General features: G+C 51.2%; 1 protein-coding gene across 15 annotated transcripts; it reads left to right on the forward strand.

Annotated features, from left to right (window-relative positions):
• Window positions 1–2,692: 2,692 nt before the first annotated feature.
• On the forward strand, window positions 2,693–57,736 carry LZTS1 (leucine zipper tumor suppressor 1). Of its 15 annotated transcripts, XM_057723271.1 has the most exons (6): window positions 2,693–2,917; window positions 23,009–23,113; window positions 46,581–46,718; window positions 48,442–48,919; window positions 50,151–50,942; window positions 53,696–57,736. In XM_057723271.1, the coding sequence occupies exons 4-6, from the start codon at window positions 48,575–48,577 to the stop codon at window positions 54,347–54,349; spliced, it is 1,791 nt and encodes a 596-aa protein (XP_057579254.1). In that variant the 5' UTR covers window positions 2,693–2,917; window positions 23,009–23,113; window positions 46,581–46,718; window positions 48,442–48,574; the 3' UTR covers window positions 54,350–57,736. The 15 variants fall into 15 exon arrangements, with proteins under 15 accessions (XP_057579254.1, XP_057579255.1, XP_057579257.1 ...); XM_057723272.1 differs by lacking the exon at window positions 23,009–23,113 and having other exon boundaries at window positions 2,693–2,922; XM_057723274.1 differs by lacking the exon at window positions 46,581–46,718.
• The last annotated feature ends 3,212 nt before the right edge of the window (window positions 57,737–60,948 follow it).

Genomic DNA, 60,948 nt, shown 5'->3' on the forward strand with positions numbered 1-60,948 from the left:
CTACTTGGACCTCAGGTAATGAGTAGATGAAGGTGGCAGGGAATTTTTTATAAGACCCAGTTTTCTGGACTCAGCTCCCATAAGGTTGAGCCTGAGTAATGCAGAGGACCAAGTGGGATACCCAGGGCCTAGAAGGTCAGCACTCCTTCAGTAGACAAAGGAAGAGGAGCCACAATGAGAATCCCACTAGGGGTCTTAGGGTCAGACACACCCAGGCATTGTATTACCATACCCAACAGCTGAATCAGAAAGCCAGTTGTGGCCTTGTACTTCTGGATACCACATTCTTGAGGCTTTTATGACACTCCCCTACCCTCGCCGACACACACACACACACACACACACACACACACACACACACACACACACGCCTGCACGCTGTACCATCACAGCTCCCCTCTCCCATTCTGCTTCCTTACTTCTGCCCCCACTCTCCATACATCCCACTTTATCTCTGAAGCATCCCCTGCACAGGGTGTTTCTATTCTTTCATACTTTTTCTAGATTCCACTCCTTGTACACACACCAACACTCCACCCAGACCCTTGGTCTAACTCATTACTTCTAAGAGGGCTGTGTGTCAAGTCCTAGAATGTCTGCCTAGAATGTCTCTGACAGAGAACCACAGTATATCAGTGCTGGAGGAGGACCCTTAAAGAGTTTCATCCAAAGTGTCCACTTTGCAGATGAGGAAACTGAGGCCTAGCCAGGGACATGGCTTGTCCAAAAGCATTTAAATAGACAGTGGTAAGGCCAGAACGAGGAGCAGGCCTCCAGAATCCTTCCGCCCCTTTCATGGAATTCCATATTAAAAATTAGTTTGATGGAAGTCTGAAGACCATTGGATCCCTTACTCTGCCTTCCAAGGATCTACCCTTTCTTGAAGGTGCTGAGATGTTTGATCTATACTAACTCATTCAGCACATATTACTGAGAAACTCTCATCTGTGGAGGCACCACATCTGTCCCTGGAGGTAGATCTAGAATCCAGTGCCTGACCCCAGGGAGCTTAAGCTCTAGGGAGTGCCAGCCCTGTGGCCATAACTGCCATGCAAGCAAGCACACATATGCCGTGTGGATGGATGCAGCACAAGAGGCGTGGAGGGAGCCTTAGGGAAAGGAGCCGTCATTCTACCATGATCTGAGAAGGTGTGAGTGAGGATTGCATTTTAGGTCTCAAATTTTGACAAACAGCTTTTCAAATGAGGGATGAGTATATCCAAAGGTGGGGAAGAAATGCTGTTCAGAGAAGGCTGAGCAGTCTTGGGGCTGACACATAGAAATTGTAGTATTACTTGTAATAGCTACCATGTGTATGTGTTGGGTTGGCCAAAAAGTTCGTTTGGGTTTTTCTGTAAGATTTTATGCAAAAACCTGAATGAACTTTATGGCCAACCCAATACTTACCAGGGATTCTTATTTAATTCTCACAACAAATCTATAAGTAAGAAATTCATTCATTCAACAAATATTTATTGAGTACCCACTATGTGCCAACCAAGTTCTGGGTGTTGGGGTTACATGTGTGAACAAAAGGAATCAAGTGTCTCAGCCATGAACAAAAGAGAAGGACCCTGCCCTCGGGGAGTTTACATTCTGGAAATTGTTACCCCCATTTTGTAAAGGAAAATACTGAGATATAAGGAAGTTAAGGCACTGGCTCAGGGTCATACAGTTGATAAGCAGCAGAGCCTATTTGACCACTTAAACTTCATGCCTTGCTGCCTCCCAGGAAGCCTGGAATTGAAAGATGAAGTCTTCAGGGTCAAGAACTGGAGGTACTGAGGACCCCCTAGAGGGTTTTGAGTGGAGGGGTGCTTCCCCTCAGTCTTCCCCCATCTGACATCCCCAGGGCAGAGCCATGCTTGGTTTTAAGGGATAAGCCTTAGTGCACCCGCAGGACCAGAACCTCAGGCAACACCTGGAACCCTACTTAACCTGCCCTTTATCCAAACAAAGCTTGTAAGTTTGGGTCCCCTCCTAGCTCAAATGCTAGAAGTTGAAAGCGAGAGTGGTAGAGAAAATGATAGAAAGGTACTGTGTAAGATTACTAGTTATAAACAGGTCTCAACTTTCACCTGAAACTCAGTCCCTGGGAGGGAGCTGGAAACGTTTGCCTTTGAATTGTCTTCGGAGTGGGAGTGCCAGTGGTCAAGGGTCCAATCTGCAATCCTGAACTGTGACCCAATGCCCCTCACTAGGCTGCTGGTGCCTTCTTTGAATCTACAAGTCCAACCTTTTTGCAGGGTTTGGGGGTTGGAGTGGGGAAATGGTGCTGGGAAAATGAAACTTGTAAGAAGAAGGGGTGATAAAGAAGGGGGTGAAAAAGAAGGGGAGGAAATAAGAAAAGGACAAAAAGAACCAATGGAGAAGGGGGGAGGGGGGGAGACTCAGCAGACGGGGCTGCCCGGAGGGATCTGCCGAAAGTGAGATGGGGGAGTAAGGGGAGCTGGGACCCCGCGCGGGAGGCAGATGCAGGGAAGCCGGAGGTCGAGAGCAGCCCCAGCTGTCAGCCGGGAACAAAGGCCGCCGAGCCCAAGGACAAGCCGCAGGCCGCGTCTGGCCAATGAGCGGCGCCGGCGCCGGCCCCGCCCAACCCCGCCCCGGCGCGCCCTGGCCAATGAGCGGAGCCGACCCCGCCCCGGCCCGCCCGCCCCGCCCTGCCCTCCCGCCCGCCCGAGGGTCCGGCACCAGCGCGGAGGCCGGCGCGCCGGGAGCGGGCGGGCGCCGGGCGGGCGGCGAGGCCGAAAGTTTCTCTGCCCGCCTAGTCCAGCGAGCCGGAGACGCGAGCAGCCGCGGGACACGCCCGGCCCGGCAGCTCCGGGAGAAGAAAGACGGGAACACATCGCAAAACACACTGAAAAAAAAAAACCAAAAAAACCCCCAAACCTGAAGTCAGCCCCAGGCGCAGGGGCAGGTAAGGTGCGGTGGACGAGGGTTTCACTCCCTCGAGAGAGGGGTCTACGGCCCCGACAGGGCGCCCAGGCTCCGGGGAAACCGCTCCCCGCGGCGTGCCAGCGCGTCCGTCGGTCTTTGTCTGTCTGTGCCGGCGTCTGTCCAGGTGTCTTTGTCTCCGCATGTAACTGTCAGGGTCTCCCCTCTGCCAGGGCGCCTGCGGCTGGTCTAGTCCCAGCCCGGAAGAAAGGAGGGTGCGTCCGTCCTTCCGTCTTTGTCTCTGTCTCCTGCAGACGGGGTTTATCTACTCCCAGCCCAGAAAATGATCTGGGGGGACATAGGTATTGGTTGACACCGATGTGCAGAGATGAGGAAGCTGGAGTTGTGCGTGAGGGTCTGACAGCTGAGGCCCCAGCCACTGTACTTTGCCGTCTGGAACTTTGGAGACGGGCTGTGTCCACACTGGTGGCAGGGACCGGGATGCAGTTAGAGGTTTGGATTGTTTCACTGAAGGAATAGGTCACAGGCTGAGGTGGATAGAGGGCGTGGGGGGGGGGGGGGATGAACCCGGGTGTTTAAGTGGCCCCCTGGAGCAATTCAGCCAAAGCAACACAAACAGTCTCACACCTACACACACACCACATTCATTTCTTTCTCTCCCCCACCACAGGCAGCCAGCCCCTCACTCTCTCCCCATCCCTACACACACACACACACACATACGTGTGCACACACACACACACACACTCCTTCCACATGCTTAGCTCCAGCCTTTAGAGCACACAACTCAGCAGCAACTGGCACCAAAACACCAAGGGCTTTCCCTTTCCTGCTCCAAGTGGAAAGGACTAAACTGTGGAGGTTGTGAGTGGTCTGCTCACCCACCAGTGTGTCATGCCTAGGAAAGTGCTCCAGACTCATTAGCTTCAGGGCCCTCAGTTTCCCAAGAATAAGGAGCACTTAGGGCACTGAGCATCTGAAGTTTCTGGGTCCTTCCTCTTCCATTCCATCCACATCCTCTCGCTGCCATCAGCCCCTCTGCTCTGGTCTCGGGTGCCGGCAAGTTTGAGGAGGCACCAAGCTCTGGAGAGCCCGTGGGAGGAGCTGTGCCAGGTAAGAATCTTCCGCTCTGCCGACAGGGTAGCCTAATCATGGGAGCTGAGATGCCTAGCCACAGAGAGGTGAGCGATCTGCTTGGCACTTATTCCTGCACCAGAGGCCCTGGAGAAGAGCCTGTGGGTAGGGGCAAGAGAGTGTTTGTAACCTGAGCTTCCTCTAAGTTCAAAAACAATTTTCCCAGGCATGCTGGGGAAGATACAGGTGTTGGAAGTATGTGTGTATATGTACGCACATGAAGATGAGTATCTGAGACAGCGTTTACCGGCAGGAAGGGTGTTTGCATTCAGGGGTGGAGGAGAGCACAGTCTGTGGGTGAAGTCAGTGGGCAGAAGCATACACACTAATCAGGTGTGGTGTTTACACCTTGTATTTATCCAGCACCTTTCTTCTTGAGGTGTTCTCTGCACATCACAGACGTTATCTCATTTGGCATTTCCTTTACCCTCGCGACCTAACTACCAGGTGAGCACAAAGCATGGCTGACTCTTCATGTTCTGCCAGTAAAAAAAGTGAGGCCCCAGAGCAGCATGGCTTTCCTGAGGTCCACAGCTAATGAGAGCAAAGTCAGGTGTGGCGAGTGGACTCCCCAAGCACGAGGGCTCAGCGGGGTAGATGTGGACGTGGGACACTTGCTCTGCTGGCAATGAGAAGAAACTCGGGTGGAGAAAGCGTGATGTCTCTTTGAAGGTATCAGTGTGTGAGCAAGAGGGAGGATGGATCATTTGAGATGGTGTTGTTTTTTTTTTAAGTCTCTGCGCTTCACGAGGTGGATAGAACCGGTTTTAGTATTGTTCAGCTTGTAAATCTGTGTGTCTGCAGGAGGAGCCCCTTGCCTGCCCCTGTGTCCCGGCAGATGTGTATCACGGTGGCTGCCATCGAAGAGGTGCTGCTGTGTAGTGTGGGTTGGGGAGAGCCAGTGCATTGGGAGTATGTAAGGAAAAGATTTGCCATGCCGTTTCGAGAAACCATGTGTCTGCCTGTATGGGTACAGAGGTAGATGGGCTCCAGCTTTGGCGAAATGACTTTCTAGTCCCGAAAATGTATGTATATGGCTTTGTGCTTTTTCAACATTCATGTAATAAATATTCGTTGGGTGCCTACAAAAGGCAAGGCTCTGGGTCAGAAAGTGAGTCTACGAAAGATGCATAAGGCGATGACGGCACTCCTGTGGCAGTGTACATGCTAGTGTGGTGGGGAATATTTAGCAACACCTGCTCCCCTTCACTGAGTACTCTGTGTGCTTTTTCCCATTACTGTCCTTTAATTCTCAGCACAGCCCCGCAGGGTATGTATGTGTGATTGTTAAAGGAGGAGACTTAACAAAACAACGTCGCCAGGTTAGGAAGTGGAGGAGCAAGTGTTTGAACGCAGCTCAGCTCTGCCCCTGGCTCTTTCTACTTTCTTCTGCGACTTTCGAACATGTTTCTTCTGTGCAAAATATTCTTGCCCTGTTCCTCTACCTCCACCCAACTAGCCCCTGCTTGCACTTCATGTTTTAACCATAAGTAAGGATCAGCTCCACCAAGAACCCATCCCCTCTTCCCTTCTTAAGTCTGGGTCACGTGCCTTCCTCTGAGTTCCTACTGTTCTCCTGGCATTTACCCACGGGCTCCTGAAGAACCTCCAAAGTTCCTAGAGGCAGAGATTGTGTCATGAATTCCCAGCTCTGTGTGATGTTTGGCTACTAGGAGGAATCCCTTAGGAAATGTGTGTTTAATAAAGTAATGGGAGAGGAAAGGGCAGTCAGAGACTCTTGATGAGAGCAGTTTTCCCAGCAGCAGATTTCTGCTTGGGGACACTTTGCTGGCGTAACCTCTGACTTCCTTGCCGCTATTATTGGGCCAGCTCTTTCAGGGCCTCTGCGTAGACTGGGCTTCTCCATCCTGGTTCCTGCCTCCAATACTTTGAGAGCCTGAAGAAAACCCAGCCTCCACCCACCCTGCCAACCTACGCATTCTATCTCCAGGTCCATCAACAGAGAAGTACAATTATACAAGTGGGAGGTGCTAGGTGTGATCTAGATTTGGGGTTTTAAAATCCTGCACTTGGAACCCCAGGGGCTGGTGGTTCCAGGGCAATGATGAGGTGTTTCTGGGGTTTGGCCAACAAAAAAGTATCCAACTGCCTGGGGAATCTTTAGGCGATGTACATGATAGCTCTTTGAGTTTGCTTCTCACGGTGCCGTTGCAAGTGTGAGTTGCTACCATGTTTGGGGAGGTCATCTGGCTGTGATTTGCCCAAGGTCATCCGGTTCAGAGTCTGGTGACGCCCTTCCCATGCCCTTTGCACCACCCCGTTATTTCTCATATCAGGATTTCACATGCCTTCTCAGGGGACTGTGACAATTTTCGTTTTCCTTTCAAAGATCATCGCTTAGGGTTGAAAAGCTCCGCGTGTCACTCTTTGTTAAAGGTCTTCTTTACGCAAGGTGCCAGGGAGATGGGGGAGAAACAAAATGACTAAATAGTGGGTTGAGACTAAAACTTATGATGAAGATCAACGAGGAACTGGCCCGCATGAACCAGTGGCAAGTACACGGAAAATTGGATCGTGCTAACTTTGAACACGGCAGCTGCTCCCCAGGAGGGAGGTAAGCTAGAAGACTCCAGGGTGGAGGTGGCCTTGAACAGAACCTTGAAGTTGAACCTAAGGAAGGGAGTCATAGCTCCCAGATGCAAGTGGAGAGCCAAGGAAATGGATCTGTCTCCCTCCAAGGGGATAGGGAGCCTGTTACCTCCTTCTGCCTGGCTTGGCCAGCCACAGAGACCAGACAGAGCTGGGGAATGCAGGGTGGGGGGTAACTCACCTCTTATAACTGCCTCTAGCTGAATGAGTGTGCAGCTTGGCCATGGATGGCCTCCTCCAAGGGTCCAGAAAAGTGGGCGGGAATGTGTCAGCCAAAGTCAGGCAGGGGTGAGTTGGGCTTCTAGCCGCCAGTTGGCAAAGCTGCCTCTGGATCTGCGATCTCCATCCTGCTTCTCTCACTTTCTTGCTTCCTGCGACTCCCACCAGGTGGCCTAACATCCCTAGGCTTCCTATTGTGGGGATTTTAATAGCCTTTTTTAACTTTAAAAGGAACATTATTATTGTTGTTGTTATTATTTACAGCTCTGAGATTTCTTCTACAATTTGACAGATGAGAGAACTGAGTGACCTGTCAGAGGTAACGAAGTTTCACCCAAGACTTTAAGTGGCATGCTGGGGATTTGAACCGGGCTATCCTGACTCCCAGTTGGGGCTACTATAACTGCCCAACCATTAGGCCTCATTAAGTCAGTGGATTTAGGTTCAGTGAATTGTTGACAAGTGTTTAAAGTGCAGGAAAAAAAGAGATTTTTAAAATGATAAGAACTCGGTTTCTTCCATAATTATTATAATTCAAGCTTGATGGGAGTCTTAGAGTTTTCTTCCCTTTTTCTGTGCCCCCCCCCCCCCCCATCCCTAAGCACTTGTTATGCATATAGGTTAAGCTCAGTCAATGATAAACTAGGAAGTATCTGGCATAATGGGATCTCTACTTGAGACTTACTTTAAGGAATGAAATGTATCCTATGTCGGTTCTTTCTCTCTACAGCTAGTCAACTCATAAGGTTTAGTCCACTCCACAGTGAAATGATGCAAATTTTGTCCTCCCAGAATCTGAATTAATGACATTTAATTAGAATACCAAACTTTATTCCATAATCTAATTCAGTGTTTCCACCTTATCCATATACAGATAAGTCCCAAACTAAAAAGGGATTCGCAGTCTCTGCGCTGGTCATGTAAGCAGTGTGTGGAAACCAGACTTCGGAGGTGGTCACCCATGAAGGCTGCCTCCCAGATGAGGAAAGAATTGCATGGAGGGTTGGTGTCAAGGGGGTGCAGTGGGATCAAAGGGAGGGTAGAAGAGACAGAGGAGAGAGAGAGAGTGTATGTGTGTGCGTGTGCCCTCGTGTGCACACGTGCGCACGCACACCAACAGCTAAAACCAATTGTCCTAATCAAGCCAGCAGAGAGGTGATTTTTCTTACTAAGTGACAGGCCAAATTGGTGTCTGAACAGATGTGATGTGGGTTTCGTCCAGTGTCTAGAACAAAGGCAGTAAAGAGCCACCCTCCCCAGATCGCCCACAGATTTGCTTCCACGTCAGCTAATCACTGGGAGAAGATAACTGCCTTCAAGAGGGCTGCAGGCGCGTGCACACACACACACACACACACACACACACACCCCCTGCATCCTCATCTTCTCTGCACCTCAGATAAGCTCTCCTCTGCTACCCACACTCGCAGTCACATCCCATAACACCAGTCCTCAGACTCCTGGCTGGCAGGCTTGCCAGCTCCACACCTGTGTCCACCTGGCTTGGCCTCTCTCCGGGGTGTGATCTGCAGTGTGCTTGGGCAGTCCCCTCCCCAGTACCTCAGAACCCCCATTTCTGCCATGCCCAGAGCAGTCTCTCAGGTTGCCATCAGCCCTTCAGGGCTGCAGATCCCCACAGGCCCCAGCATCCATTAAAAGAAGAGGGTCCTGTCTAGATGGAACTCCCAGCCCCAGGGGTGTACAAGGACACGGGCCCCTCAAAGGTGTCAAGAGTAGAGCTGAGAGTGGGGGTGGGCGTGGCTCTGAAGATCAGTCAGCGTCTTGGGCCGAACCCTGCCCCATGCATGACCTCATCACCCAGTGCACAGACGGCCAGGTGGCTGAGGCAATCCCTTGCCCCGGGCACCCGGGCACCCGGGCAGGGCTGCGCACTTGGCTCACTGGTCTGTTGGCTTTGGGGGCATCTTCACTCTCCTTGCTGTTTGCAAAGCTATTTGCTGCTAAATCACCCTCCTCCTGGCACCCTGGACTGCTAAATTGGTCTCAACTTGCTGTACTTCCACCCACCACCTTAGTCATTATTCGCTGGCAGCATTCGCAGAGTGGGCGGAAGGCAGCCGAACATTATATTCCTGCTGAAGAGAGAGAGAGAATTGAGCATAGGCAGGCGAGGGAAGGGGAGAGGGAAGGAGGTAAGAGAAAGCGAAGGAGGCAGGGAGACGAAGCTGGGGCTTGCCTGCACCTGTCCCCGTGACCCCAGTCACCCTCGGGGGCGGGGCGGTGGGCCACAGGGGAGTGGGTGCTGGCCCCGTAGGAGGAGACCCGGGCAGTTCAAGGTGAGAGGGGTACACTCGCTGCTGGGGCTGCCCCTGCCCTGTCTGGTCCTTTAATTCTCCCTTGAGCATCTCTTCCCATGTATTAAAATTTAGCTTCTAGTCTTCCTCCCTGCCTAGATGATAAACTTTTTTTTTTGGCTGTGCTGCACGGGTGGGATCTTAGTTCTCCAACCAGGGATTGAAGTTCAATCCCGGACCCTCGGCAGTGAGAGTGTGGGGTCCTAACCACTGGACCACCAGAGAATTCCCAACGATAAACTTCTTGAAAGAGAAAGTGTGTCATGCCTCCGGTGTGTAGCACCAGGCCCTGGACACCCTCAGGGCTGAGCCCCACATGGCTGAGACTGATGGTGGCGAGGCCTAGAGTGGCCCTGCCTACCCAGCCATTTCAGGGCTCCCCGTGCTGCCCAAGGGCCATGGGGTCTGGGATCCCAGGCACAGGAGAAGAGGAGGAATCACAAGGGAGCTTGCAGGGCCTGGTCTACTGTCTGCGTGAGCAAGCTTCAGGGAGGGAAAGGGTTAATACCACAGCAGAACAGACCAGTGAGGGAAGCAGAAACTTGGAGACCCTCTGTCCTGGAGCTGAAGGCTCCAGTGATCTCCGGCCAGGGGACGGGGCTGTCTTGGAGAGGTCGCCCAGCGCCCGGGCAGTGCACTGGGGCTGGCAGAGGCGGGACAACAGAGTCGGTTCCCATGTTAAAACAGCAGAGACAGCATCAGGCAGAGCAGAGTGACCTTGACAGGAGGCTCTCTGAGTCCCTGATAACATTTGTTTGGTCTCGGGGAGAGGTTGGAAGGGGAATTCAGTGCCAACCCAAGCTGGCTTGAAACCTGGTGGGCCCCCAACCCAGCTTTCTTCCCTCCTACACTTTTCTCAAGGAAGATAATGGGAAAACCCTGAGAATAAAAGCCTCCAAACAGCTAGGGAAGTAGGGACACCAGGGAACCATGCTGTGAATGCCAAGGGGCACAAGTCTGGGCTGAAGAGCCCTGAGGCTGCCCTTGACCTTCTGCCAATTGCTGAGAGGCAGCTCTGTCCCGGGCGTCTGGAGGATGCCTGGGCTGTGTCCGACTCACCACCTCAGCGGTGAGGTCAGGGGCAGCAGAGTTTCAGAAGGACACGCAAGCACTCAGGGCACCTCCCTGATTTATTGCAACCTTCAGATACTTCAGCCTCGGCTCCTTTCTGCTCCTCCGCCTGGCAGGGCATCTCAGCAGTACACCCAGAGGAGGAAGGGAGGGAGGGATTAGACTGTGCTCACATCTTGGGGAGACAGCCTCCCCCTCCTGGCTGATCAAATTCCCCCAGCCTCTATGCCTCTGCGGCAGGCGCCAGCAGACAAACCGCACTGCAGGCAGGTGGGGAAAACAAGAGCAGAGCCCCCAGCCTCCACCTGCACTGGGAAGGGAGGGCTCCACCCAAGGGGCCCAGGAAGGAGTCCCAGCTGCCTGAACTCCTCCCCTCGGAGAGCCTGCAGCTGCCCTGCTCAAAGGCTCTGCACCGGCTGCGGGTGGGTAGGGGCAGAATGCTTGGCTTTTCCTGAGATGACATCTCATCCACCAGGATAACCAGGAACACCAGGCTCTCAGCTTCCCTGGTACTCCTAGCAGTGCCTCAGCCAGCTGTTGATTTAGAAACTTCTCTGGTTGAGGGACTCTCTTATATGCTAGGGCTATAGCCAAGGCCAGATTCTAAGATTTGTCAGGAAAATAAAGAGCCTGCTTTAAAGCCATGCCCCCTACTCTGCATAGAACACAAAATCTTAGGATGGAAAAGACCCTTAAATACCTTTTTTTTTTTCAGCCATGCCACACATCTTGTGGGGATCTTAGTTCTGCGACCAGGGATTGAACCTGTGTCCTCAGCAATGAAAGTGTGGAGTCCTAACCACTGGACCACCAGGGAATCCCCCTAACTACCATTTTATCCTCCTCAAAATCTTCTTCCTCAAGTCTTTTTTCTACTTACCTCTAAGAGTTGCTGTTTTGGTTCCCAGGAACCCAGTTCATTCTCTTTTTTAGTTCCATTCTTTTAAAGTCATAGAATGTTAGGCTCACATCAAATACTCTGTTGAATCCTGGGGGCATCACTGACCTGGGACAGGAGACAGACACATTTTTAAAAATCACGGTACAAAGCCCAGTTGGTCTCAAACGTCTTCTTGGAAGATACAGCATTTGAGAAGGACCCTGTGGGTTGGGTGTGATTTGAAGAAATGGGGGGCAGTGGGTGGCACAGCTAAGGGACCGGAAGTGGCAGGGAACCAAAGGCAAGTTGAGTCAGATCAAGGAGCGCTTGCGTGCCTGGCTCGGAGTTTGCCTGTGACTTGGTAGGCAGTCTGGAGCCACTGAAGTCATAGGCAGAGGAGTGGCATGGAACAGACCTTGATTTTAGGAACTTCATCTATCAGTGGAGTATAGGATGGATTTGAGGTGGAGAGGCTTCTTTCTAGAAATAACATTATTTATTGGAATGCCTTTCTAGCCTCCTCCCATCCCCCGGTTGATAGCACGCATTCCCAGAGATCCCACGCAGCCTGGAAATGGGGCAGACGAGGCTTCACAGAGAGGGAAGTTCCTAGTCCAAGATCAAAAGTCAGGGATCCGTGTGCTGGGTCTAGGCCTTATTTATAACAGGGGACATAGGGAACACCTCCTAGCTTTGGGCCTGGAAGGAATCATGGTTTGGGGGGAGGCTTTTTTTTTTTTTTTTTAAATTTTAATGGATGGAGACAGAGACCCAGATCGGGGAGGAACTTACTTGCTCAGCGTTCCGCAGCTGGTTAGTACAGAACCAGCACTGGTGCTCCCACTTCAGACTCCTTGCACTAAGCCATGGCTAGTTGTGAACAAGGACTGGGGCCAGTAGGATTCATCAGATCCTCAAACCTGGGGTGTTAGGCAGGTTTGCCCCAGAGGAGCATATGAGTTTGTCTATAGTGTGGATGCTCTTGGTCTTTGTGGCTTTCTCCCTGCACTCTGGTGACAGCTGATACTCACAGCCTCTGTTTTTCTCTCTTGTCTTCCTTCTTGCTTCTCTGAGTACTTCGGATATTCTATTACCTTCTGTTCCTCTGCTGGTTCCCTTGTTCTAAGGGTTCTCAGGAGCTCCCACCTAACGTGACAGAAAGGGTTTACGAAGTGAAGGTTTCTGAGGCCAGTGGCCGTTGTTACCAGTTGGCACCTTTCGAAAATGAAAAACGAGGTCTCTGCCTCTGTCTCGTATGTACTCAGTTTAAAAATTCAAAACAGGAAGAGTCAAGGTGCTGCCAGCCACGCTAAACACGCAGCACGTTGATGCCACATCAGGAGAGATTCCCAGACAGGAGGCAGGTGTGCATCCCAGTGCTAGGAGACGCAGGTCTCATCAAGCAGAGAACTCCTTCGATCTCAGAAGAACAGGGTACCAGGGGTCTCGTGCCCACAGCTCTGAAGCTCTCAGAACACCATTCCCCATCTTCCTCTGGGAGGTTCCTCAACCAGGTACCTGCCCAAGAGCTTCCCTCTTGCCCGCTGGAAACACAGGTAGCCAACGGAGGGGCAAGGCCGTGGCAATGTCTTGTGAATTCTCCAGTGAGGTGACACCTGGAGACAGATTCTTCTTCTAGAAACACTCCGGCACATGCCATGCACCCTTAGGCTCCCAGGGCAGTTCATCCTCACCTGGCTGGCAATCTACAGCCCTAGCAGAGAGAGCAGGTGAGTCCTCACGGTGAGGCATGGGCTTTTTCATGCTTGCCAATCCTGTGGGCAAGTTTGTGAGGGGACAGCAGAAAGAAAGTGTATTTGGGAATCAGATAGACCATTGTTCAGATCCCAGCTCTGCTACCTAATAACTGTGTGATATTGGGCAAATCACTTAGACTCTCTGAGCCTCAGTTGTCTCATCTGTAAAATAGATTGTGTCCCATATAGAATTTTTATGAAAAGTACAAGAGCCAATATAAGTCCAAGCACGTGAAACATCGTAGGAGCTCAATTTATGTCAGTCTCATCCCCTTTCCATCAGCTCCAATGGCAGGAAACCCACAGGAGGCCAAGTTGTCTGTGCAGGAGGGTCATGAGCCCTTGGTCCCTGCACATGTCCAAGGGATCAGGCAGTGCCACCCGTGACAGCTTCCCTCTTAGCTGCTTCCTCTGGCGAAGGGGGATAGTTGTAACTGAGAACTGCCACCTCTGTCACTCTGGATATCCATCCCCCTTGTCAAGTTGACGAAATTAAAGTTGACTTACGAAATTATGTAGAACAGATGAGCAAGACATTGAATGCCCTGACGTCAGGACTCAGCACTGAAAGTGGATCTCTTGCTCACGTTGACTTATGCCAATCACGTATGTAGGAGAAAGGAGGGGAGAGGGGAGGGCTCAGGGGCCCTGTCCTTCAACGGGAATTTCTTCTGCCTCAGAAGGACCCCACAACACCATCCTGAGCACATGTGTGGGACAGAGTTTAGGGAAGGAGGATTCCGCCCCAGGGTGAATAGCTGAATAGAAGTGGTTTATCCTGCTCTCCTTCCTTCCTCCTGCCTCTTGCTTCAAAGCCTATGTCTTTCCCATCTGGGTCATTTTCCAGCTTACTATGTAGCACGTAAGGTCAGGAAAGGGGGGAGAAAGAAAAACAAATAAAATGAAACTTCTCTTTCCACATGCAGTTCATGGGAGATGTACAGCTGCGAGGTGGCCTAGGTCTGGCTGACACTCCCATAGAAGAATGCAAAAGACTGAGGAGTCGAATTCTGCATCGGAAAATCAGAGGGATGTTTTTTCTGCCTAAATGACATTTAAACAAGATGGGAGGACCCAGCAGAAGCTGCTCCTGTTTGGGACATACATTCCCTTCCGGGATCACATACCGGAATCCTCTCAAGTGAAACAGGCAACCTGGTATTTAATGCTCCTTCTAGGAGAGCTCAAGATTGCCTTTTCCTCCTCTCCCTCTGTAGTTGTGTGTGTGCGTGTATGCGTGTGTGTATGTGTGTGTGTGTTTAGCGGAGGAAACAGAATTGAGGTAATTTCCTCTACCTGATCTGACGTTAGAGTCTATCCTCAGAGTCCAGCAATTTCTCTATTCTAGCATGTTGGGATTTGTTGGGGAGAAGGCATGTGGCTTTTATGAGCAACAGAGAGAGGGGATGCCAGCTCAGCTGCGGGGCCTTCAGATGCTAGGACTCAGGGAGCTTGAGGAGACCTTAGTGAGCTGCCCAGAACCAAGGAAGCTGTGGGGCTCGCCTCCGGGGTGTCTCTGCCCTCCCCCTTTAAATTAAGGGGTGGTGGGAACCTCCCACCTTCGAGACAGACAGAGTTCAAAGGACTGCCCTCTGCACAGTCCCTGGGATGGCAGCTGTTAAACTCCCACTTGACCGTACTTGATGGTCTCAGAAGCTGATGAAAGATGTGGAACTTGTGAAAGCCACAGGAGGCAGCCCAGAATTAGGTCTCTCTCTCATTGGCATGATGTGGTTTTCAGAAAGTTGGCCAAGAGTCAAAAATAATGGTGTATATTGAGGTCCCTGCTTAAGATGTCTTTGCCCAGCAGGGCCCTAGGGAGATGTGTCCCAAGACACGAAGCTAGGATGAAAAGATGGCAACACAAACCCAGAACCCTTCTCCCCTCGCTCCCCTTCCCACCACCCTTTCCACCAGCAAGGAGGACCATGCTCTATTGCCTGACTCAGGAGCAGCTGAGCAACGGGGACAGGGAGGCCGTGAGGGTTTCTGGGAGCAGCCAATCATGCAGCCAGTCTAACTGCAGTGCTGTCTCCCTGCCTTGCCCAGGCCTGTCCTGGCTGCACAGCGCTTCTGAGGCCAGAGGGGCAGGTGGCAGAGGGACCCCAGTGATCAGCCACTTCTGGGGACCAGAAAGCCCTTTTAGGATCTCAGTCTTTGCAGACAAACATGTTCCCACCTTGAGGGATAGAAGGGAGAGTCTGGTTTCTAAGAGTGGTGACTGTGAAGGTTTCTTTTGCCAGAAAACCTTGGGGTGTTCAGCATGTACCAGATTCCGTGCGAGACTGAGCAACACTGGGTGCAAACCAGCCTCTGCTGCTTTGTGTTCACTCTCCCTGCCCCCAGCCACTGAGTGGAGGTGATACCCTGGATTCCTCCACTCTGTCCTCCCTTATTCCCTCCCTGGACTCAGGTGCAAAGGAAACCCACAGGTGCTCCTGTTCAGTCTTCCTCAAGGAGGCGGTGGCAGAAGGTGTGGGCTGAACAGTGGAGGCAAGAGATAAGAGGAGGCCAGCATGGACACAAGGGCCAGAGACCCACAGAAGTGCCTCCAGGGAAGACAGAGGCATCTGATCTCATCTGCACCTGGGGCTGGGCTGCTGTTAGTGGCTGTGACTCAGATCGCTTACAAGGGGCACGAGGAGGTGGGTGGCTCTAGCTACACCCCAGCCTCTAACCCTCTATCACCTGGACAAGAGACATACTGTGTTTCTGACTATCTCCTCCTCTCCTTCAGTATGCTGAGTTCTTCCTGCCTGGCAGGCTGTGCTGGTCCCCAGGCATATCAGAGCGTCCTCGGGGAGTTCACTATCTATTGGTCAGATCAGTGATTTCTAAGCACTTTAAGAGCAATTTTGACTAACAATTGATAGATGATTACTCATCTTTTTAAAAATCTAATCTAAAGACCCAAAATGGAAGTGTCCCCATTTCTTTAGATAATGAAAGAAAAGAAATAGAGCCCAGGGACCTGCAAAGTTGGAGGAAAATATATCAAAAGATTGAGCCTAGGGTTAGACCCTAGTAGTGTCTTGAGTTACCAAGTCCCATATGTTAAAAACACAAAAACAAACACTAGCTGCTGTTTACTAACCTCTTACTTATATCCTCATTCCTTTACTAGTAAAACTTCACTCAGTATATACAGAAACCCTATGAAATAGGTACTACTGTCAGCCCCAATTTACAGGTAAGGAATGGAAGCTTGGAGAGGCTTCAGCAGGAGCCCAGGACTAGGGTGAAAGAGGTTAAAGCGGATTACAGACCCAACCCAGAGCACTGGGGTCGGTGAAGGAGGGAACAGAGTTAGGGTGGGGTCTGGAGGAGCCTGCAAGCCTCGGTGGGAGCCCGTGTCCCTGGCTGGTGGGGAGGTCTGCCCTGAATGGAGCGCTGCGTGCCGGACCCTGTTGCCTCTGGAGGTGAAGAACTAGTGCTCTGTTGACTGCAGCCAGGTTCAAAGCCAGGAACTGCCACTTGCCAGGTGCAAAACCTGAGGCCTCATGTTCTGCATCTGTCAGATGGGGATAATAATAGTGCCCCCTCTCAGGGCACCTTGGGGTGCAGCTTGCACCCGATCGTGTGTGTACAGCACTTAGTCCAATACCTAAGGAAACAGCAGAGGGGAGTGTTAAGAGGAAGTTCTGTCCCCTTGCTTGACATCCCTGGACTCTGCTGTTCAGCACTCTGCTGTCCAGCCTGGGCATCCTCCTCTGGCTAGAGGAAATGGGAGGGGAGGGCAGCTGTTCCCCACCTCCACCCTCACCCCCTCTCCAGCCTTTCCTGGGCAGCAACCCCCTTCCTGAGCTGTGGGCGGCTGGCGATCAGCCTGTTCAGAGGAGGCTCCTGACAGCATCCAGGTCCTGATTCTCCAGCGAGGCAGAGACTCAAGAATCTCCCAGCTGTGTGTTGGGGGAGGGAGATGGTGGGAAGGAAGCCCTGCTCAGTGATCTGCCGTCACAGACAGCTTCACTCCCTCTTCTCTTTGGGAAGGAGATAAAGCTGCCAGTGGAGATGGAGGAGGCAGGACCAAGCCCTGGAGGCTGGGAGAGGGGAGCTGAGCAGGACTGTCCAGCCCCTCCTCACCCTGAGGACCTCACCAGGAGCAGCTGAGTGGAGGAGACCCCACCTGCCTGATGGTGGCTCAGGTGGAGGTAGCCCGAGGGAGAGGAAGGCCATCGGGACAGCATTCTTCCTCTACCTTCTCCCTCCCACTCCACCTCTGCAGCACTACTGAGGCCACCCTGCCAACCTTGTTCAAAAGTTGACATCACTCTGCCAAGTAGGGAGGCTGGGTGAAGAACCAGGCAAGCTCGGGAACACTCTTGAGAGCAAGGAAGGAAAGGAGAGTACAAGGGAGGCAGAGAACAAGAGTAGGTGGGCAAGTTTACAGATTTAGCTTCTGGCCTTCCTGTCTTTCTCACTAAGCTCTTAATCAGCTTGGCTGCTATAACAAAATACCGTCATCTTGGGGGCTTGAACAACAAACATTCATTTCTCACAGTTCTGGGGAATGAGAAGTCCAAGATCAAGGTGCCTATAGAGCTGGTATCTGGTGAGGGCTCACTTCCTGGTTTGCAGATGGCCACCTTCTTGCTGCGTCTTCAAATGGTACATAGAGAGAGAGGGCTCTAGTCTCTTCTCTTCTTTATAAGGGCACTCATCCCATCATGGGGGCCCCACCCTCATGAGCTCATCTAATTCTGATCACTCCCAAAGACTCACCTCCAAATACCATCGCATGTGAGGTTGGGGCTTCAATGCATGAATTTGGAGGACAGAAACATTTGGTCCATAGCACTGAGCATCTGTTAGGCTGCAGTGTCCAGCCCTGTGCTGTCAGCTGAGGGAGCACAAGGCCAGGAGGAGTGAGGGTTCCTGCCTCTGAGGGCACAAGGCCCCAGTGAGGAACACTTGGGAGAGAATAGCACTACATATAAAGTCAGGAGACGGTGTTTGGGAATGCATGCAGGATGGGTTTGAATCCTCCTTTGCCTCTCATCCCCATGTGACATCAGGCCAGTTCCTGTTCCCTCTGAGCCTCTTTTTTTAAAAAATTAATTAATTAACTTATTTATTGGCTATTGGCTGCGTTGGTTCTTCATTGCTGCTGCACACGGGCTTTCTCTAGTGTGCAGCAGTGATGGCGAGTGGGGGTTGCTCTTCATTGTGATGTGCGGGGCTCCTCATTGCAGTGGCTTCCCTTGATGCGGACCATGGGCTCTAGGCTCACGGGCTCCAGTAGTTGTGGCACATGGGCTCAATAGTTATGGCTCACAGGCTCTAGAGTGCAGGCTCAGTAGTTGTGGTGCACGGGCCTAGTTGCTCTGTGGCATGTGAGATCTTCCTGCAGCAGGGATCGAACCCATGCCCCTGCATTGGCAAGTGGATTCTTAACCACTGTGCCACCTAGGAAGTCCCTGAGCCTCTTTTCTTCATTGGTAAATTGGAAAAAAGTACCACCTCGGGGGGTTATTGTGAGAATAATTTTGGGTGAAATTTTATTGAAGAATAATTTATATACAGAAATGTGCACCAATGGATGAACAGCTAGATGAACTTCAAAATTTTCATATAAATAGAGCCCAAGTTAAAAGATAGAGCATTAAAAGTATCCTAGAAACTCCTCTGGTCCCCCTACCAATAACTTCCATCCCTCACCCTGGCACCATAACTGATACCTCTTTTTAAACTTCTCATTAATAGAATCATATAGCATGAATTCATTTCTGAGAGACCGGTCCATGTAGCAGTAATTCCATCATTCTCATTGCTCCATAATATTCTACTGTACAAATAGACCATGGCTCATTTATTCCACTGTGGATAGAATGTAGGTTTCCAGGCATTTCCAGTTTGGGACTCTTACACATAACACGCTAGGTCTTTTAAGAAACAATGTGAGCGTGTCTACTGTGTGTGCATCTAGAAGTGAGATTGCTGGGTCATAAAGTGTGCATATGTCCAACCTGAATAGACATTGCCAAGGATTTTCCCAGTGTAGGTGAATGTATCTGCGCTACAGCCAGTCGTACAGGAGGCTTGCTTTGCATCATCACCAACGCTTGATGTTGTTGGGCGGGCTTTTTCATTTGCCATTGTGGTGCTTCTTTAGTGGTATATAATTATGGTTTTAATTTGCATTTTCCTGAACCAATCACGGTGAGCACTTGTGTATATGTTTTTGGCCATTTGCATATCTTATTTTACGAAGTGCCTAATTCAAATCTTGTGTTCATTTTTAATTTGGCTTCTGTCTTTTTTTTTTTTATATTAAGTGCTTTTATTTATTTATTTATTTATTTATTTATTTATTGGCCGTGTTGAGTCTTCGTTGCCGCAGACGGGCTTTCTCTAGTTGCGGCGAGTGGAAGCTACTCTTTTTTTTTTTTATTTTTTTTAATTTTTTTTTGGCTTCTGTCTTTTTATTAGAGATTTATAAGAGTTCTTTTCCGTATTCTGATGGGAGTCCTTTGTCAGACAAGTGTATTGTAAATATCTTCCTCCACTCTCTGGCTGGCTGTTTCAGTCTCAAAGGAGACCTTTGATAAAGAGGAATTCTTAACTTATCAATATCTTTCCATTATGGTTAGTGTTTTCTGTGTCCTGGTTAAGAAATTTTTCCCTATCCAAAGCCAAGAAGTTGCTCTTCAGTTTCCTTCTAGAAGTTTTAGTGTTTTGCCTTTTGTGTTTATATCTGTCATTCATCTGGAATTGTTTGTATGCAGTGTGAGGTAGGAGTTAAGATTCACTTTTTTTTATAGATGGATACCAGGTGACCCAGCAGCAATTAATAAATAGCTCTTTATTTTCCCACTGCTCTGCACTGTCCCCTTTGTCATAAATCAATTTGCTCATACATGTGCAGGAATGTTTCCACTCTGTGTTCTGTTTGTCACTGTATCTACCTTTATGTCAATACCATATTGTCGTAGCTACTGGTAAGTCTTGAAATCTGGTAACATACATCCTCCAGTTTTGTTCTTTTTCAGGATAGTCTTGGTTATTCTTGCTACTTTGTGTTATGATTTATAACTGCTGGGATTTTGATTGGATTATGTCAGTCAATTTGGAGAGAATTCAGATCTTTGGAATATTCACTCTTCTGATCCATGAACCTGACATATGTCTGCATTCGTTTAGATTTTCTTTAGTTTATCACGATAATACTTTACAGTTCTCAGTGAGGCAGTCGTGTGTCTTCAGTTGTTCACAGGCATACACATTTTTAAGTGTTTTAATTTTTATCTATTTATTTATTGTTAGTATATAGAAGTGCAGTTATTTTTTGTATACTGACCTTGTATCCAGAGGACTTTGCTAAATTTATTTTGAAGGTTAAATGAAATAATCGGTACACCCCAAGCACCTTGTCAGGACTTGCTAACTCCTATCTGTGGACAGAAGAACTGAGGCAGGTCAGGGACTCGATACTAAGGGTGCAGTTAGTAAAGGAAGGAGAACATCAGGTTGGGAAAGTCAGTGAGCTCTTGAGGGCAGGGTTTGCCTGGCCAATTAAAGGAAGGAGAGTCCTTATGAAGAGAAACAACACAAGAACCATAAGAAAACCACTTTGAATTGACCTGGAGAGAGGTCTCAGAGACCTGAATAGGATGAAATGTTGGTACCTCACTTCACAGTTTGTAAAGCCCTTTCGCATCCACTGTGTCACTGATCCTCACTGCACAGCTGTGAGGTCATATGTAAGATTTTTATGCCCTTTTCAAAGATAAGAAAGGGGCTCAAAGAATTAAGCGTCTTGGCCAAGGTCTGTCCATGAGGAAGTCAGTGGTAAGATAGGTTTCAAACACAAGTCTTTTGATTTCCCCTCTTAGCAGAAAGGTTTGCTGACACTGTCAGATGCTGAGATAGGCCCTGGGAGACTAGGAAAAGGTTATCAGGAAGGTAAGTGATGCAAGTGTTGACATCTGTTTAGAAGACCTTTGTGCAGAAGGGTTAGTGGGGAGAGGCGCAGGCCCTCTTAAAGGTCATTGTCATATGCCAGGCAGAGATGATGCAGGCGCTCAGGGAGGACAGAGCAGGCGCAGAAGAAGGAAAGGGCCAGGTACCCACCTGGTCAGGTCCACAGCTCTGTGTGCACGGGACACATCCATGTGAAGAATGCACCTTTGGGGCTTCTGAATCTCAGTTTCCCATTAAAAAAAATGGGAAAGGTACATATCTTTTACCCCTTCTCATGATTAAAACCAAACCAAAACACAATAAACTCTTTCTCCCTCATCTGCTCTGCTGGACCCCTTTCCCTAGCCGAGGGCTGCAGGGCTTCAGGCTCCTAACACACTGATCTTGTTAATCTTCAGAGGACAGTGTGCTGCAGCCTCTCCAGGACGGCCTGCGTTGGCCTGTGCTCACCCTTTTAGCTCAGTCCTTTCATCCAGTGACTCCCTGTAAACGGCTCTGCTGCAGCCTGTTCTCCCTCAGCATGAGGCTGAGCTTGGCAGTAGGCATACAGCAACAATCCTTTCTTTCCACTCAAAGCATGTTTGGTCACTGATCTCACTAGAGCCTCTCGAACTGTCTGTGTCAGGGAGAATAGTTACCACGCTGCCCAAGAGCAGATGATGAAGGGGAGCCCTGGAGAGAATGACTCACTGAAGACCACACAAGACCTCACTAGTCGATGGCCCAGAGGAGCAAGTTAAGCCTCTAGTCCATTGTCATTACTACTCCACCGTTAAAAAGTTAAAAAGCAAAAACAAAGCCAAAAAACCCACGCAGGAGTTGGGTGGTAGCTATAGCTTGAGCAACTCTGAAGTTCCCTATATTGGGTCCGTTTTACCACTCATGAAAGCCCAACTGTGCACTTGGAAGATTTCCATGGATTCTAGTCCAGAAGGAAATGCAACCTCTGGAGAGCTCTCTCCTTCCTCTGTCTTCCCGCCCCAGAAGCTGGGCAGGCAGGGCTTGGCAGCTGCACAGGCCAGATGTGCTGAGGGCAAGGCGGGCCAGCAGTCTGTCCTCTGGGGCCTGCGGTATAGCCAGGATGCTCTGAGTCTTTCTCTCCTGTGCCCCAGCCAAGCTAACATCTCAGCAGTATTTTTACACGCCTTCCTGGTACGAACTGCTTCTCTATGTGAGCTGTGGTCACTTGTCTGGAATGGGCCATATGTCTCCCCTGAACAACGGTGGGGGGGACGGTGAGGGGGGAGAAATTGAAGCAGAAACAGGCTGCCTGCTTGGAAAAGTCTTGAGGAAATTGCTGAACCTGCATCCCTCTCTGGGCCTCTAGGTCCACCACCCCTTTCCTTTTGTTTTTTTTTTTTTTTGGCTGCACTGTACTGCTCGTGGGATCTTAGTTCCCCCACCAAAGACTGCACTCATGATCCCTGCAGTGGAAGCGGGGAGTCCTAACCACTGGGCCACCAGGGAATTCTCCCACCACCGCTTTCTCATCAGATACTTCCAAGATACACTTGAGCATCCGTGAAGGGTCTCCTCTGAGGCCAGTGAAGCCACTGAAGTGGTCCCTGGGCTCAGACATCCTCTGCCGAGCTCTTCTCTAGAGCCATCCCCACTCCACCTACTTCTGAAGCCCCAGAGGATGGAAGGGAAATGCCAAAGTCTATGTAAAATTTCAAGTGGGACAAGCACTTACTGAGCACATATTATATGCAGATACTTCATTTTACATTTGCTATTGTATCATCTAATCTTCAGAATAACCCCAGGGTGTGTAGATCAGTGGTTTTCAGCTGGGATCCTTTTGGCCTCTCAGGGAACATTCAGCAACATCTAAGACATTTTTAATTGTCTCAACTGGGCAGGGGAGGGAGGCAGAGAGTGGGTATAAATGCCATCCATTATGTGGAGGCCAGGGCTGCAGCTAAAATTCCTACAACACATAAGAGCACTGCTTATAATAAAGAATTACCTGGCCCAAGAAATCCCACTTCAGTTTACAAACACACAGAGAAAAACTGGGGGTTCAAAGCAGTTAGGTAGCTTCCCCCAGACCTTACAGCTAGTAGTCAACGGCCAGTGATGGTACAGTACATGTCAGACTGACCTGAAAGCCTGCGCGCTTTACCTACAAAATGCCCCCCTTCAAGATCAACGGCCCACCAGGTCCTATCTGTCCAGGCAGAACAAACATCGTCGTTTCTCACTAGGCAAGCAAATACCGATCTGCACCGCCAGCCTGAAGCCCAGGGAATCCAGGGAGCAGCTGCTGGGGTGAAGACATTTCCCACAGGATACTCTGGGGAATTATAGAGGTATGAGCCCCTGCCTCTTCCCTCCAGACATCGGTGCTGTCATCTGAGTAGTTATGATATGTGCACAGGGCCTTTTAAGTGCCACGTGAAGGTATTGTCAAGAAGCCCATGGGCATCAGAAGGACTGTGGGCCCTGCTGGGGACCAGAGTATCTCTTCCATGAAAGGGCAGGCCTAGAGTAGGTCCTGAAAGGTCTAGTGGTGGGATTTCAGTACTCAGGGGAGAACTGCAGTCCTAACATCAGGGAGAAGTGAGTCTGATTCTGGGGCCAGGTGGGGAAGGGGCTGGGTCTGTTGTTTGCTGGGCAGGTGATAGGATTAGACCAGAACGAAAGTACCACCTTTCCACTGGTTGTTTTCTCTTATATCACCTATTTCATGGACTTCCTTTTGCTCTGCTCCCTCTAATGACTTTCTCCATAGTCCTAACAACCATCTTGTTAACTATTACCTTAAAAAATGTTGAAAGACACTGTTTTTGCTGAGTTGCTGAGATAGAACAGCTGTTCTGCCATTACAACCGCCTGGTCCCTACGCAGTGATTGGAGAGAATATATAAACCAAGTGTGAGCAGTTGAACCACAGGAGCAGATCTGGCTGGTTGGAGTAGAATTCAGAGTAAGGAGGAGGGAGCAGAAAAGCCCGGAGGCACTTGAGAGCCATCTTCTGCAGAGCCTTGAATGACAGACTGATAGCCAAGAGGAAGGTGGAGCCTGGGTCTCCAGAACGAGCTGGTTCTGGGAGGAACGGGATGGGAAAGCTATCCATCTAGGGTGATGTAGCTGACAGTGTTTTAGACTAGGAACACCCCCTCCCCTTCCTCCCTGCCTGCTTTGCAGAGGCCCCCAATTCTCCTGGTACTTCTTGAAATCACATTAGCGCGGTGGACTCCCCAGCTATTAGAGGGGGAGGGCGGTTCCACTTTCAGGCGGTACTGCCCTTTACTTCAAGTGCCCTCACTGCTAATGGGACACGGGGTCTGAACACATGCGCACGCGCCTCCATGCATGTGGTGGCCGGCGGGAGAAATTATCCCAGTGAGTGTCAGTGAATAGACGGGAACAATGAGGTACAGTGAATGAGTGAGCTGTGAGGGGCCTTTCATGAGGCCTGAATGGTAATGGAACTCCAAGGAAGGGTGCCAGCGGGAACAGTATCCGTGGCCAGAAAATTAGAGAGGACTTTTACGCCTGATGAAACAAGGCTGCTGAAGGAGCCCAAGTCCCTCCAATTAGCACTATTACTGGGCAGATTAAAGCGGGAGGAAGGGTGTAGCCTGATTGCGGGATGCTCTAAGAAGATCAGGGCCAATTCTTCGAAAGAAAGAACCAAGCAAAGGAGCGAAATCCACCTTCATCTTTCCTCTGATGAAACTCAGGGTGGGGGGTTGGGGGGAGGTGGCGGGCTAAGGGAATGAGAGCCTCTTCACTACCACCCTGATAGGAGGGTGGTCCAAGGCTCCTCCAGCTCCACTCTTTCAGTAGCAATTCTACTCCTTGGGATGGAAGCTCAATCAGGAGAAGGAAGTTCAGTGCTGATGACAGCAATTTCTGAGGCAAAAAGCTATGGATCTGCCATTTTAAACACCAACCCGCTAGCATTTCTTCTTCCAACCTCTTTGGCTTCCCTCCCTCCTTTCTTTAAGAGTCATTTAGCTGAGTTTGTAGAGACACAGAAAACAGCATTCGTCTTCAAGAAACCCAAAGACTAGTGCAGGATATAGGTAAAAAACAAGGAACTTAGCGAGAGAAGATGAAATCAGTGCAGGGCCCCCTGTTGTGAAATGACTCACACAGAAGAAGGGAGACACAGGAAGGCTTCCCGGAGGAAGTGATATTTGAGTGAGACCCTGAAGAGTGGGGTTATCACAGGCTGAAGGCTGAGATCACAGGGACAAGTGGTAAAAAAGATTCTAGGTTGAGCCAACAGCCTGAGCAAGGCTCTGAGGGTAAGATGTGCTAAGTGGTATTCGGAGGAAATGGTGAGCAACCAGCGGAGGGTAAAGAGCGGGACAGAGCTGGAAAGCGGGGCTGGGACCAGGTCACGTGGAATCATGAATGCCCTGGGGGTGCAGGTCTCCGAAAAAGGAAATTAGGACAATTGTTGCCAAGGGGAGAGGCTATAAAGGATCTCAGCCTCAAGCACTCAGGTCTGTGTTTTAGAAAGGAAACTTGCAGCTGCTGCAATGGGGAAGATCCCTTTGTGGCAGGAGAGATCTAAGGCAGGAAATTCACTCATTCATTCATTCGTTCATTTGCTCATTGAACTTTTTAAAAATATGTGATTTTAAACTTTATTGAGGTATAGTTGATTTACAATGTTGTGTTAGTTTCAAGTGTACAGCAAAGTGATGCAATTATGTCATATATATGCGTATATATTGTCATATATATATATGTGTATATATATTCTTTTTCAGATTCTTTTCCCTTATAGGTTATTACAAAATACTGAGTGTAATTCCCTGTGCTATACAGTAGGTCCTTGTTAGGTATCTACTTTCTATATTTATTGCACATTTATTGAGCTCCAGCTGTGTGCCAGGCACTGTGCTAAATGACACAGTGAGAGACATTCCAAGGGACTCACAGTCAGTGGGGCTGTTTCTACCCTTTGCTGAGGTACCGGCTCCTCCTGGTTGCATGGAGGGGCTGTCACACACTATCTCCTACTGCCCCCTTCCTTCCAGCCCCAGAATCCTCAGATTCTGTGCTAAGCCAGGATTGGCAATAGACACACATGGCCTTGACACATCCTGTCTCTGGGGACCTTACCTGAGATTCCTAGATCTGCAGTGGGTAGAAACAGAGAAAAAGCTACTTTTAGGACAGTCTGCCCAGCCAGGGTTACTGGGGTTTTCTAGTGCCCTTCCCTCTTCCCTTTGACTCACACAGTGACCTTCTAGAGTGAAAATCCCCAGTTAAAAGCCTGATCCTTAAACCATTCTTTTCTTGGTTTTGTTCTGTTAGAACACCAGCCTCGTATACTTACCTTCACTCCTGATGTCCAATATTGGAAATATCTTTAATAGTTATCCACTCTTCAAGCCATTGTATTTTAAAACGGATAAAACAAAACAAATATATCCTAGGATTTCAATATTTAATTTATTCTATTTTTTAATTAAAAATTTTTGGGTTTGGGGTTTTTTTATTCATTTAATTTTGATTTTATTATCTATTACTGTTAAATTTTGTTGCTGTTGTTGGTAATGGGGGAGAGAATAGTAGCTACTAGCTTTACAGATGTCTCTTCCTATCAAAATGTGCCCCTGTCCCTGAAAGCCGCCTTCATTTCTGCAGGCTACATGATTTCTCGCGCCTTGCTAAAATGCAGTCAACCACACATCTCCTTTCTGCTAGGCCCTGACCTCTTTCAGTTAATAACAGCTCATCCAGCATGTGACATCCACACAAAAGAAATCAGATCTCCATAACCAGCGGCTCTGATATAATCTCTGCATTCATCTCCACTGCTGTTTTTCCAGTGAACCCTCACCTTTCCTCACTCAGCTCCCTCTTCCTTCCCATCACTGCATTTACATCACAATGAAGCCCCACCCCCACCCCAGCATCACTGTCTAGTTCCTCCCTAGCAGACTGGACCAACTGGCACTTTCCTTCTTCCTCTCTGTCTTCTTTCCATGCTCTTCCCCTCCCCTGAGATTTCTCTTCAGCCTTTTAGACCCTTCCCCTTCCAGATCCTCTTAGACCTCCTCTTCCTCTTCCTTCAGGCCTTTCCCCCACTTGCTGCTCACCTGTCTCTCTGGGGTCCATAGGAAGGATGGAGACAGGGACTTACCCATTCACTCAATTCTTCTATTCCTTTCTCTCTCCAGCTTAATGATTCACCCATCCCCTCCACAAACATTCTTTGCCTCCCCTCCTCACCGTGATACAGCCCTACAGACACTTCCCTCTATGAGCCCAAGATCACAGCCCTGAGAGGTAATGGAGGCAGCCATGCTACCTTGGTTTCCTATCACGTCGCCCCAGGCAGCCACTCAGAGGTCAAGGGGCAGGTCAGGGTGTCACCAGGACTAATTCAGTCTTCTTTTGTACTAATCACAACTTCCAGACCACCAACTCATCCCAGTTTTACTGGGACTTTCCCAGTTTTAGTGCTGAAGTCCCAGGAAAGTTCCAAGCACAACAGGACAGGTGGTCACTCTGTGAGTCCCAGATTCTTTTCACAAAATGGAGCCCAGAGTACAGATGACTTAGAAAAATTCAGCGCCAGATGACTTAGAAAAATTCAGCGCCAACAGGGGTATTGAATGCAACGCACACACTTAATGCCTAGCAGGTCAAGTCATTAAGCTGTTCACTTAGTACCCGAGAAAGGTCTAATACACAGGCCTACAAACTCCAACACACCCCCAGCCCTGGGCCAGACATTCAGACAACGGTGCCGCTGAGACACTAGTGCCACACAAAGAAGCCTTCTCCAGAACGTGGCAGGGTGGGGATGGTCACAGCTGTGCTCCAGGCTGCCAAGTGCCTTCTAGGGAGCCCTCCGGGGTGGGGCTTAGGATGAAAAGTTTTATAAACACCAATGTGAAGTGTGTTGTGGTGTCGCAGTTCACAGAACCCATGCACCCTGAAATAGAATATGATTTTTAAACACATGCTTCTCATGCATTCAGCAGATGTTTATGGAGCTCTGGACTGGGTACGATGCTAGGGGTTAGGAATAGAGCACTGAATAAAACGCAGTCTTATAATCTGTTGAGAAAGAAACATGAATGAAGAGGTCCTGCACTGTGGGGTGACTGATGCCGTGATAAGAATAAGCAGAGAGTATATTGAGGGCATGTAGGAAGGCCTCAGACTGGAAGCCCTGTCTCAGCGAAGTCCCTGGGGACTTGGGTGTAGGGAGCAGTGTGGGAAAACCTGGGAGAAGGTCAGTGGAAGATACTATACATTTACAGAACTCGAGTCAGTCAAGATGGATGGAGGTGAGGGAAGGGAGAGCCATGGTGACCTATAATATGAAAATACAAGATAAACAGTCCTGATCACAAGGCCTTCTCTGCCACATGGGGGAATTTGGACTTTATTCTCTCAGCAATTGAGAATCCCCGGGAAAGCTTGGAAGAGAGCAAAAAACAGGCCTATCGATATCCCAAGGGAAATATAATAGAAACTTAGACTAAGACAGTGCGGTAGATTTGGAGGGAAATGCTGGTTTTGAGGAAAATCAATAATAAGGTAGGCCTTAGTGACTGGTCAGATATAAGAGCGAAGGAGAGGAAGGAATCAAGGGTTCCTGGATTGGTCAGACTTCTCAGAGTGAGATTTCTGGCTGGGTTGTGCCATTCTCCAAGCCTAGGAACCGAGCAGGAGGGATGTGTTGAGGGGAGGTGGGTAGGGCAGGGAGAAGAGGATGGTGAATCCCATCTTGGACACATTAGTTTCAGATATGTTGGCCCATCCCAGTGAGGATGACCAGCAGGCAGTTGGACGTCGAAATCAGGAGCTCGGGACAGAGGTTTGGGCTGCAGACCCGGATCTGAAAATCATCACCATGAGGATGCAGCTGAAGCCGTGGGAAAAGATGGGCCAACCAGGAGCAGAGAACAGGGTCCACGATGAACCTCTGAAGAACACCAACATTTCAGGGTGAAAGAGGTGAAAGTGAAGTGGGAGAGGCCAGAGGTGATAGGAGGAAAGCCAAGAGATCATAGTATCATGTAAGGCAAGGAAAGAGTGTCTCCAAAAGGATGGAGTGGGAAAAAAAAATATGAAGTGACTGGGAGGTCAAGTTTGATAACTATTGAAAAGTATCAGTTGGATTAGTAAGATCTGTGGAGAGCAGTTCTAGTGTATTGGGAGAGATAGAAGCCAGGCTTTGGTGGACTGAGGCCAAGTGGGAAGGAGCAAGGGGCAAAGGTGAGGATAGCCTTCTTTCTCAAGATGTTTGGCTGTGCACAGGAGAAAAGATGATGGTTCCTGGAGGGAAAATGGAGTTCAAGAGCAGGTATGTTGCTTTGGAGTTGTCAGACTTGTGGGGGAGAATAACAGAAAGCAAGAACTTGAAGAAATAGAAGGAAAAGAACATAATTCTTAGAGCCAGACCTCTGAGAAGGAGTTGATGGAATCATACCATGGCTGAAAGGATTAGCCTGGTGTGAGGACAGGTCACGCTGACAGCCACAAAGAGGCAGGAATCCTGTCCATTGCAGGTAGGTTTAGGAGTTGAAGAAATTGAGGGAGTTTCCTCTCAGTGCTTCTACTTACCTCTGTATTGTAGAAATGAATTCGCCTGCAGGGAGTGAGATGCAGAGGTGGGCACAGGGCTTAGAATGAAGAAAGTTTAATAGATATGACTTGAGAAGCTCAAAAGGTAGTAGTCAAAGCCCAGGCTTGCTAGGAGATCTAGATTCTTTGCTGTGTCCCTCAGAATCTGGGCTCAAAAGGAGTTCACTAGCTAGTTGACAAAAGCACTGCCCAAGAATACAAAGTCCTGCTGAGCAGGAGAGACCAGGGAGGGCTGGATTCGAGAGAGACACAGAGAGAAAGAGAGGAAAGGGGGACTGTGCTTCAGATGGGAAGAAGCGCCATGAGCAAAGGCATGAAGACAGGAAAATCCCAAGGGCTCAGGGATGCTGGCAAGGAGGTCACTGTCAATGTCAGATGCACCCCTGAGTGTCAATGACACTGTGTCCTGGAACCAGTTGGGAAGTGCCATCGTGGGAGGTAAAGTGAGAAGGGAGATTGGGGTTAGATTGTACAGGGCTCTGCATGCAAGCTAGATTTGTCACTTCCTGACCTGATTTTACATGTCGAGAAGGGCAGATTCTGTTCTGCTCACTGCTCTGTCTACAGGGTCCTGATGATAATAAACGCTCACCAAATACTTGGGACTATTGAACAAAGACAGGGGTGATCCCAGCAGCTCACCCCTGTGGCAGCATGTGCTGACACATGTACTGGGAGGTGACATGCAGGTGGGCTTGCCCCACCAGGCATATCAATCCTGCCTTCACCTTGCTTGGCCCGTGACTAGGCTGTGTGAGGCAGCAGGTGAGTTCTGGCCTATGACCAGCAGTCCTGGGTTCTAGAATCAGCCCTTCTGGCTGTGACCCCTGGAACTCTGCTTTCAATACCTGCCCAGGGTTGTTGTGAGGACAGATGAGGTCAGGACCTGATGCAAAGGTGCTTGAAGTAGATGGTGCCACAGCTTCTTACGGACCACTGTACGTGAAGCACCTGGTAAGTGGTCCATGTAGCTGGGACTCACTACTTCCTAGCTTCTTCCCATTCCTTGTCCCTTGTGTAGTCCTTAAAATGCTAAGTGGCTGAGGGGAGGGCACAGGGGGTTAAGAGATGCCGCCCTGACATCCTTACCCCTGGTCTGGCTCTCATGGGAAGAAATATGACTGATACACAAGGTGACCACACAGCCCAGTTTATGTCTGCTGTCCTCATGTATTTTTATTATTATTTATTTTGGCTGCGTTGGGTCTTTGTTGCTGTGCACGGGCTTTCTCTAGTTGTGGTGAGTAGGGGGGCGTTGTTCTTCATTGAGGTGCTCAGACTTCTTATTGTGGTGGCTTCTCTTGTTGTGGAGCACGGGCTCTAGGCGCACAGGCTTCAGTAACTGCAGCACATGGGCTCAATAGTTGTGGCTCGCGGGTTCTAGAGCACGGGCTCAGTAGTTGTGGCACCTGGGCTTAGTTGCTCCGCAGCATGTTGGATCTTCCCTGACCAGGGATTGAACCTGTGTCTCCTGAATTGGCAGGTGGATTCTTAACCACTGTGCCCCCAGGGAAATCCCCCCATTCACTCTTAAAGTGTCCAAATTATATGGTCAACCTACCTACAGCCTGTGCTGTGTTCAAAGCTTCTGCGCCCCTGGGAAAACATGCTTGCAAATCAGTGACACAGAGAGAACCAAGTTTAGCTGGCATGTTGATGCTGCATACATGTCTCCTTTGGCTGTAGTCACCCCCGTCTTCCAGTGACACAGCCCACAGACCCTGGGAAAGAGCCCCTTAGCCAGTACAATGGGGATCAGGAAGTCCTGGTACCCTCTGCTCTCTTCCACCTGGTTAAGTGCAACCAGTTGCAATATGCAGGCCATTCAGGGGTATCCTGGAAGGAATCTGTGTGCTAGAGAATGAGGACCAGAATCCGGTGCCCTGGTTTTGCATTTGGAAAGGGTAGCTCAGCCCTAGAAGTCTCCACAACAGTCCTCGGGCAGGGACAGTATCTTATACTCCTGGTCCAAACTTTAAAATATCTGGAGTTTCCTGACACTCCAGAAGTGCCCTCTACCCCTACTCTCTACTCAATGTCAAGTTCATGAGCCCCACGTGGCCACCTGGGAAGATGGAAGAGAGGGAGGGAGGGAGGGAGGGAGGGAGATAGTCTTTTACTGTGTGGGGTAAGATTTTCCCTAGGGCTTTGGGTGGATAGGAAGGTTGAGCAGATGGGGAAGATGAGGAGGAGATGCAAGGTTAGGAATTATTCAGATGAAATCTAATTAAAATGCTCATGGAACTCAAATTACCAGGACTAACCCAGCTTCCTTAGACTATAAAACATGATCCCTACCCTCAAGGAGCTTATTGTAATTCAAGCCAGGCTATAATCAGTATGATGACAGAATACAAAGAAAACACCAGAACAGTGGTTCTGAAACTTTAGCCTGACTTAGAATCCTCTGGAGGGCCATTAAAACACAGTTTATTGAGTCCCAGCAAGTCTGGGTTTGGGTAAGCCTGAAACTGTGCATTTCTAACATCCCTGGTGAAGCTGCTGCTACTGGTCCGGGGGCCACACTTTGAGAACCATCATCTAAGAGAATCTGGAGATTGACATGCCTTGAATTTATCTGGGAAGGAGGTGGCATTTGAGGTGGGCCTGGCACGATGAATAGTGTTTGGGATACTGAACGACGATAGCTAACAATTATTGAGTGTGCTGGTGCTGAGTGTATAGTTCTACTGGTGTTGCTCATTTAATTCTCATAGAAATCCAATGAAACAGATACAGTTTTTGTCCATAGAGGCACTGGGGGATTGGGTGACCCAATATGCTATACCAGCTCAAAACATCAGCACAGGACATGTTGCAGAGAGTTCTCTAAGAACCCCCAGGTGGAGGTCCCCTCCTCCTGCCTGGCTCTCAGCATCTGCTCCAAGGTGTCCAGCAGCAGCTTCTGTGTGCCCAGGCCTCCTCCTCTCCCAGAGTGCAGGGAGTGGGTATTTGTGGCCTTGGATTTGATTTCCTAGCAGGGTGTAGAGTTGGCCTTGCTTCCTTCAGACACACTGAGGAAGGCAATGGGGGAGGAAGAGTGCTTGTCCATCTTTCCCCACGAAGCGGCCAAGGTCAGGGAGGTCACCCAGGCAGAGGGAGGAGCATGATAGAAAGCACTGAGAGGCAAGTTGGGGAACCAGAGCTCCTTAGCATCACTGGAGCATGAAAGGCCAAGAGGCACAGGAGCACAGCTGGAGGGACCTCCAAGGCCCAGCATCTCCACCTGGCACTTCAAGAGCCTCTTTACACACCTGTGGCTCTGTCAGGTGGTAACTCCTACCAGGTAAAGTGTCCCAGAGGTGGAGGGGACAGTAATGGGGACTTAGGGGGCAGCCATGGGACAGCCCTGTGGGATCCCTGGGCTTTGAAGAGAGGTTAATTATCTCACTGTCAGGGCCAATGGGGGCCGCAGGCTCCAGGAAGGTAGGGGGGTTTCTGGATGCCCACCACAGGCTCTTATGCTGGATGTGAGGCTTCTAGTTCACTGCCGGGAACGTGCCAGGGAGGAGGAAGCAGGAGGTTGAGAAATCAGGGCAGAGGTGACACAGAAGTCAAAATTCCTTAGCCAGACACATCAGATGCTATCAAGAGAGGATTAACTCAGGACATGTAGAGACTCATTAGGAATGGTCGAGGGGAGGGGGGCAGGTTCCCCTGCTGTGCACAGAGATCTCGACAGGCCATGCCTTTGAGCACACAAAACAGACTCAGGAGCACCCGGACAACTCCAAATACCAAAGGCCACACTGCTTAAGGGACCAGGTGAAACTCTTTGAGCCACTCTAGGTCATTTCCAGCATCCAGTGCGAGGTCTGCTTTGATTCCAATCCCTTTCTGAGTTCTGAAACCTAGCAGGTCCACCCCCACCCCTAGCCCCACCCCATGCACATACTCACACATACTGAATACACTCAGTGGGTATAAAAGCCAGTCTGTGGTGGGGATGAGGGGAGAGGTGAGGAAGGAAGGGGAGCTTCTTTATAACAAGCACTCCCCTCCCTCAGCCACCCTCCATCCTTCTCCCACACCTACCTGCCTTCTGGAAGACTCAGTGCCTTCTGCTGTAAGACCTCCCCCTTCTATTCCCGAAGCAGAGCTCTCCCAGGGCTGTTATAGGTGGTTGTGGGCTTTCTACTCTATCTGCTCCTTTCGACTCTATTTTGCTACCTCTGTCCCTTGTCATGACCCCGCACCAACCACACTTATGGGCTCCAGTTTGCCATTGATTTTTCATGGAAAGATACCACTTATCACCTGCCCTCAGCCCCTGTTTATGCCTGATGGTGACGTGTCACGGGTTACTGGGATGCGGAGGTAGAGGACTTCATTTCATCTTTGGTCTGGATCCTTTGATCTGAGTATTTTTAAAGCAATACCTCTCAGCATGGAATGACATTTTCACTCCAGCCCTTCCTTCTCTCTTGTTAAAGTTTCAAGTGGGAAGAAAGCTGGCTAGGGAGCCAGGAGGCCAGGCTTCCAGCCCCAGCTCTGCTCTTGCCTTGCTGTGTGGCCTTGGACAAGTCACTGCACCTCTTTGGGCCTCAGTGGCCTCTTATTGTGTAGCATTGAAGCAGCACTTCTGGGCTCTAAAAGCTTTTCTGCATTCTGTCATTGAATCTGTGATCTGGTACCAGCTTATTTCCCATCCTACTGATTGCCCAGGGGCTCCCACCCTCTTAGGATGGGCCTCATGCACAGGTGGAGTAATTAGGCGGGTGTCTCTGTGATGCCATGAAAGGGGCCTAGAGCCCATTTTCTGCTTAAGTGGCACCGCATGAGTGAGAGGCTCCCTGCATTTCCCTCTCCCTGGTTCCTGGAATGATACAGAACGTGAGGTCTCTCCCCTGCTGGATTTTCCTCGGACCAAGGAACCTGGTCTGGACAGTGAAGAGGACTCCATTGTGGAGCTGGGCCAGGAGAAGGAAGGGGTCAGAATTCTGGAGAGGTGGAGCCACACAGCCATTCCAAAGTGTCAGAGATCCTGAGGGAATTTGAGACATTTCCCACTGAATTTAAGATGCTGGGTAGTCTGATTTGCCAAAGGCTAACCAGATATCAACTTTGGCACGTGGACCAGGGATGTCATGTATCTAACAGAATCTTAAGGAGCCACCCAGGTGGTAAACAGGTCAAACCTTAACTTTGAATCCCTGTCCGAGACCCTGTTGGTTCTGATGCAGACCTAGTATCTTCAAATTCACCCTTCCAGGATAAGTAGCCACTCAGTTTCACGCTAGGGTGGCAAGGGTTTGGCAGACAGGGGGCCATCTGTCCCCTCCATTCTGGCCTCCAAAGCCCTAACTGGTGTTGGGTTGCTTATCTCTGGCCAGGGGAGATGGGAAGGAGTCCAGCCGGATTCCCAGCCCTCCTAGATGTCTCACCCACTGCCCCATTTAAGATCTGGGTCTTTAGAAGCTGCCCCCTTCTCCAGGAGGAGCAGCGACTCCCCTCACCGGCGCTGCCCGGCTCAGGGGGCCCTGGTCATGAATGTGCCTGAGGCTCGCCTTCTGCTCCCTCACGTGGGAGCGGCCCCTGCACTAGCAGCTGTGGGGTTAAATTTGCATGAGCTTTGCATGTAACTGTGGCTTTATTTTTGGAAGGGAGAAGGGCAGGTCGGGATTGGTGGGTAATCGTGTTCCTGGGGAGAACCGTCAATCAGCGCTGCTAAGACACAAGCTGCCCACCGGGACGGAGGAAGGCTCCGGCAGCAGCTGAGCGCCACGGCCTGCACACAAAAGGCTGCGGGGCAGAATGGCTTTTGATTCCTCCCCGGCAGTGGGAAGCAGAATTGCTTCCGATTGTTCACCCCATGGAATGACTCAGCTTGCCAGCGATTTCCCTTTCACTCTCTGCCTTTCCACGGAACCCAAGCGCACCTAACTGAGAGCTGCGTGGGCCCCTGCCCCGCCTCCGCATCCTCAGCCGCTCCTCACGCTGCCCACGCTCCCCACCCCCTCCCTCCTCCATGCTAGCCTCTCTCATTCATCCATTCACTCGAGAAAAAAAAAAAAAAAAAAAGTACTGAGCTTTGCACGTGGAGCCCTCCAGGCGTCAGCAAACCAAGCGCTGGGAGGTTTGCGGACTGAGCGGAGATGATTAACCAGCTCCCAGGCTCACCCCTGCCCCAGCCCTGGCCCCAGCCCCTGCCCTGACCCTCCTCTGGAGCAGCAAATGGGAGTAGAGGGCAAGGACGGGAATACTAGCCCTGGAATTCCAGATAAGGAAAACTGAATCGGCCAGCCTGCTGGGGGGAAGGGCAGAGGGGGCAGGGGGAGAGGCATCTTGAAAGGGGAGTCAATTAATCCTGGGCACGCGCCCCATTTAGCCCCAGAGAGACCTCTGCTGGGGAGCTGGCTGGGGGCCCGCCCACCAGCCTGGTGCACACCACCCCACCCCCACCCCTCCGCCCCCGCCCCCAGCCCCAGCTGGCAGATGCCAAGGGACTGCTCTCACATCTCTGCAAGCCCCAGCTGCCCTCCTGGAGGCTGAGAGGCAGGTCTGGTGGCTGCCAAGTCCCCAGGACCCCAGCCTGCCGCTGCAGGGAGATAGTAGGGGGTGGGGTGGGGGTGGGGCTAGGGGGCGGGGTGTAGTCCTTCCCTAAAGACCCGCTCTTTTAACTTCATGATATAGAAGGAACTAGTTCTAGCATCTTCCCATACTGCTTTATAATTTCACAAGTACGTTGGTTTAAATTCATCCTTTGTGTACTGTTCTTCTTATTGTGGTCAAGCATTTGCATAAATGAGATTTCATTTAATCCTGAAGGTTGCTCTGTGAGGTGGGTGTCAGCTGTGCTTATCTAACACAGAAGGAAATTGAGATGCTGAAAGTTTAACTCTTCTGCCCGATGACAAAACAGATCCGTCAATCTGTGATTCCCTGTCGAAGGCCTACTGCAATAATGCAGATAGAGCTCACTCCATGGATGGGACCTGATGAACGTATTGTATAGGACGCTTCCCTCCTGTGGACCCACAAGGCCCTGCCCCCAGGGAGTTTACCTGAAGAGGCAGGCAGGTCACAGCAGATGGGGCCAGAATGTGACCTGGTTGCTGATGTCCCAGAGCTGGGGGGGATGCAGAACCAGAATTAGAGCTCTGAGTCCCTGACTTCCCACCAAGTGTCTGTCCATACAAAGAATGGCGGGTCTGTGCATGCTGGGGCTATCAGCGCCATGTGGACAGAGAAGCAGGAGGGAAGAATATAAGGAAAGCACAATGCCAGAAACGGGCTGACCTGTCAGCCCAGATAGCATCTTCTGCCAGGGTGTCTGGGCAGTGGGGGGGCCATGTCCTAGTCGGCTCTGCTGCTATAACAAAGTACCACAGACTGAGGGGCTTAAACAATAGACACGTCTCACAGTTCTGGAGGCTGGGAAGACCAAGATCAAGGCACTTTCAGATTCTGTCTCTGGGGAGACCTCTCTTCCTGCCTTGTAGATGGCTGTCTTTTTATTTGGTTCTCCCACTGAGGGGAGAGGGAGAAGAGCAGGCAAGAAGGGGAGGGTTGGTGGGAGCGGGAGTGGCATGGAAAGAGAGAGAGGGGGAGGGAGAGAGAAGACAAGAGCCCTCTAGTCTCTTTATAAAGGCACTAATCCCATCATGAGGACCCCACCCACATGTTCATCTAAAACTAATTATCTCCTAACACTGTCACATTGAGTATTAGGGCTTCAACATATGAATTTTACAGGGACACAAACATTTAGTCCATAACAGGCAGACAGTAGAGTGAGAATCTTTACCTCTCTTATATACAAGGGAAAAAATTTAAAACTTATCATGTGCTGGAGGCAGAGAGCTGACTCTAATTGAGCAAGCTCCTGCCAGTTCATCTTACATCTTTAGTTACACTGGTGCTGCCTTTTAAACTCTTTGTGTGTGTGGCTTGTCTTTCAACCAACCCATTAAAAACAGAGACTGTGCCTGGTATTTCTTTGTTTTGGCCCAAAATCTTTGAAAAGGACTAGGAGGTCAAGGAGAGGGTGAATTTCCTTCTTCCCAAGGTGACCAGTTGACTCAAATGAAGTCCAAGAGATGAAAGTTTGGGTTGAAACAGATTTGGATTCTAGTTTTGTAGACTTGGCTTCCAGTCTACGTGTGGGACTCCAGTTGAAGCCATGTGTCCTCCCTTCCACGAGCTTGGCCAGGAATGCCTGAGCTCCCTGTGAGCTGATTTCATTAAAAACATGTATCGAACACTGATTGTATTTTTAGCACTATGCTTAATACCATGTGAGATACTGGGAAGGTCTGGCCCCATCCTGGCCTTCAAGGAGGTTTAAAGATCATTGCAGAGATAACTTGTCACTTCTGAAAAACTCAATAATGCAAGAGCTCTCTGCAGACTGGGCTGGCTAAGTGCCAAATGAGCTGAGTAGCAGCTGTGGGCCCAGAGGAGGGGGCTTCCTGTGGTGGGCGGAGCCTCCACAGGAAGGGAGACAGGAGCAGGTCTGGAAGAGGGTCATTCATTTTCTTCCTTTAAAAGGAAGCTGAGGGTCACAACATTGTAAATCAACTATACTCCAATAAAAATTTAAAAAGAAAAAAAAAGAAAGGGAAGCTGAGGGAATGCCTTGGCAGTCCAGTGGTTAAGACTCCGAGTTTCCACTGCAGGGGTCACAAGTTCGTTCCCTGGTCAGGGAACTAAAATCCCACATGATGCGCAGCCCAGCCAGAAAAAAAGAAAAGGAAGCTGAGGTCTACGTTCCAGTTCTTTGTGAGAGGACTTGCCCCTCTCCTTCTTGCCACCCGATGCTTGCACGTGGTCTACCCTGAGGATCTTGTGGGTGAATAATAGTGAGTGTGAAGTTCTTTAAGGCCTACAGATGGAACTGAACATGAGAATGCAAAGGTGCGGTTTCCATGGCCAAGATTAGAAGTTGTCCAGGACTAGTGATGCAGGCAGAGCTCCAGTCCCAGCACAGCAGCCACCAGCCATTCCTGGAGGCTGGCCAACTCTGCCACCCATGGTGGGGGCCCACGCAGAGCCTGTGGCAGCTTCCTCTGCCTTCTCAGGCACCGAACTCATGGGCTGATCATCACCGAATGGAGCAGTGCCCCTGTCCACAGGATGGAATCCCATTTGTATCAGGCAGCTTTATACACACACACACACACACACACACTCCCCACACCCCCTCCTTACGCACGTGCCCCACATAGAGCCAGGAACTTCCCGCACCCCACATTCTGGAAAATGGAACCCAGTTGTTCCTGTGCTGTTGATAAAATGGAAGGGATACTAGTTTCGGGTCCAGAAGTTGTGATGTGACCTGGGCAAGTCCCTTCCCTCCTCTGGGTCTCTGTGTCGCCTCTGTGCAGTGAAGGAGTTGGGGTAAACGATCTCTGAGGTCCTGCATGGTTCCAGATTTGGGGGTTTGGTCATGGAGGATGCTGTCCTCAGCGTCCAGGCTGCCTCAGAGTGAAAAGGTCCTCTATCACGTGCAGCTGGATGACCTCTCTGTTTGGCCAAGGCTCCTCCACCCCTCGGGTCACAGGTCCATCCCACCACTGCTCTGCTGGTGGCACCCTCTTGTTAATAACAGCAGCATGCCCTTCCCCCACCCCAGGGTAATATGGTGAAGTGTGCTTTGGGGGCTCTCCTCCCACTCTTGGTGCCCTCCTCTGATGTATTGGACCGTGAGGGTCTCAGATGCCTCCTCTCCTCGGGAGTTTCAGCTTAAGGGAGGGGAGGCTTTAAAAACTAGAAAGCTTCCAAGACTCAAAGACAATAAATCTTAGAAAAATTCTCACGCATGTGGAGAAGTAATCATCTGCCAGAGGGTTCTTGAAGTGAAATGGGAGCATCTGAGCAGGGACTGGTGAAGGAAATGTGAGGATCACTGCCAGCTGCAGGCAAAGAAGGGACACGAACCCCAAATGTAAAGTGTTGAGTAAAGCAATCAAGATTGCAGAGTGATACAAACAATAGGATAGTGTAAAAACCAAAGTAATACATAGAGTATCCTTATGTGTTAAAAATACATTTAATGCGACTTCCTAGGTGGCGCAGTGGTTTAGAATCCGCCTGCCAATGCAAGGGACACGGGTTCGATCCCTGTTCCTGGAAGATCCCACATGCCTCGAAACAACTAAGCCTGTGCTTTAGAGCCCATGAGCCACAACTATTGAGCACGTGTGCCGCAACTACTGAAGCCCATGTGGCTAGAGCCTGTGCTTCGCAACAAGAGAAGCCATGGCAATGAGGAGCCTGTGCACCACAATGAAGAGTAGCCCCTGCTCACTGCAACTAGACAAAGCCCGTATGCAGCAACGAAGACCCAGCGCAGCCAATAAATAAATAATTTATTTAAAAAAATATATTTAATGATAAATGTACCCACAAAATTTATGATCAGGATTCTTGCTGGGGAGGGAGAGATGGGACAGGAAAAAGGAGAAGGGCAGGGGGATTTCCACTTGGAGATGTTTTATTTCAGAAACAAATATGGCAACATTTTAACAGTTGTCAGTTCTGCTTGAGCTACTAAGGTGATTTTTATAGGATTTTGGTATTTTAAAAATCAATTAAAATTAGAATTAAATAGAAGAACGCTCTAATAGTGGCCCATCAGGAACTGGGGTGAGCTTTGGTGAAAAGCTTGCCTGAGGGAGCCTTGTTCATCCCAGGGTAGGAAGCTGTCCCGTCTGACCAGCCATTCACCTTATGACTCCCTTTGAAGTAGGTCCGAGGTCTGTCCAAGTCTTGGGAAATAGGCGAGGGAACTTGGGGTCTGAGTGTGGGAGGCGGGGCTGCACTGAGGTGACAATTTCTTTAGTTCACTTCCTCCCCTTGCTTCCACCTCCCTGGTTCCTGAAGGGAAGCAAAGAGTCATTAGTTAAGTCAATAATCTAAGACCAAGTTATTTGTTCCTCCCTGGAACTCCAAAGCTCATTTGATTCCCCAGAGTAGGATGTATTCATCTCTTTTTAAATTGGGTCCATTGAGGAATATTCAGGGTCAAGGAATTCTAAGATGTTATAGCCAAAATGTTGCAGCAGGGTGGGGGAGGGGTGACATTTTTGTGAGGAGGGGGTCGATGACTCTCCTTAAATTCTCAGGGGAGCTCAAAAAAAGAGAGGAAATGAATCTGCCCCTCATGTTGTTTTTGGAAACTGAGCCCAGAGAGAGCTAAATGCTCTGCACCAACAGAAGGGGCGACTGTATCTTGCAGCCCAGTCTCTGTCTGCTCCCAAGTTCACGGGTGTTGTGAGGGCAAGCAATCACGCTGAGACCTCTGTGGCCAGGCCAGGGTCTGTTCTGGGGGTGCAGCCCCGGGGTGCTTCCCAAATAAACCCCATCGTATAATTGAGTATCTCAGAGAATCGTCCTGGAGAACTAGGAGAAATCATGCAATAACCAGGGCTGGTGATTTTTTTCCAGTATATTCCAAGTTCTCACTTCTTTTCATGGTCATAATAAAGTCCTGTGACAGGGCAAGTGTGGTTACTTCCATTTTACAAGTGAGAAGACAGAGGCACAGAGCTTAAATCATTTACTCAAAACCACACTCAGGGGCAGACCTGAGGCTCTCAACTCATGTTTTCTTTCTGTTCCTCTAAAGCCAGGTTTCTCAACCTCAGCACTATTGACGGTTCAGGTCAGATGATTCTTTGTCATGAGAGCTGTGCTGTGCTCCAGCTACCAGATGCCGGCGACACCCCTGACGATGACAGTCAAAAACGCCTTGTCTCCAGATATTGCCAGGTCACCCCACTGGAGACCCCCTGCTCTAAACCCCTGAGCCCAAACCCAGTCCTACCTCAGGACCCTTCTGCACTTGTGCTTCTCCCTCAGGGGACCATCCTGCCAAAAAACTTCATCAGGTTGGCTCTGCTGTTTTTCTTTTTTCTTTTCTTCTTTTCTTTTCTTTTCTTTTCTTTCTTTTCTCTTTTGTCTGCGTTGGGTCTTCGGAGCCACCCATGGGCTTCTCTCTAGTTGCAGCGAGCAGGGGCTAGTCTTCATTGCAGTGCGTGGCCTTCTCACTGCAATGGCTTCTCTTGTTGCAGAGAACAGGCTCTGGGCATGCGGTCTTCAGTAGTTACAGCACATGGGTTCAGTAGTTGTGGCACACGGGCTTAGTTGCTCTGTGGCATGTGGGATCTTCCCGGACTAGGGGTCAAACTCGTGTCCCCTGCCATTGGCAGGCAGATTCTCAACCTCTGTGCCACCAGGGAAGTCCAGGCTGGCTCTTCTTGAAAGCCATCTTCTCAGTGGCCTTCCCTCAACACATGCATGTATACACACACACACACACACACACACACACACCCCTAGCCCTTTTATCTCTGGCTTCTTTTTTTTCTTTCTTCCATGCACTTACTCCTCTCTTTCCTTCCCTGTCACCGCCCCACCCACCCCCACCCCCACCCCCAGACATACCTGCACTTTGCATAGTACTTAGCCCTTGTCAGATGCTGAAGAAATATTTATTGAATAAATGACCAAATGCACTCCCACACCGCAGCCCCATCAGCTCTGCAGAGCCTGCGGGTGACATTACTCGGCTCTTACTGAGAACACACCGTGCTGACCGTGTTCTGTTATGGGCATCCCCCCAACCCTCGCCCTGGGTGCTGGAGCAGGCTGCCTCAGGGTGTGGGTGAGACCTCTCCTGCTCCAACGCAGCACCACAGCCTGTGCCTGGTTGGGCACCCTGGGTGGAGGGCCCTGGCAGGTGAGCACTAGGCAGAGCATAGCGATGCCTCACGGTCTGGCCTGGGTGGTGGCAGGGAGGAGGTGAAGGAAGGAGAGAAGATAGGGGGCAGGAGGGGAAATGACCAGGGCTGAGAAGGAGGGAAGCATGAGAAGGATAGAGGCTAGCATCCTTTTTTTTTTTTTTTTTTTTCTTTTTTTGGCTGCAGTTCCCTGACCAGGGGTCGAACCCGTGCCCTCTGTAGTGGAAGCATGGAGTCTTAACTACTGGATCACCAGGGAAGTCCCATAGAGGCTAGCATCCTGATCTTGTGGGTGGCCTCTCCAGACCGGGAGGGTGGACAGGAGGGTGGCTATGGATCCTCCCTTTCCCCAGCCTGGAAGTCTGGGTTTGGTGTGAGCAAGGCCATAGCTCCTTCTCCCCACTGGTATGCGATGCCATGTGAGGGTGAGTAATAGTATTTCTCACCTTCCTGAGTCCAGACAGACCCCTTTTCAACTCCATGCCTCTGTCTCCATATTCCAGAAAGGGACAACAGAGGAATGTGTCACCCTTGTGTGAGCCCTGGTTCCCATTGGGAGGGAGAGTGCAGGATGGGTGGGGAGGGGGCAGCTGCTGTGGGAGTAGCAGCAGCTCAGAGCTGAGGGCGTCCCAGGCTTCCCTGGTCTTTGCCTGTCCTGGTGCAGCAGCCACACTCGGAGGGGGAGGTCATGTGGGGGAGGGGGAGGCTGGCACTGGTTCTAGGGGAACGTCCCCTCAATTCCCTCGGGCCAGATTCTGAGAAGTGTAGGCTAGGGGGTTGTTTTCCACCAGCCTGTTTCGGCTTTTCTTCTCCTTCCTCTCTTCTCTTAAGACCTAAAGTCTAATTCTTGCTGGATTTTTTCTGTAACATCAGTGGGAGGCCATCCAGAAGGTTACTGTGACATGCTCCATGTGAGGTGCTGTGGCTTCTTTACTTTTTCTTTTCCAAGATCTGTGCAATTGCTCACTTTCATCCCAGGTACGCACTCCTGGCCAGTGGGGATTTCTTTCCCAGAAATAAAAATGTGCCCTTCCCCTTCTCCTTGTCCTGCCTGAGGCCAGAGACAGCAGGTCTGGTGGGGATGGGTGGGAAGACCCAGGGTTTGGGAACTAGGGTGGATCGCAGACAGATTTCCTGTGATGTTCTCTCCAAGTTGAAAACCGAGGAGTCTAGACACTTAAAGGTAATTACTTTAGCTTCAAGTGGATCTGGGGATAATCTCGAACTTCAAAACAGCCGTGTGTGTTAAGACCTGGGGAATGGAGAGCAGGGGATCCCAGGCTGAGGGACAGGAATGCACTTAGAATCAGGGCCAGATCCTTCAACCACAGGTCCTCGCTAGCGTCATTTGTCGTCTTCCTCTCAGTCCCCTAGGGCCCAGCGCAGCGATTGCGCTTTGCATATCATCCAGGCTGCCACTCAGGTGAATGGAGGAGCTCACCTGTTCTAAATCCTGCCCAGAAGGGAAATGAAGATTTGGCTAGAGGCCATGAGCTTGATTTCCCCTCCAGGCCTTTTTTCTGCCAGCCCTTGAAACTGACCTGGCTTCCAGGACAGAATTCCTCACTTCTCTGAGCCTTACCTATAATCCCCAGCAATCTGCTATCACATGGAGGTCATGGAATTTGGGTCTAGGTTCAAATCCCACCTTGGTCACTGGCCAGTTGAATGACAAGTGCCAAGTCATGTAACCTCTGTGAGTTTTTGCTTCAGTTTCCTCATTTTTGTCCTAGGAGTCTAGAGACAAAGTCTCTCCTCTCATAGAGCTGAAATTCTGGTAGAGATACACACCACAAGCACATTTAAAAATAAGATTATTATAGGTTAAAGCAAGTGTTGCAAATGAAATAAACAGCTTGGCCTAATAGAGAGGAATGAGGCAGATGGATTTGTCCAAGGGTAACCAGAGAAAGCCACCTGGCAGAGTGATACTTGAGTTGCAAACTCAAGGGTGAGAAAGGGAAATCTGTACGAAGAGGAAGAGCTAAAGGAAGGGAATTTTTAGCAGAGGCAATAGCAGGCACAGAAGCTCCTCTCTGGGAAAAGGTTTGCTGTGTTCCACCAGTAGAAAGAAACGAGTGTGGCTGTAATTGGAGTGAGGAGACTGGAGTGGTGGCAAAACCAGGGCCTGCCAGGGCCTGCAGGACTTGTGAAAAGTCTGCTTCCCTCTAAGAACAATGGGAAACCTTGAAAGGTTTTCAGCAGGGAGCACGAGGACTGTGACCCTCCAGATGCTTAGGATGAGCAGATTGGGAAGAGACAAATTTGGAGGCTGTCTCAAGGTCCAAATGAGAGGAGATAGATGGTGGTGCAGCAGGAGAGCTGCAAACGGATTTGTTTTATTTTATTTTTTAAATTTTATTGAAGGATAGTTAATTTACAATGTTGTGTTAATTTCTGCTGTACAGCGAAGTGATTCAGTTGTACCTATTCTTTTTCAGTTTCTTTTCCATTATGGTTCATCACAGGATATTGAATATAGTTCCCTGTGCTCTACAGTAGGACCTTGTTGTTTATCCATTCTATGTATACTAGTTTGCATCTGCTAATCCCAAACTCCCAGTCCATCGCTCTTCCACAGCTCCCCCCCGCCCCCTTGGCAACCACAAGTCTGTTCTCTATGTCTGTGAATCTGTTTCTGTTTCATAGATATGTTCATTTGTGTTGTATTTTAGATTCTACATATAAGTGATATTCATGTGGTATTTGTCTTTCTCTGACTTAAACTTCACTTAGTATGATAATCTCTAGGTCCATCCATGTTGCTGCAAATGGCGTTATTTCATTCTTTCTCATGGCTGAGTAATATTCCATTATATATATATATATATATATATATATATATATATATATATATAATACACATACACACACACGCACACTCACACACATCTTCTTTATCCATTCAACTGTCGATAGACATTTAAGTTGCTTCCATGTCTTGGCTATTGTGAATAGTACTGCTCTAAACACAGGGGTGCATATATCTTTTCGAATTACAGTTTTGTCTGCATATGTGCTCAGGAGTGGGATTGCTGGATCATATGGCAACTCTTTTTTTAGTTTTTTGAGGAACCGCCATACTGTTTTCCACAGTGGCTGTGCCAATTTATATTCCCACCAACAGCATAGCAGGGTTCCCTTTTCTCCACACCCTCTTCATCACTTGTTATTTGTAGATTTTTTAATGATGGCCATTCTGACTGGTGTGAGGCGGTACCTCATTGTGGTTTTGGTTTGCATTTCTCTGGTAATTAGCGATGTTGAGCATCTTTTCATCTGCCTATTGGCCATCTGTATGTCCTCTTTAGAGAAATGTCTATTTAGGTCTTCTGCCCATGTTTCATTTTACATGGCTGCCCAGTGTTACAGTTCTGCTCCAACTGTTACATGCGTCTAAGAGGCACCCTCGTCCTGTCTTTCTACTCATCACACACACCTCTGGACTGCACCTACCATGTGCCAAGCATTGCACTTGACTTCTGTTAGTTTGCTTCATCCTCATACCTATCCTGTGAGATAATGATTATTTCCATTTTGTAAGCAAAGAAACCTCAGAGAGGTTAATTTTCAATTCCAAATCTGTCTGATGCCATAGCCAACAGTCTTATCTCTATAACGCTATCCGTGTAGATGCTCACAAATGTGTAATTGGATGGACAAGATTAAGTCACCAGTTGCCCATTTGGTAGAATGTGCAGAGTGCAGGAGAGTCCTCTGGCCAAAAATAGATTCCTTACATATGGACAGCAGTAGAATATTTGCCTCACAGGACCTGATGGCCTCAGCTAAGCAAGAGATGCATAACCTGAGGCATGAGAAACACATTTTGTCACTGTTAGCTGTTAAATTAGAGGAATTTCATACTCCTAAGTTGTGCTGTCAGGGAATGAGATGCAGAAAAGTTGCATTTGGAAAGAAGAGAACTAGTTCTGGAAAATGAGACATGGCCACTGAAGATAACACAGAGATGATGAATGCTGGTGAGAACAATGATAGTGTAAATCATAGATACCAGTGATAGTGCCTCCCATTTATTGAGCACCTACTATGTACTAGGTTTCAATAAATGTACCAGACCTATAAGCTTCTAGTGGGATCCAGTAAACTGCTCTTAATGGTATGAGGCATCACTGTCTTTCCCTGATTCTAAGAGGCCATCAGTTTAATAAAAGCTTTTCACAGAAAAATCTACATTATGCTTACACAATGCTGTTTTCTTGTGTTGTGCTTTTATGATTGGAATATAGAATGTATTTATTCATAACATAACCACTTTATTCTTCAAGATGACAATGCACGTTTGAATCTGAGCCTTCACCTTCAGAGTCTGAAGAGTCTTCTCGCTCCCTCAGCTGTGCGCATATACCCTCATCACCCATCTGTCTTTCACCCTTTTCTGATTGACAGGGTAATTTAGAGCAGAATGAAGAATACAGGATTCCTTCTGCATTTCCTATTTTATTAAACTTGTCGTCTCCCCCTCCTCACCCCTTAATCGGATCATCTATCTTTTGACTGACAGAAATACCCCTCGCGATGCATGACAACCACACAGCCTTTCCGAGCTCTGAAAATCACGTGGCCTGTGCGTAGCCATTCGCCTGCATCTGCGAGAGTGCCCGCGTTGGTTTCCGTGCATTCCTCTGTCTGGTGTGGCAAGGTCATTGTTACCGTTTTCAGCATTGATTATAAGATGCAGTCCTATTACTTTAAAAAAATGTTTTAAGCGTGTCTTACAACTTAAGACAGTCTGTGAAACTGAAGGTTAAAGATGTGAAAGAGTTTACCTCCAGCATCATAGCTGGCAATGGGCGTAACTGGGAACGCAAACCAAGTCTATCACGTACTTCTCAATGTCCAAAGGTACAATGATTTCTCTCCTCTTTTTCTGGGGAACCCTCTCCAACCAGGCCTTTCTTCCTACCACTCCACCAAAACTGCTATTGTCAAGTCACTGGTGTCTCCACATGGCCAAATCCATTGACCGATTCTCGGTCACCATCTTACTTCGGCAGCACTTGACACCATCCTCATCCTTTCGTGGGTCTCCTGCATCTCTGTCAGAGCCTTCTCAGTGTCTCTTCCTCATTCCCCCTCACCTTCCTGGCCACTGTGAAACCAGCCCTCACATTTCTCTTGTCTTCTTGCCTTTGCTTTTTCGTCTAGTCTCAGACCTGGCTTCTATGCACAAACAACTTGTACATGGAAATCTGCAGCTCCCCCTGCTCCACACCCATCCTGCTGCCTACTCCACATCACTCCTTGGATGTCTCATAGGCTTGCAAACTTAATGTTTTAAATCAAACTCCTATTTTCTACCCGCACCTTATCCCAAACTGGCTCCTTTTGTGGTCTTTTGCATCTCAATAAATGGCAGCTTACTTCTTCTAGTTGCTTGGATAAAAAACATTGGAGTCATCCTAAACTCCTCTCTTTCACTCCCTGCATCCAGTCTTTTAACAAATCCTATCAGCTCGACCTTAAAATTACATATAAAATGGAATCTATAGCTACCACCCTTGGCCCAGCCATGTTAATCACTCACCTGCCCTAACTGACCCACCACTTCCACCCAGACACTTCAGTGGCCTCTTCTCTACTCAGCAGCCAGGGTGACCCTCCACAACCTAAGTCAGATCAGGTTGTCAGCTGCTTAAAGCCATCTGGGGGCTCCTCATCTCAATCAGACTAAAAGCCAAAGCCCGGCCAGCCAGGCTTTCCATTGCCTGGCACCTGCTAGCTCTCTGACATCTGTGTCCCCTGAGCCCCCCTTGCGAGCTACCCACCAGTCGGACTGGTCTCCTTGCTGGTCTCACAAATGCCCAGCACACTGCACACCGGGGCTCAGGGCTTTGACACTGGGGCTGCCCCTGAGCTTCTTCCCTCTCCCCCCAGATCTTCACGTGCCTTGCTCCCTCATTTTCTTGAGATCTCTTCAAGTGCTACCCAACAGAGAGGCCTCCCTCGTACTCTCTGCATAAAGTAACCACCTCCCAGAATTCCATCCCACTCACTCTGCATTATTTTCCCTGTAGCACCTAGATCACCTGAGGTTGGACACATTGATCCGTTTATGGCCGGTCCATGCTACACTAAACACAAGTTCCGTGAGTGCAGGGACCATGACTGTTCCAGTCACCCCATGCATCCCAGCGCTGAGAAGGGGTCCATCCCGAAGTAGGCTCCCAGCAGATATTTGCTGAGTTAGAGGACAAAGGAAGAGTGAGAGGGGAGCCCAGTTACAGGGACAGGGCTGAGCTTCTGTTAGGAGAAACATGCACTTCTCTGCTGCCCAGATCTCGAGGTCCTCTGTAAGTTACTGGCGGGGATGGTGCAGTGAATGGCCCCATCCCAGGCTGACTTCTGCTCGTGTCTCCTTCCAGGTCTCGGCTCTCCAAGGCTCTGTGAGACGTCTGCTATGACCGCAGTCTCTTGGCGGAGCCAGGACTGCCCCTTGCTGCCACAGGCACGCCAGGTGCCCCACTCTGCCCCGCCTGTCCTCGGCCCCACGTCGCCATGGGTAGTGTCAGCAGCCTCATCTCCGGCCACGGCTTCCACAGCAAGCACTGCCGGGCCTCCCAGTACAAGCTGCGCAAGTCCTCCCACCTCAAGAAACTCAACCGCTGTTCAGACGGGCTGCTGAGGTTCGGCTTCTCCCAGGACTCGGGTCACGGCAAGTCCAGCTCCAAAATGGGCAAGAGCGAAGACTTCTTCTATATCAAGGTCAGCCAGAAGGCCCGGGGCTCCCACCGCCCTGATTACACTGCACTGTCCAGTGGGGACCTAGGGGGCCAGGCCGGGGTGGACTTCGGCCCGTCCACCCCACCCAAGCTCATACCCTTCTCCAATCAGCTAGAAATGGTAAGCGGGGTCTTTGGTGTGGATGGGTGGCTGGGCTGGAAAGGCAGGAGAGAGCCCTGGGGCCAGGAGGGGTGGTGGTGGAGGTCTAAACGCTTACATCTCCGAGAAGCCGAGCCACGCGGAGAGGGCAGGAGTGCTCAGCCGCACCAGAGAGCAAGACTGGACAAAGGACGGGCGCGTTGGTCGGTCTTCTAATGCAGAAGTCCCGGGTGAGCCCTTAGCAAAGAGCAATGGGAAAATGAAAGCCTTTCTGAGCTCTGCTGGGCTGTAACTCAGGATTGCCAAGGCGAGACCCACAGCAGCATTTTCCAGTGCATGGGAAGGAGAAGCAGTTCGCCTACCATCTGGAGAACACACTTGGTGAGAGCTGGCAGTGTCTGTCTTTAGAGGACTCCTGGAGGTGGGTTTTCTCCTCCTTTGCTGCTCTGGTGGGGCAACAGCTCCCACTCAAGCCAGCCCCAAAGCGTCTTTGGCAGGATAAGAGCTGTGAGTTTGTTCTCGTCATCAATCTAGCAGAGATGAGGGCAGAGAGTCCCACGTACTCAGAAGTCCAGCCCCCATGCTGGCTCAAGCTCTGGTGGGTCCCGCCAGTAGACGCTGAAAACATTGTTCCTATTCAGTGCCCTGGCCTCACCTGGGGGATGAATCAATGGTGTTGATGTGCTAGGAAATGGCCCCATATGTTTGCAGTGAGCTTTAAGCTTTTCAAAGTAAAGAGCTTGTAAACGGTAAAGTCCTCTAATAATGACAGTGGTGACTATAGGGAAAGGATTGTTCTTTCAAGCGCATCCCCCCACCGCTGGGGGAGGCCACGGCCCGTGTTCCAGCCCCTGGACAACTGGAAAGGGCAGTGGAGGTGAAGCAGGGATGCACTTCTCCGAGGACACCACGTCCAGCGTCCTTGCCTGCACCACACAGAGCCCTGGCACGGGGGGCTCAGCCAGGGAGCCTAAACGGGCCGTTTGTCATCTTGCAGGGGGAGGGCGAGCTGGGACAAGCTGGTGACAGGTGGGTGGTTCACACAACAAAGTGCCTCGTGATCCTTAAGGATGTCCCAGGCACAGAGGAATTTCTCCTTCTTGAGGGAGATTCACCACCTTTGGCTCCTTCAGTAACAGGTGAGGTTGCCTAGGGCTCCCGAACAGGAAGGTGCCACGTGGCCCGCACACATACCCAGCTGGGGGCGCACTGTGGGGAGACACGGGCTCGATATGGCTGTTCTCCTCCCCAGGGCTCGGAGAAGGGTGCCGTGAGACCCACGGCCTTCAAGCCGGTGCTGCCTCGGTCAGGCGCCATCCTCCACTCGTCCCCCGAGAGCGCCAGCCACCAGCTGCACCCCGTGCCTCCAGAGAAGCCCAGGGAGCAGGAGCCGAAGCCCAGCCTGTGCTCCGGGGCGCTGTCTGACTCCGGCCGGAACTCCATGTCCAGCCTGCCCACCCACAGCACCAGCAGCAGCTACCAGCTGGACCCGCTGGTCACACCGGTGGGGCCCGCCAGCCGTTTTGGCGGCTCAGCCCACAACATCACGCAGGGCATCGTCCTCCAGGACAGCAACATGATGAGCCTGAAGGCCCTGTCTTTCTCCGACGGGGGCAACAAGCTGGCTCACCCGAGCAAGGCGGATAAGGGCTCCGTCCGCTCCCCCATCTCCACGGACCAGTGCACCATCCAGGAGCTGGAGCAGAAGCTGCTGGAGAGGGAGGGTGAGCTCCAGAAGCTGCATCGCAGCTTTGAGGAGAAGGAACTGGCCACCAGCCAGGCCTATGAGGAGCGGCCGCGGCGCTGCAAGGACGAGCTGGAGGGTCTGGAGCCCAAGGGCAAGCTGAAGGCAGCTGCGCAGAAGAGCCAGCGCGCCCAGCAGGTGCTGCACCTCCAGGTGCTCCAGCTCCAGCAGGAGAAGCGGCAGCTGCGGCAGGAGCTCGAGAGCCTCATGAAGGAGCAGGACCTGCTGGAGACCAAGCTCAGGTCCTATGAGAAGGAGAAGACCAGCTTCGCCCCCGCTCTGGAGGAGACGCAGTGGGAGGTGAGGATGTGGGCGTGGGGGGGCAGGGGTCAGGCAGGGGTTCAGTGGCGGTGCCCCCACCCCTTCTTCAGGTCTCCTCCAGACTCTAGGCCAGGGGTCCCCAACCCCCAGGCCAAGGACGGGTACCGGTCCGCAGCCTGTTAGGAGGGACCACACAGCAGGAGGTGAGTGGCGGGCGAGCGGAGCTTCATCTGCCCATCTCCCCATCGCTCCCCATAACTCACATTACCACCCGAGCCGTCCCCCTCCCCCCGCCTTGTCCAGAGGAAAATTGTCTTCCACGAAACCAGTCCCTGGTGCCAAAAAGGTTGGGGACCACTGCTCTAGGCAATGCGGGGCAACACAATTGCCCGGGAAAACTGGGCTGAAGTGCTGGTTTCATGACCTAAAGAGGGGGCTCCCTGGTACATCATGTTGGGGATGCTGTTAGCCTGGGCTTCCTCCTCTCCCTACCCCAGCGCCTCATGGCCAGAATCGACTTTACTAACCGAGTCGTTGGCTGAGAAGCTGGAACAGGAGAAGCAAGTCCCAGCTGGGCTGTCTGAGAGTCGGCTCATACATCTGCTCACAGAGGCTCAGGAGGACCACAAACCATCCCAAATTCATGCTGGTCCCAGGGCCACGAGAGAGCGTCGTATCATCTGTGACTTTTGAGGGAAGGGACTCCACCAACTCGTAGGAGTGGCCGCATCTGTGCAGGTCTCTGGGGCAGAATTGGCCACTCCTCACAGAAGCGCAAACGGGGCTTCTATTTGGCGGGCTGAGATGGAAACCGAACAGGAAGAAAGGGGCTCACGTATATACTCACACACCCAGGCACACCTGGAAAGGAGGCAGCTGGGCCTGGCCTTGCTGGAGAAGAGCCTGACCCCCACTTCCTGCTCGCTTTTCTTACCTGAGAGGCCTCTGGAGGTGGTGCAGGGGACCGGGAGGGGCATGTGCGTGGCATGCACTCCAAAGACTCCTGCTCTGGGAAGGGGGTAAGGGCTCATTGGGTCTGGTTAGACAAGCATCACTCCCAGATGGGGGTGACGCACCCTCAGCCGCACAGCTGTCTGTTTGCACTGAGCTGCCTGTACTTATCCTGGAAATGAGAGCGACAGCTGTCATCAGGGGTAGGGGAAAAGGATCCTTCCCGTGGAAGCGATGGATGGAGGCACCAGACAGGTGGGAAGGGAGAGTCGCTGTCCGTTTGCCAGGTTTCCCAAGGAGGAAAGGGCCTTAGCCATGGGACCGCTCCCTTTCCCTTCCCCGTCAGTGTTGGCACAGCAGACCCGCACCAGCCGCTGTTTCTCAGCCAGGATTTGGGGACACTTCAGGGCATCTCAGAGACCTAAGCCAGCGCTGGCATTACAGTGAATCCATCCTTGTTTGTCTAATCCGGAACCAAGCTGGACATTGCTGTGACCTCACTCCCAGATTGTCCAGTCAGGCTCTTTCGTAAAACAGTAAATTAAATAAATTAAATATTCACAATAACACAGAAATATATGACAAACATAATTATAATAGTAACACTAATTCATAGAGTGGGTATTAATGCCAGGCCCTAGGTTCTTTCATTTAATCTTTACAACAACCCTATGAAATAGGCACTGTTGCTAATCCTCAGTGTACAGTGAAGGACATGGAGGCACAGAGAGCAGTTATAACAGCAGCTAGCTCATCAGATGACTTGCCAAGGTCACCACGTAATAGGTATCAGAGCCAGGATCTGATCCTAAGAGTCAGGGCCCAGAGTTCACAGTTTCAGTCATTTTACCACAATGCTGCTATCCTAAAGGGGTCCAGGATCAGCCAGGTCCCCCGGGGGGACCCCGGATTCAAAGCCAGGCCCCGTCCTCAGCCATAGCTCTGCTGCCCCCTCCGTGACTCAGATCCAGGCTCAGCCCTGGGAAGGCAGGCTCAGTCCCAGCCGAGCATCATGGGTGGGGCTGTGCACGCTTCAGAGGTGGTGCGTGAGAGCAAGGGCGGGTTTCCACCGTGAGAGGAAAAGTGAGGAAGCATTAAGGTGGCTTCCGGTCTTGTTCCAAGACTCTATTCTGAGGAGGCCCAGGGAGAACACAGTAGCTCCTCATTTGGCAGTACCGACGGGGCACTGTCTCTGAGCCAGGCTGATCGCTGGGGTGTAGCTGTGAGTGCATGAATACAGTCTTTACCCCAGGAGGGAGGAGAGGAGAGTGGTGTATGTGCAGGAGGGAGACCAGAGAGTGTGGGCAGAAACACAGATGATAGAAATCTGGCAGACACCGAAATTGACATCGTTGATGTTAATGTGGATGATGGCCACTTGCGTGGGCGGTTTAAACCACTGGTCCTTGTTTACACATAGCTATGGGTTTGGGTACTGATTGAGATTTAGACTCTGAATTGAGGGTGAGACCGGTGCGTGGACAGACCCAGCCAGACTCAGAATGAAAAGAGCCTCAAAGAGGGGCTGGGCTTTCGTGGGTCTTCCAGACCACCAAGCTGGGGACTCTCTCCAGGGACCGTGTCAGGACCAGCTTGGTTTCTTTTTATTTTTGGCTGAGCCGCAAGGCTTTCGAGGATCTTAGTTCCCTGACCAGGGATCGAACCTATGCCCTAGGCAGTGAATGCATGGAGTCCTAACCACTGGACCACCAGGGAATTCCCACCAGCTTAGTTCTTTTAAGCAGTCAGGTGTGACCCCCCCACACGTACACACTCAACCTAGGTGCCGACTCTCACCCCTTGGCTCTCTCTTGTCCCCGCCCTGCCCTGCCCTGTGGCAGGTGTGCCAGAAGTCCGGTGAGATCTCACTCCTGAAGCAGCAGCTGAAGGAGTCCCAGACGGAGATCAACGCCAAGGCCAGCGAGATCCTCAACCTGAAGGTGCAGCTGAAGGACACACGGGGCAGGCTGGAGGGCCTGGAGCTGAAGACGCAGGATCTGGAGAGCGCACTGCGCACCAAGGGCCTGGAGCTGGAGGTCTGCGAGAACGAGCTGCAGCGCAAGAAGAATGAGGCGGAGCTCCTGCGGGAGAAGGTGAACCTGCTGGAGCAGGAGCTGCTGGAGCTGCGGGCCCAGGCCGCCCTGCAGCGGAGCCGGGACACGGCTGCCCTGGGGCCCGCCTCCGCCGAGGACGTGCCCGCCCTGCAGCGGGAGCTGGAGCGGCTGCGGGCCGAGCTCAAGGAGGAGCGGCAGGGCCATGACCAGATGTCCTCGGGCTTCCAGCATGAGCGGCTGGTGTGGAAGGAGGAGAAGGAGAAGGTGATCCAGTACCAGAAGCAGCTGCAGCAGAGCTACCTGGCCATGTACCAGCGGAACCAGCGCCTGGAGAAGGCGCTGCAGCAGCTGGCCCGTGGGGACGGAGCAGGGGAGCCCTTTGAGATTGACCTTGAAGGGGCTGACATCCCCTACGAGGACATCATCGCCACTGAGATCTGAGGGGCCTCCTGGGAGAGAGCCGGGGACCTGGCATTGGGTGGCAGGGGTGCTGAGCTCATCACTGGGGACTCCCCTCCCATCTCCCCTGCTCAGGCCTCTGAGAGAAGCACAGGCCTCAGGGGGAGGGGGGGAAGGGGTTTCTACACGGCCTCTCCCTGCCTTTCCCACGTTCCAGCGCTTAGCATCCCTGCAGCCTGCCAGACCTCTAGCTTTGCCAAGAGATGAGTCCCAGGATCCCCATCATTCGGTTAAGGGCTCCCTAACCTTGGCCTTTATTCAAAATATTTAGAGATACCCTCTCCCAGGGAGGGTGGCAACTACCGTGAAGGCCAGTGGCCTCCCCGGGACAGAAGCTCCCTTCCACCTCTCTTCCGCAACTTCCTTTCTCGCGCCAACATATTGGGATGCCCCTTGGGAACAGAACGCAAGCATTTGTGACCAGAAGCTTTGGAATCTGACCCAGTCATAACCTGAGCTATTTTCCCCTGGCCTTCGAGGGGTTGGGGTCGGAGTGGGGTGTGGAGAACCTGTCTTAGCAACTTCAGAGCTTCCCGACCCTGACGGGCCGCAGAAGGGAGGGGAGTGCCGGGGCAGCCCACGAGTGTCGAGACTCAGCAAGACCCAGACAGGGTCAGAGGGAGAAGCGCGGTAGTAACAGCCAGACCCTGCTGGCCCAGCTCACCGGAGGCGAGCAGCCTCTCGGTGGCTGGTGGCCTGTGACCTCTGTGACTACGCTTCTGAAAGCCATAGACCTGAGGCCCTGGGGTGGGAGCTGGGAAGGAAAGAGTGAAGTCACCGTGACACAGGGAGGGTGTGACTTCGAGCTGTCCCCAAGGGAGCCTCCAGATCTTTCATCATGGGGCCAGAGGTAGGGATTTCCCCACCTGGTTCAAGTAGGCTAGCAGCCACCCTGAGCTCTACTTCTTTCCCAGGAACCAAGCCTTTGCTTGGATCCAGAATGACCTATGTCCGCTGAGCTGGCACAGGGTCATCTAGGCTGGACATTCCCCCCTTCATCTCACTGCCCACTGTGTCCCTTCTCACCTCCAGGGCTAAGTGCAGACAGAGTCTGTGCAGGTCAGGAAGGGGCCCCAGAGTGCTGGTGGCCAAAGAGAGTAAGAGGCACCGACACAGCCTCTGAATATATCCCTGGGGCCGCAGGCTGGCCACCTCCACTGGCAGCCCCACCTAAGCCCCATAGTCAAGGACCTATGGGCTGCCAGAGGTTAGACTTCTCCTCTGAGGACATGCAGAGAAAAGGTGGTTTCTCAGTTGCTTGGTTCAGGGAATTATCTTTCCTTCTTCTTCCTTCTTCTTTTTCCTTTCTTGTCTTTGCAGAAGCAAGCCAGATCTCGCAGGCAGTCAGGCTGTTTCATGTTCTATTTTTGCCTCTAGCCGCAGCTGCTGTTCTTGGGACAGCCAGCCCTTGCTGGACTCCTGGGCCTCACGCCTGCAGGCTGAGAGGGGTTCACTGAGGTAGGAGGGACCAGAACGACTGGGTACTCAGCAGTCCCAGACCCGTGCCCCCAGTTCTGCTGGCCCTTCCAGGCCCAGGGTGGGAGTGGGGAGCTGCCTCTCCTCCTGCCCCCTGTCCTGCCAGGGCCACCACATTCTTTCCCTGAGTCTGAGCCAAGAGCAGGGCCACCTTCCCTGCTGTTCGCTCTGCCTCCCTGTCCCTGTGTTAAGCTGTGCCTGTCCTGCCTTCATGTGACAGAGGAGCTTTTCTGGAATTTCAAGCCATTGCTCTTAGTCATAGACTAGACTTAAACCTGGAATCCACAGGCCAAGAGCCCCCTCCCTGCCTAGAGGCCAGTCCCCTCCGCTGGGCACATTGCAAACCCCCAGTCAAAGATGTCCCTCCCCCTGTGCCACGGCCCTCGGTCCCTCCATCTCCACCAGCCTGTGCCTTGTTTGAGTCCTTCCTCCCAGTGAGACTGCCCCACGAGACAGAGAAAGGGGCTGCTGCCCTTCCCCAGGCTGGAGACGCCCCCCTTCCCAAAGAGCAGCCAAAAGCCCATTGCTCTGCCCTCAAGACCACCTGCGAAGAGATGGGTGCGAAGCCTGGGGGAGGGCGCTCAGGGGCGAAGGGATTCCACCATGGTGTGACCATGCCCTGCGCCCTACATCCCTGTCCCAGGCCAACCCACAGAGTCCCCCCTGGGCTGCCACCAGCTCAAGGCCCCAGGGTGGCCCACTGTGGCACCAGTTGTACCAGAGCGAAAGTGTCCTGTAACATAGCGACCTCACGGCTGCGTGGTTTCCCTTCCCTTCCCTTCCCTGTGCAAAAACCTCCCTGCTGTTCCTGGACCTTGCCAAGCCCAGCCTCTCTGGAAGGAGGCTCTGAGCCGCAGAGGCCGAGTGGGGACGGGGGAAGTGGGTCACGTGGGCCTCCGAGCAGGCAGCCTGGCCCGGGCTGGCGGGAGCTCGCCACCCCTCCCTCGGAGCACTGCTGGGGCACGCCTGCTCACTGGGTCAGAGCCACCCCTGCTGCTCCCCAAAGGGTGATGGAATGCTCCACGGTCAGCGAAGAGACAGCAACACTGGCACCCCCTCACCAAGAGGGGACTCTGCCTCTGGGCCTTGGAGTGACCAGACGCTCACGTGGCCCCCACCCGAGGTTCCTCCTCGGGCCTCTGTGTTTGGGTAACTCCTGCTGGGCACACTCCGCTCCCAGGGGACTGAGCTCCCTGGGGACTGGCTGGGGGGAGAAGCACCTGCTGAGCCTCTGCCCCTGCTCTCGTCCTGGCCTGGGTTGGGCCATCTCTTGGGAGAGAGGGATCCCGGGGTAAGGCAGGCTGGGCTGTTGGGGCGGCAGCTGCCGTGGCAGGAGACCGTGGCCCTGTGCACGCGGAGGCTCTGTCCGCCTCACCTCTTCTGTGCTCCCCTGCCGCTGCCTCCCCAGGCAGCGTGGGAACCCCAGCCCAGGCTGGCTGTGGATGGACTGGCATTTGGAAGAACATGCACAGAGTTATTTTTCTCTTGGTTGTGTCTCGTTTGGTTTGCTCTGCTTTTGACAGCTTTGATTTATTTTATTTTTGATGCCTCCGTTTGGCCATGTGAACTATTTCTGGTAATTTTATGTTTTTATTTATGAATAAAGAATGCCATTTCACATGCCCTCCCCATCTACCCTCCTTCCCCTGGCTGAGGCGTGGCAGCTCCCTGGGGCCTCTGCACTTGGAATAAGAAAGGTGATGTCCCTTCCTACCAGCAAAGGAGGAGGGGGAAAGCCTTTGGTGAGGGCCATATCGGGCTGGGAGAAAAGCAGGCACCTTTGCATCAGATAGACTTCCAGCTGGTCCCTACCCCTCACCAACCCTGTGACCTTATCTGTGACTGGGACCTGGGCAGACCCTGAGAAGCGGGGAAAGGGGACCAAGGGCCAAGGCAGAGGGTTCTCCAAAAGAGACCCCCCTCCCCCAGCCCCAACCTCGGGCCTCCCTGTCCCTCTCCTCCAGCTGCTCTCCTTACCAGCCAACTCCTTGGCCTATTACATATGTCCTCTTTGGCAGGAGACCAGAGTGGCTATTGTTGCCACCACCCCAGGGCCTCCCAGCTGCGAAGGTGCTGTCACCACAGTGGCCATCTGTCCAGCCTTCTCGGTGCCAGCCTGCCTCACTCACCCCAACAAGCATTTCCTACTGCTCTGCGTCCAGATCCGAGGCTCAAAGGGCTTTTCTACTCAGGTGACAGGAGACAGAAGGGACGTGTGAAGAGGGAATTAAAAACGCGGGGCAGCCTGTGGAGCACAGGAGTGGTACATGACAGTGCCTCTGGTGGGGAAAGATCAAGGTCTCCAGGAAGGTGATGGGCAGGGGGGTCCTTGATGGCAGGGTGGGACATAAGAGGGGTGGGGAAGAAAGGAAAGACAAGAAATGCATCCCTGGGCAGGTGTTCACACAGCTGGCGTCTCCCTGCCTGTCCGCACAGGTGACAGGAGCAGCACGGGAGGCTGAAGAGGTAGGGGATCAGGGTACAGTGAGCTGTCAAAGCCCAGTGAAGGCCAGGCAGCTGACAGAGCCAGGAGAGGCGCCCACATCTAACTTCAAGGCCCCAACATCAGGGCAAAGGGCATGTGTCAGGCCAGGGGTGACCCTTCCCCTTCTCCAGGACCTGGCCCAAGACTGGCAGGCCGCTGTATTGGTGATGCTCACTGGAATATGCCTGCCACTAGTCACCCTGTGCAGCCCCTTCCCCTTTAATCCAGGCAGGCCCTGGGACTGACTCAGACCAATCCAAGTCAGCAGAAGTGACGCTCTGTCGGTTCCCGCCGAAGCTTAGATGGCAGCCTAAGCTTGGCAGCTGCTACATTTATACCCTTGAGGGCCCCCGAGCTGCCATGTAAGAAGCCCCTCAAGTCTGCTGGGGAGGCCCCCTGGAACAGGAGGTGTCCTGTTGTCCCATCGAGGCTCCAGCTGAGCAAGTGACCAGAGTCTAGCCGACCCCCATGGAGCAGAGATTTGCTTCCCCCGATCGGCCCTTCCAGAATCTTAACCAGAGCGCATGAAATGGCAGTGTTTTTAAGCCACTTAATAAACCCAGGGTGGGACTTCCCTGGTGGTGCAATGGTTAAGAATCTGCCTGCCAATGCAGGGGACACGGGTTTGAGCCCTGGCCCGGGAAGATCCCACATGCCATGGAGCAACTAAGCCCGTGCACCACAGCTACGGAGCCTGTGCTCTAGAGCCCATGAGCCACAACTACTGAGCCCATGCGCAGCAACTACTGAAGCCTGTGTGCCTAGAGTCTGTGCTTCACAACAACAGAAGCCACTTCAATGAGAAGCCTGCTCACCACAGCGGGTAGCCCCCACTCTCCGCAAAGAGAAAGCCCTCGCACAGTGACGAAGCCCCAACGCAGCCAATAAATAAATACATACATTTTAAAAATAAATAAATAAACCCAGGGTGATTTATTATGTGGCATAGAAAAAAACAAAAATGAAATGCCCTCTGGCAATCCCCTTCCTGACCACCCCAACGAGCGTCTCTCCGTCCACAGGGCTTGGGGAAACAGAAAAGCAGAGTGCCTGGAAAGGGACGGGGTCATGGGGAGGCTGCTTCAGCTGCAGGAGGGGCAGCAAAGCGTGGGTGCAAAGGCTTCCCCACCCCACTTGCTCTGGAATGCTGTCAAGGCTGCAAGCCTCCCTTGCGCACCTCCGGAACCTGCTTATTATTTTAGAAAAAAAATAGAACAAAAGAGAAACTATATGTATAGTTTCTCAGGGTTTCTCGTGGAGCCTTAAACCGTGGGAGCTGTGCTCATCAGAGGGGCGGCAGACGAGCGACGGACCCCAAGCAGCCTCCGCAGCAGGTGCTTTCTGAGTTATATGAGGGAGGTCACGCTGCCCCAAATTTCTCCCCAGCCCAGGCTTCTCGGGGCCTGATATGTATATCACCATTGCATTTATTCATATATGCATACACGTATCTACTCAACACAGTTTGTCTGAGCTCCTAGTCTATGCCGAGCCTTGTTCTAGAGCCCAGAAATGGTACAGAGGCGAATAAAAGCAGTCAAGGTTCTTTCTCCTAATGGAGCTTACACTCTGGAACTAAACAAATAAATCAGGTGATTTTCCACTCTGAGAAGTGATATGAAAGAAGTAAACAGGATGATACATCTGGCAGGGTCCAGGTGGTGCTGTATCTGGAAGGGTGAGGGGGATTGGTTCAGGAAAAGAAGGTTGGAAAACCAAAATAACTCTTTATCTCAACATTTGGGGAAACTGTGCCAATCATTGTCCTTTCTTAAGTTGGACCCCTCTTCACCCCAATTTCTCTCTCTTGGAAACGTCACCTCTCTGGGGTTCTCTGCAGACCTTTTCTTGGCAGGAGGCTTACAGAGCTGCTCCTGTAACCTCAGCATCTCTCGTTACTGCTGCCGAACCAGTTCTGCCCAGCACTTCCCATGAAGACCCTTGTGATGTCTGAAGCATTAAACATTGTTCGTCCACATTTAAAAATTAAAAACCAAGTTTTGTGAAACAGCACTATCCTTATATCGATGCTAAAGGCAAAAATAGCATCTTTCCACATAACTCGATAGAGAAATGTTCAGCTTTAGTTAACTTATCTATATATATGTGTGTCTGTTTGTTTGGCAGGGGGAGTCTGCCTTGCTGAGTCCCCAAGCAGAAGTTTATGGGTCTACTGTATAATCCAGGCTGTTTTCCCACGGTGTCCCACCAATCTCTCCTTGCTTGGAGCCATCATTGACCACCCCCTCCCACCTTTCCATCATCGCTTCTATCCAATCAGATCCTAGATCCTCTAGATTCCACGCCTTAAAGCCCTCCACCTGTCCTCTTTTCTTCGAACATCTATTGACCCAGCCTAGGTCATCCAAAGAATCACAGAATGCTCAAGACATCTTAGACATCTTCTAACTCCAACCACCTCACTTTTACAAATGTGCAAAAGAGAGGCCAGCCAGAGAGGAGAGAGGACTTTCTCAAGGTCATGCAGCTAGTGAATGAGAGAGCTAGTCACCTTGACAACTCATATCCTCACAGGTTTCTTTGCCCCCAGTCTGGTCCATTAAATTCATTGACACACAACCTTCAGGCTTATCCCCCTGTGCTGCTCCCACCATGCTCC

This window comes from Hippopotamus amphibius, chromosome 2 (genome assembly GCF_030028045.1).
Source record: "Hippopotamus amphibius kiboko isolate mHipAmp2 chromosome 2, mHipAmp2.hap2, whole genome shotgun sequence".
NCBI classification, from domain to species: Eukaryota; Metazoa; Chordata; class Mammalia; order Artiodactyla; family Hippopotamidae; genus Hippopotamus; species Hippopotamus amphibius.

Coding starts and splice junctions, on each gene's coding strand:
- LZTS1 (XM_057723272.1), top strand. CDS start 48,575: ATGGGTAGTGTCAGCAGCCTCATCTCCGGCCACGGCTTCCACAGCAAG. Junction 48,920..50,150: donor TCTCCAATCAGCTAGAAATG/GTAAGCGGGGTC, acceptor TCTCCTCCCCAG/GGCTCGGAGAAGGGTGCCGT. Junction 50,943..53,695: donor TGGAGGAGACGCAGTGGGAG/GTGAGGATGTGG, acceptor GCCCTGTGGCAG/GTGTGCCAGAAGTCCGGTGA.